At 36.3% G+C, this 55,478-nt stretch overlaps 3 protein-coding genes across 3 annotated transcripts; 2 read left to right on the forward strand and 1 right to left on the reverse strand.

The window, feature by feature from the left end:
• The first annotated feature begins 25,065 nt into the window (after nucleotides 1-25,065).
• On the forward strand, nucleotides 25,066-37,688 carry LOC131151200 (uncharacterized). The gene is made up of 2 exons (XM_058102447.1): nucleotides 25,066-25,200; nucleotides 37,224-37,688. The coding sequence occupies exons 1-2, from the start codon at nucleotides 25,066-25,068 to the stop codon at nucleotides 37,686-37,688; spliced, it is 600 nt and encodes a 199-aa protein (XP_057958430.1).
• Nucleotides 37,689-39,314: 1,626 nt separating this feature from the next.
• Nucleotides 39,315-41,269, forward strand: LOC131151848 (probable glutathione S-transferase). Its single transcript, XM_058103299.1, has 2 exons — nucleotides 39,315-39,768; nucleotides 40,627-41,269. The coding sequence occupies exons 1-2, from the start codon at nucleotides 39,454-39,456 to the stop codon at nucleotides 40,969-40,971; spliced, it is 660 nt and encodes a 219-aa protein (XP_057959282.1). The 5' UTR covers nucleotides 39,315-39,453; the 3' UTR covers nucleotides 40,972-41,269.
• A 1,400-nt stretch (nucleotides 41,270-42,669) lies between these two features.
• Nucleotides 42,670-44,040, reverse strand: LOC131151201 (uncharacterized mitochondrial protein AtMg00810-like). Its single transcript, XM_058102448.1, has 2 exons — nucleotides 43,610-44,040; nucleotides 42,670-43,429 (listed from the first exon to the last, which is right to left on the reverse strand). Exons 1-2 carry the CDS (start codon nucleotides 44,038-44,040, stop codon nucleotides 42,670-42,672), a joined length of 1,191 nt encoding a protein of 396 aa, XP_057958431.1.
• Nucleotides 44,041-55,478: the final 11,438 nt, after the last annotated feature.

The following is a 55,478-nucleotide window of genomic DNA, read 5'->3' on the forward strand; positions in this document are numbered from 1 at the left end:
GTATTTGAAGAGCCCAGAGGAGCATGAGGAGCATTTGAGTATAGTGCTTTAGGTATTACAAGAGAAGAAGCTTTATGCGAAGCTCAAGAAGTGTGAGTTCTGGCTAGAACAGGTTACCTTCCTTGGACACATCATATCCAAGGGTGGTATTTCTGTTGATCAGAGTAAAATTGAGGCGGTAGTAGACTGGGTACGACCAAAGAACGTGCACGAGATCAGGAGTTTCTTGGGATTGGCTGGGTACTACCGTAGGTTTGTTGAGGGCTTCTCTAGATTGTCAGGCTCACTTACCCGATTGACCAGGAAGGGAGTGAAGTTTGAGTGGTCTGATGAATGTGAATAGAGCTTCCAGGAATTGAAGCAGTGACTCATCATTGTGCCTGTGTTGATGATTCCTTCCTAAGAAGAGGGATTCGTAATTTATAATGATGCGTCCCATAAAGGGCTCGGATGTGTGTTGATGCAGCGAGGGAGAGTGATAGCCTATACCTCATGACAGTTGAAAGAATATGAGAAAAACTACCCTACCCATGATCTGGAGTTGGCGGCGGTTGTTTACGCGCTGAAGATTTGGAGGCACTATCTATATGGGGGTAGGTGTGAGATATTTACTAACCATAAGAGTTTAAAGTATTTCTTCACACAGAAGAAATTGAATATGAGGCAGAGGAGATGATTGAAGCTAATAAAGGATTATGACTACACTATCAGCTACCACCCAGGAAAGGCTAATGTGGTTGTTAATACTTTGAGTCGGAAATCAGTGGATTCATTTATATCTACAGTGGAGATTCAGCATCCGATTCAGATGGATCTAGAGAGGCTCAGCATGGAGCTAGTAGAGGGCGATCCCCAGGCGTTCATTGTTGACTTGGTTTTGCAGCCGACTCTACAGGAGAGGATTAAAGCAGCCCAGAGGAATGACATAGAACTAGTAGAGCTTATAGGAAAATTACAAGATTGTCAGGAAACTGAGTTCAGCATTTCAGATGATGGAGCCTTGAGGTTTCGTACCAGGTTATGTGTTCCTACCGATCTTGAGATCAAGAGGGTCATTCTAGAGGAAGTACATCGGTCCCTATATACTGTACATCCAAGTAGCACTAAAATGTACAAGGATCTTCGAGAGTCCTTCTGGTGGAGCAACATGAAGAGGGAGATAGCCTAGTATGTGGATCAGTGTTTGATGTGCCAGCAAGTGAAGGTTGAGCATCAGAGACCGACGGGATCATTGCAGTCACTTCACATTCTTGAGTGGAAGTGGGAGCATATAGCGATGGATTTCGTCTCAAGATTGTCGCCGGCATTGCATGGACAGGATGCTATCTGGGTAGTGATGGATTGACTGACGAAAACTGCCCACTTTTTGCCGATTAGAGTTAGCTACTCCATGGAAAAATTGGCTGAGTTATACATCTAGGAGATAGTTAGGCTCCACATCGTCCTAGTGTCCATAGTTTCAGATAGAGACCTACGGTTCACATCTCATTTTTGGAAGAGTCTGCAAGGGGCCATGGGTTCTCAATTGTTGTTTAGCACAGCTTTTCATCCTCAGACAGATGGACAGACAGAGAGGACGATACATATTCTGTAGGATATGCTGCGAGCATGTGTGCTGGACTTTGGAGGTCGTTGGATGCAGTATTTGCCACTGGTTAAGTTTGCGTATAACAATAGCTACCAGACCAGCATTGGGATGGCACCGTATGAGGCACTTTATGGCAGGAGGTGCCGATCCCCGTTGTACTAGGATAAGGTTGGAGAGAGATAGGTATTGGGGCCAGAGCTGATACAGCAGACTCAGGATAAAGTCAGACTCATCAGAGACAGGATCAGGATAGTGCAGAGCCGGTAGAAGAGTTATGTTGATACTCATTGGCGAGAATTGGAGTTTGACACAAGAGATCACGTATTCCTGATGGTGGCACCGCTGAAAGGTGTTATGAGGTTCGAGAGGAAGGGTAAGTTAAGCCCTAGGTATATTGGACCATTCGATATTCTTGAGAGAGTGGGTCCAGTTGCCTATCATTTGGCATTACCACCGGTCCTGTCTAGGATCCATGACGTATTCCACGTTTCTATACGGAGGAAATACGTCCTAGACCCCTCCCATGTGATTAGTTATGAAGCACTGGAATTGAGAGACACTTTAGCTTATAAGGAAGTGCCAGTGCAGATTCTTGACTAGAAAAAACAGGAGCTACGCATGAAGAAGATTCTCCTGGTAAAAGTTCTGTGGCGCAACCATGCCATTAAGGAGGCTTCCTGGGAACTAGAGGATTAGATGCGCCAGAGATATCTGCATTTATTTAGTGGAGTTTAGAGTTAAGCCAATTAGAGTAAAAAGAATACTATTGTGTAGTTCCTATTTGTATAGTGTAACATAGGATAGATAGGGTTTTTAGTTTTGAAATGTGAATGGTTTTGGGAGAATTTTGAATGGTTATAATCTCCCAGAGCCCTCGTTGTAACCACGGTATTCCTCCGCCATAAGTGAGGGTAATTAGTAAAAATTTGAAGTGTTTTCGTTAAGGAAGGGAAACACAGGAACGGAAAATTTCGATGACGAAATTTGTATGAGGGGAGAATGTAATAACTCCAAAAAGGGATATATAAGATTAGTGGATTGATTCCCAAAAAATTAATTAATTAATTAATTAATCGGATTAAAAAATAATAATTAAAATTTATTTTATTTTTATTTTTATTTTCATTAATAAAATATATTATTATTAATATTAATTAAATATATTATTATTATTATTATTATTATTATTATTATTATTATTATTATTATTATCATTCCTGAAGCAAGAAGCATTAAGAATGAATTTTTGACAAGAGCCCCCCCCCCCTTTATCTTCTTGTTCTTCTTCTTTCTTTTCTTTTCTTTTTCTTCCTTCCTGCGCAGCTCTGCAAGTTCTCTCTCTCTCTCTCTCTCTCTCTCTCTCGCTCTCTCTCTCTCTCTCTCTCTCTCTCTCTCTCTCTCTCTCTCTCTCTCTCTCTTCATTCTCTCTCCCTCTCTCCTCAATTTTGTGACGAATTTTTGCCCGATCGAAAATCCGAAGATACCGCTGGACTCCATTCTCCGCTGCCATCATTTCCACCGAAGCGGATCGGTGGTAGGAGTGATGTAGACGTATCTTCTGGGGTAAGCCATTTTTTCCTTTTTCTTTAATTTTTTGCCAAATATAAGTTCAATTGATGAACGGATACCACCACAAGGATTTAGGGATGATTTTCTACAAGTCTAGAGGGATGAAATTCTCGTGGGGGTGTCGAGCCAAAACCCCAAATTTGGCGTACGGGGGGTTATTAAGGGGCTTATTTTTAATTAATTAGCATTAATTTAGAAATTCTAAAATGTTGAGCATCTGGAGTTGAAGTAGGATTTCTTAAATTTAGGGTCCGGATGAGCGTCACGGGTGTAATTTTGGGACCCGCAGGCAAAATTCAGAAAATTAAGTGGGGGTATTAAATAATAGTTTAAATATTAATTTGACATATATGGAGCCTAGGGAAGGCTAGATAAGTATTATTTTGCAGAAATATATTAATTAATCTAGGAAAAATGCAAATTGCAGGAGTTGAATTTTGAGCGCCGAGGGCGTAGGATTTGGGATTCTAGCGAGACTTTCAGTAAGCCAGGTAAGGGGAATAAATTATAACTGTCTTTTTATGAAAATTATGGGTTGAGAAATATGTGAAAATGGCGTATGTTATTTTACCTGAAATTTATTATGATATAAATATCAGATGAAATTTGTGTGGCATATGATTTATATTGAGAAATGTTTAAACTGAGTTAGATGATTTACCCTGTGAAATATGAGATACTGAAATGTGTTTTAATATGAGAATTGAAATGTGGGAAAATGATGAAAGTGAAATGTGGAAGAAATGTATTCTCTGAGAAAATGAAGAAAGGTGAAATATGGAAATGTGTTTTGAGAAATATTGAGTAATTGTGAAAGAAGATATGTGTATGATAGTATGAGATGAGATGAATTATGAACTGAGAAAATATCATTTAAATGATGAAATGTGTTGAGAATACTGATATTGAAATGTGAATATGTGAAATAAAAATATTGCAATGTTAATTCTGCAATATGAAAATAAGAAATGTGGAAATGCATGAAATATGAATGATAAAATGTCAATACCGCATAATGATTGCGGGTATGTGGTGGTAAACCCTATTGGATGGTTATGATATTGAGCACGATACCGTTACTAGTGGTGTTAGTGCAACCACACGGACTCTTGGAGCGTGTGGCGTGACAATCGACTGTGCCATTGTGCAGGGTCGTTGGGCCCCCTGAGTCCAGATCAGGGTTATAGGCCGGCCAGTCGTACTACAGACGCGATATGTGATATGATATTTGATCTAACCGGGTCAGCCAACCGCGGTTAGATCGAGCCTTCAGGCCGCACAACCTTGACCATAGGGGGAAGCATGGTGTGTATAGAAAGATCCTCAGGGTGGCCATGAATTACAGACGCGATGTTGGTATTTGATACCGAGGATACTCACGAGCCGAAAAGTAAAATGGAAATGAAAAGTGAAAGAATGATAAAATTGGCTAAAATGAGAAACGAAAGAAAAAATCGAAATTGAGAAATAAAGAATGATAAAATTAAGAAATGGAACCGTGTGAGCTAATAATATAAATAATTAAGGCAAAATGAAACTCTCCGCTTGAGGGCTTACTTAGTAAGGTGAGTGCCTGATAGGTATCAGATGTGGCCATACCTGGCTGCATAACATGTTAGGGCCGAGGGAAGCTACCTGTATGGGCGGGTAATCTTCCTTATTCTCAGGAACTTTGCGGATAATTATGTGTTGGATAGCATTGAATTTGATAAATGGTTTTAAAGCTTATAAAAGCTTGTGTTGTATATCTATATGATTATGAGAATGTGTATATCAGTGTATTTTCTCAAATGAAATGGTGATTTGAAAAGTAAAGTGTATTATAATTGTACTCATATGACCACACACTGTAAATAATTTATGCCTTCTTACTGAAATGTATCTCACCCAAATTATCTAAATTTTTCAAGGGACAGAGATAGGCCAAGTGGTAGAGCTCTGTGATCATAGGGAGCTAGGACCCTGATATACAGGGTGAGTTTGGACTAGGGAGGTGTGATTCCCTAGGGTTGTATTGTTTTTGGATATGAGATAGTATTGTGCATATGGATACTCTAGGTATTGTATTCTGACTGATATGTGTATATTTTCTTCCGCTGTTAGGTTGGATAATAAAATAACTTTTTACTCGATACCTAATGTGGGTCGGGTCGTATGAATGATAGTAGGATTGTTGACGTGGCCGATTTGTAGATGTTGTGGATGACGTGTAAATTATTTATTTATTATTGAAAAAAAAATTGTATGAAAAATCGGGGCGTCACAGATACAGTTTACAGTACCATGATATATAGTTTTATAATTTATTTCATAAAATACAGTTGATACAGATACAGTTCATCACAGCGTCATGGTTTATACAGTTATTACAGAATCATGGTATAACAGATAGTTGTATATAGAGATGTATTATATAGTATCAGACCCTGTTGGACCAGTTTACAGAGCATGGTATCGTAGCTACATACAGTTTATAGAGTGCAACCACCTATTCAGATAATACGTGGTATAAAGGTCGATCGCATTGAGTCCAAAAGTGGCAAGCTCCCCATCAGATATGGTAGAGGAGGGCTGATCAGACCTATGGAGTATAGTGATTTATTCCTGGTTGGCCAGCCAGAGTAGTTCCCGCTTACGGGCTGCACAACCCTATCATGAGGGATTAAATCATGACACACAATTATCCACAGGGAAGTTTTCAGTTATTACTATGTTTATACAAATTTACAGAGACAGAAAATATATATATATATATTTATTAGAAGTATTTTGAGTAGAAGCCTAAAGTATAGAAATGTTAAGCAACAGATAAAAGATGATGATTTATATTACAGGTATTGTACTTTACATATTCAGTGATACGTGATTATATAGTAATTATTTTTCACAGTATTGTAAATCATTTGTCACATACTAGCAATAGCATATTTCGTCTTATTGAGCGTTGGCACATCCCAATTAATTTAACATTTTTTAGGTGATCCAGGTAGGCGAGCAAATCAGGCTCGCAGGTAGAGGGGCTTCAATACTGCCCTGTCAGTAGAGAGTGAGTATTTGGTTTTGAAGTATTTATGTAAAGTCCTAGCCAGTTAAGGGTATTTTGGGGAACAATCGTGCATGTATATTTTGGAAAACATTTTAGTACTCTGGTATTACATATAATTACATATGGTTATGTTTATTTGATTTCTGCTTCTCGCTGCTTTTGTTGATGATTGGGTTTAATCTAGTATGGTATCAGGGCATTTTAAATGATATATAAATAAATAAATAACCCAAGTTAAATAGCAGGTCGTTACCAAAAAAGCTTCTATTTCGTGTTCCCCAAGTTGCTTTGAGAATTTCCTAAGTTTTCAAAAAGTATGTGGTCCAAGAAATTAAATTTGGAAACTTTTCTTCGTTGTTTAAATTTGACTGTTACAAAGTACAGTCGACTGCACTATCAGGGTCAGTCACTTGAGCTTATAAAAACCAAAAAAATTTCAAAGTCAGAATGGGGTCAGTCGCTTGTACTCATGGGTGCAGGCGACTGAGCCTATTCTATTTGCACAAATTATTTTAGCATAAAAGTAAAATCGTCTATCCAAACAAGGTCAGTCGCCTGTGCTTACCACAACATATGCTTTTTCAAATTCATTTCCAAAACTTTTGTTAACTTTTATACTTGTCATATTGCTTTGAGACTTTTGAAAATATTTTCGAGGGTTTTCAAAATTTGGTCTATAAGTCAATAATGAAACCTAAGAGCTTCAATACATCCATATCAACATTAAATGAAGTACTTACATAAGACTCTTTAAAACTAAAACGTTCTAAACACTAAGTCTTCATGCTTGTTTTTCTTGAGTTCATCTTATCTTCAAGCTTTCAATATGCTTTAAGATTCATCAGATTTTTCTATCTTTGAGTTCATGTTTTAAGTATATTTTAAGCTTTCAATATGACCACTTGTCTTTGGATTATAATCTTTCAACAAAGTTTGTGAATACTTTATCTTGAACTTATATGCTTAATTCCTAAAACATCATCACTTAACCAAAATATGTTAAGTTCCCTCGATTTGTTATCATCAAAATAAGATTTTTAAGCCTTGTTAGGCCAATATGGTTGTTCTTGTTAGAGAAGCAAACTCCACCTTGAACAGAGAGAGGCTTTACTTCACCTGGTAACGAAGTTGGAAGGGAAATCCTCACTGCAGGTGGCTTGAGGTAAGGACGTAGGCTGTGGCCGAACCTTGGAAAAATAATGGTGTTGAGCTTCTTCTTCCCTTAACTCTTTAATTTCTACAAGATATAAACTGTGTGGATGATTTTATAATCTTTGAACACTTACTAAATATTTGAGAACTTGTTGGACATTAATATTGCTGAATATTGAAGAATCTGTTGAATGATAAGAAACAATTTTTTTTTTTTGAAATAAGAACACCAATTATTTGCTGGCTGTATATTGGATTAAAAATTCAAAATGGCAAAAGTTTTTGAATCCTTAATTAAAAAGGTTATGGTAAAAAGTTGACATTTATTCATACTATTGAAGTATATATGCTAAGATAAACCAACTTCCACTACTGAATTTGTTTTTGAAAGTATCATTGATTCTAGCTGAAAATCAGATTTTGAAATATTGATGAACTAAATTCATTAAAGCTTGGTTTTGTATTGTAAATTCAGATTTTATATTGATCTTCATATCTAGGACTCTCTATTGGTTTAGTACGATTACTGCATAGAAACATTGTTTGTGTAATTGTTAAAGGTTAAAATAATCAAGGGTTAAAGTAAATAGGAATTCCGCAAATAAATTTTAAATAACCCCATTCAACTCCCCTCTTGGGAATACATCCTAATTTCAGGATATTAGTCAGATGGCTCATTTCCTTAGCATAGAAGTCGTGCAAAGCGAGAAGGAATCTTCATCTCCTAGATACACTATGTAAAAGAAATACTAAAGAAGTTTGGGATAGACAACTACAACCTTGTGACAACTTCGGTTGAAACGGGATTAAAGTTGAGAAAGAATGAGCAAGGAGATGTTGACCCCACATATTTCAAGAGTCTGGCTTGAAACTTGAGGTATTTGATGTGCACCAGACCAGACATACTCTATGGAGTTGGACTTGTCAGCAGGTACATGGAGACTCCTGACCAGTCCCATCTAAATGCAACGAAGAGGATACTCCACTATGTCAAGGGTACCATTACTGATGGTATGTTCTATTCAACAAGAGGTAATTGCAAACTTATTGATTATTTAGATAACGATTAGGGAAGGGATCTTGATGAAATAAAAAGTAAGACTGGATTCACATTCTTCATAGGAGATACACCGTTTACATGGTCATCAAAGAAGCAACTCATCTTAACGTTGCCATCATGTGAAGCTGAGTATGTTACTGTCAACTCAATTATTTGTCATGGTATATGGATCAGAAATGTACTGAAGTATCTAGAATTTCTCCAAGATGATCCTACAGAATTCTACATCGACAACCGATCAGCGATTACACTTGCAAAGAATCCAGTCTTCCATGAAAGAAGCAAACATATTGATACTCGGTATCATTTTATCGGAGAGCATGTCAAGAAAAAAGAAGTTGAGCCGATGTCTTGCAGAACATATGATCAAATTGCTGATATTTTCATGAACCCACTCAAGCATGATATTTTTGTAAGATTGAAGACAATGCTTGAAATGATAAAGTCAGAAGAATCAAGTTTAAGGGGGGATGTTGAATATTAAACTTGATGAGATTCATATTATTACATAAATAATAAAAAAAAATAAAAAAGATGAAGAAAGTGAGATGAAGAAGTTTAAGTATGATGAAGAAGAAGTCAAAGAAGCAGGTATGGGAAATGGACACATTTCCTACATGGAAGAAAATTTGCAGCCATCACCTCCGCAAATCACACCGATCAATCCTCATTGTTTACCACTTTTTCTCCTATAAATTGGTATTCGTTTTTTTGTGTAGAATGTGGTGGAGAAGAGGGAGAGTAACGAGTGAGGGAAGAAAAGATTGTGTAATTTAAGAGTTTTTTGTATTTTTCAGATTATTATTGAAATCAAAGGGTGTTTGTGTGCAACTATGTGTTTCCTTACTAAATTTAAATCACAACCAGTGATTGAGCGAGTCCCCTCCGCCCATGACTAATCACATTACATTTTACACATTGATTATATTTATATATTTTAAAATAAATATTAATTTTTTTATTTTGATTAAATCGTCCAGTAATTATATAAAATCTCAAAATTTTAATTGACGGCCAGATATATAGTTGTCTAAACTTTAAACTATCTGACCGAAGAATCTACATGTTCTTGATTCAATCTACTTTTAATCAGACAAGAAGCAAAAAGAAAGAAGTTCACAACGGCTCTTCCACCCACTTTCACGGTCAGCAAGCAATAAACCAGGATCACGCCACCAGCCATGCACGCACACCAGGCTAACAAGCTAGCTGGGGCGGCTCAAATCTCTTCGATCAACCTCACATGATCCATCATATTGCTCTACAAAATCCTCACAAGGCGCATTCCTGTCATACATCCCCAGCTGCTTCAATAACCGTCGTCCCTCTGTTCCCAAAATCTCAGCTTCATTATCCAATATTCCGCCGTTGATCGCCGGAAAAATGGCAGATAAGATGGCTGTGTTGGATTTCTGGCCCAGCAAGTTCGGGATGAGGATCAGAGTCGCCCTGGCGGCCGGGGAAGGGCGTGGAGTTCGAGCACAGGGTGGAGGACTTGTGGAACAAGAGGCCCCATCTGCTGGAGACGAACCCGGTTCACCGGAAGATCCCGGTTTGCATCCGCAATGGTAAACCCGTCTGCGAACCCCTCATCATCTTTCAGTACATCGACGAGGTCTGGAAGGATTAGGCAGCGTTATATTGTTGCCCTCATCAGAAGGCTCATGCCAGGTTCTGGGCCAATCATATATATATATATATATATATATTTGTTTGTTTGCTTCAGGTTATTCGATCCTGCCAATTTTGTTCAATATCAAATTAATTAAGGTGGGCACTTTGTGCATGTTGAAAAAAATTAGATCTCATGTGTAGTTTGATGGATCTATTGGTTGGAATGATTTCATTATTCGATAAAATCTCATGAAGGGGCCACATTAGTCCTTTCAAAAACTTAATATTTTCTTGAATACATTTCTCTTAGTCAATGTTCATGTTTGGTAGTTGTGCACTTTGATTTGGGTTTCTTTATATATATACATATATGCAGACACACTCTTTATGTAGAAAAATTAAGGTTTTTTCTTTATTTTCATTTCAATTTAAGGCATTTTTAGGTTGTTTTATTTATTTATTTATTTTTTTCTGAAAAATTACATTGGAGTGTCGTCGAAGATCTTTGCTGTCACTCTCCAGTGAGTAACCAATTTTGCTCAACCTCACTGCCTCGTTTATGTATTCATGCATTGGAAGTTGTATGCTTTTTTTATTAACATTTTCAGAATAAAATCCATAATGATGATTACATATGAAAAAAAAAAAAAAAGGTAAAAAACAAAACCAAAAAAAATAAAATAAAAAAAATAGCGACCTCAGCAGCCTTGGGAATTCAATAGGCTAGCCTCCCTACACCTGTACTCACAAAAATTAAACCCAAAGTTAGAAGTAGCCAAGCAAGGAGCCCAATTTTCAGCTTGTTTTGCAATGTGAGGCCTACTGTGGACCTATTATGGTTTTAAAAACTCAGCTTGGGCTTAATTCTTATTGGAGACCCATTGTGGGAGGCCCAACAGGGGACTTGTGCTGAGCTAGAAGCCCACTTGGGGATATTTTCTCTATAAAAAAAATTCTAAAGCCCAGAGTCAACCTAGCATGCCCCTGTGTTTTTCCCACTGCAGCTAGCCTCCCCCCACCCCCCGGCGCAACCTAATCCCCTCTGCAACCAAAATACTCAGTAAGCTCCCAGAGTCTGCTTCCCTCGTACCATCTTTACTTGCTTCTAGGGAAATCCGGAGCCAATTAAGGCCCTCAACCCCCCCCCCCCCCCCCCCCCCCCCCCCCCCCCCCCTTTTTTTTCTTTACCTATAAATACAAGGTATTCAGAGAGAGAGACATGAGGAGATTTTTGGGAGAATTAGGAGAATGTGAGGACCTCGAGAGAGTCACTGAAGGAGAAGAGAGAGAGAGAGAGAGAGAGAGAGAGAGAGAGAGAGAGAGATGTAGAGAAACCTCTAGAACAGCTAAGCTAGGAGAAGAGAAGAAACAAGAGTGTAAAGAGGAGCATAGAAGAAGGGGTAGGTAGAACCAAAGAGTGAGGAGGAGCTAGAGGCCCAAGGTAGGTACCCCTTCCCCTGTCTTTTATCTCTAGCTCCTTAAGTTGCTAGATTTTTTTTTTTTTTTTTTTTTTTGCTCACTTGTTACTGTAGTTTGTTTTATATGTTAGAATCCCTGAACGGAACACTCGGATTCCCCCTAAAAGAAACACCAAGCCCAAAACAAAACCCTCCGGAAACCCCACCAAATCCCCAAACAAAATTAAAAGAGCCCCCAAGAAAATTTGGGTTAGCCTGCCCGAATGCCCAAAATGATTAGGATACCCAATTCAAAGGACTTTCTCTAAAACCCGACCCAAAAACCTAAGTCAGCTTGACCCAAATCCAAGTCAAACATGACCCATGTAGACACTCCAATTTTAATCATGTCATTTGAGAAAACCATTCGTAATAAAAGCCGACTTTGAATCCCGAAAATTGGAGGATCCTTTTGAAAAATCCGATTGAGTTGAGCTTTTAAAATGAGCCTGGTTATGTTTAAATAGAGTCCTATTTATTTTAAATTGAGTCCCGGGTATTTTAAAATGAGTCCTAGTATTTTTTAAAAATTAAGTCCTTTTAATTTTAAAAGTTCTTTAAAAATTGAGTTCTTTTATTTTTAAAATGAGTCCCATTTATTTTTAAATAAAGTCCTGATTATCTTTAAATTGAGTCCCATTTATTTTTAAATAAAGTCTTGGTTATCCTTAAATTGAGTCTTTAATTTTAAATTGAGTCTTTTAATGTTTAAATTGAGTCTTTTAATTTTTAATTGAGTTCTTTAAAGTTTAAAATTGAGGTCTTTTAATTGAGTAATTTATTCTTGAGTCTCTTTTATTTTTATTGAACCATTTTTATTTTGAGTCTGAGTCCTCTTTATTTCCGGAAATTTAAGTTTAATTCTTTTACCAGACTTTCTCTTATTGGGCAAAGTAATGATAGGCTTGCATAGGCCATATACCCCATGCAAATCAAAAAGAAAAGGGGGAGGCGACACTCCATGTTGGAGTGTTTTTCTAGGGCAGAATTGAGAAGCACACAACAACTATAAAGCTATTGTGCACGCACAAGAGGAAAGACTGCTGTTTTGGGGGAGACCAAACCAAAGAAAAAAAAAAAAAAAAAAACCCCTAGGCCTCTCCATCATCTCCCTCAACACTCACACACAACCGCAAAGGGGGGTCTCCAAATCCACGCATTGCCTCTCTCATTCTTTCACTCTCCAACATCTCTCTCTTCTCCCTTCATCTCCCTCACTCTGACTCCGTCTCCAGCTACCCAAAACCACCACCTTTTCCTCCTCAGCGGTGTCAAGCTAAACCAGCAGATCCTCACCATTTCTGTGAAGCCCCGATTTTTCATACCATTTTTTTATTTATAAAATACATATCATCACATATCGGCCACGTCAACACCTCTGATACCATACAAGCATAACCCGACCCGAAGTGGCTACCAGGTACACAATCATACTCATATATACAAACCTAACATCGGAAGTCATCACATATACATACCATAACGAATACACATACTAGAGTACCAACCATCCATAAATACAAGTCTACCACAAAACCTCTAAGGGAATCAAACCTCCCTATCTCAAAATACTCACCCTGTCTAACCAAAGTGTTTACTCTATAAGTCCAATCCAATTTTGATAATGACAAATCACTTTGTATTTGATCTGTGCATTAAGATTGTGAACAAGAACTATATTTAGCATGCACGAGAGGATAACAAGTCATGGAAGTCATGAAGATTAAAGCATACATATCTTGGCACAATCCATGGAACTCGAAGAATACAAAAATGAAGATGCAAGCAGCAAGTTCAAAAGCGTCATAGGAATGGATACTTAGAACTAATGTATTTACATTTTCATATGATTTAATTTGAAGCTCAAATCATAAGCTAGAATGACCTTAGGATTGATGCATTTCATGAACATCATTAGGGGACATTCATGGACATAGATATATCTTCAAAACCTCGAAAATTTTTTTATAAAAGAGCCAAGAAAGAGAGCAAAGCAGATTTTCAAATTAAAAAGAAAAAAATCCAAGAATTTGGCAGTTTAGAAGAATGAACTCAGTGTTCAGTCATCTAAAGATTGCACTTCAGAATACCGAAGATAACGTCAGTCGTCTGAAGAATTTCTACAGAAGACCGAAGATTAAGTTCAGTCGTCTGAAGAATTAATGGTGAAACACAGAACCTGACAGAAGCACCTCAGAAAGCTAAACTCAGACTTTAGTCGTCTAAACTCGACGCTTCAGTCATCTGAACCCCAAACTTCATTCGTTTGACCCTGTGTCCAGGTTAATTTTTTGAAACTGTAAGAAACTTCAATCGTCTGAGCCTTTGACCTCAATCGTCTGAACTTGCAGGAAAGTTTAAAAATCTAATTTTTAATGAGAGAACACACGAGCTAATCTGTGATCCAACGATTGAGATTTATCCTAAGGGCAAAATACCTATTTATACATCACCTAAACCCTAGTGTTGAAGCTAAGACTTTTGGAAGAGAAGAGAACATACAATTGAAGAGATTGCACGTTTAGCACAACTTTGAACATACCGCTAAAACCTTTACCTAGGATTTCAAAGTTCTTACATCGAATATGAGCTAAGGCTATCTCGTTTTTTAAAAAGCAATCTAGCTATCATTGTGGAATCATTTTGGTATTGAGGTTTGGTAAATTAATCTACATGTTGATATTTATTCTTATAGAGTTCTTCATATAAACTGTTTTGCTTGATTGATATATATTTTTCAAATAACTTATCATTTCAAAGTCTATTGTTGAAATAAGCTGAGTGATTGATAGTGATTATACTTTCATATAGATTATTTAGAAAATATCACTACTTGATAAAGGGTTTGGTCATTGGTTAAATAGTTTTGATTCAAGTGTGTATTCAGTTAAAGGATCTATATTTTAAATATATTAAAATACTTGATTAAATATCCTTGGTGTTCAATTTATTTTATTGAGGGATATTTTCTTTGGAAAACTTTATATTCAGTTTTTGATCTTTGGAAATCATATTATACTACAAAAAATCAGGGTATTAGTGACGAATTTATGTGTATTAGTGACGGTTTTAAAATAGTTGCTATATGTACCGTTACTACTAACTTTTAGTAACAAATTAAAAGTTTCGTCACTAATAATGGAGTATTAGTGACGGATTATAACCATCACTAAAACTCTAATACCGTCACTATAAATTCAAGAACGGTTCAACTCAAATTCGTTACTAATAGTAGGGTATTAGTGACGAATTACAATTTCATCACTAATACTAGGCATTAGTGAAAGATTCAAATTCGTCACTAATAGTAGGGTATTAGTGATGAATTACAATTTCGTCACTAATACTAGGGCATTAGTGAAGGATTCAAATTCATCACTAATAGTAGGGTATTAGTGACGAATTTGTAATTCTTCACTAATACCCTACTATTAGTGATGAATTTGAATCCTTCACAAAAAAAATTAAAAAACATTTAATACTAAAATTTTTTAATCATCAATTCTTATATATCTGTAATTACATTTTCGAATACATAAATCGAAACCATTATTACTACAAAATTCGTAAATCATTCAGAATTTCGAATTCAAATACAAATTCAATTAAAATAAAGAAATTACATATGTTCAGATAACAAAAAAAATTCAAAATATTCAAAATTCAAATACAAATACTAGTACAAATTCAAATTAAAATATAAAAAATCTATTTGTTCAAATAACAATAAAAATTACAAAGAAATAGTCAAAAGTTGCATCCGACGTCAACTGTAATGCATGCATCGTGCTGATGTTATGACAACTGCGAACCCTACAAATTAAGATTCGTTAAAAAAAAAATTAGTATACAAATGGAGAGTTGTCGCTCAGTATAATTAGGAAAAATAATTATATGATATAACAAATTCACAAAAATTTCATAATCATACATATTACACAATTTGTACGGTAGTAATATCAATAATGAAAAAAATAATGTAAGTATTTAAAGCTAAACAGTGAGTTCACATATTTCCATTGAGTTGCACACTTGAAAGGTAACCTATAAAGGCGAAGGGAAGAAAGGGTCTTTGAATAACTATGAGAAGAAACACACACAACTATACTTGCAACTACTTATATATATTATGTGTAATTACCTTTCAATTTTTTGAAATGTAAAACCGAGTAAATTCATTAATACACAAAGCTCAAGTTAGAGGCATGGAGATACAAAAGTGCAGGAAGATCCAAAATAGGAAACCAACAAGGCAATAAAAATAGTGAGCAACCAACAAATCAATAAAAAAACTGAATAAAACACCAATAATAGAAAATGTCAAAGCAACTGAATCTGCCACCGATAATTTGATAATGTTCATTAACCATACGTGTAATTATTATCTTAATATTGAGACACCTTTAGTTATGGAGATTGTTTTATCTTTTTTTTTTTTTTTTTGTGATAGTGTTTAAAGTCTTTTAGGCATGTTTACTCATGAAAGTTATTTTACAATTTTTTTTCTATGATGGTGTTTAAAACCTTTCAAATAGTTGATTAATTTTTTAGGACATGAGGTTAGTCTGTCATTCTACCCTAATCTCCAATTAAATAAATTTATGTCTAATATTTGAGTCCTCTGTTGCCCTTTTGATAAGCTTAGGTGCTTACGAGCAGATTTTAATTATGTCTTTAAAAATTTTATTAATTAATTATTTAATTTGTATTCTTCTTAATCAGTTTGTCATCGTAAAAAATAAAATAGTTTTTGGAAAAATAAGATAAGTTGAATAGAAGGGAAAATGTGCATATGACTTAAAATAGGAGAGGACTTAAAATAGGAGTCATGTTTCATTACATGCTCCTCCTTTTAGATAGATGCATTTTGAAAAGTTTTGCAGGGAATTGAGAAAAATGAAAGGAAATGAAAGAATAAATTACTTATAATTTAAGAGAAAATGATAATCCACGCGCGCATATTTATATATACACATACAAAATAACATACATATAAAATTCACTAGTAATTTCGTTGCAAAAAAAATGCTTAGAATGACTCAAATCTTTTGTAACATACATATAAACAAGAGTAAGGCTATAATGCACAGGTTGTAACCATCATTGGCACACATGGCAGGAGAATAGTATATATATAGGAAGTAGAGTGCACCCCACCTGCTTCAACCACTCTCTTGTCGTGACACTAGACTATTTCCTCTCAATTAAAAAGTAAAACTAAATAAATAAAAATAAAATCATTGAAAGATATGCAGATTACATTTACCTATCAACTTGTTAGACGAATCCAACTTAGAATTTGACCTTATCTGCGCAATATTTTAATTAGGACTCATGGAGATGTTAGTCCAATCGTTATTACTTTAACATTCATTTTATCATAATTATCGTTGTACATTTTTTTTTTTTTTTTTGAGAAAATTTTAACGAAATTTTGACAGCATGTCGTCTATAAATTGGACATTTTCCCATAAAACATGTACCTGATATATTTAAATAAGTAATTTATAATTCAGCTCAAGGCACACGAGAACTTATATCCACTATCAGCATGCAATACACATCAACTGCATCCGCCATGCATGAGGCATTCTAGACTAGCATGCAATCATATAGCAATCAATAATTCACAACATATAATCTATCCATTAAATTCAGAATATAGTAGAGAACAGTGGATAGTATTGAGTTCAGTGTAGTATTGTTATTCATCTAGGCATTTGGACATGAACGTTATGAGATGATGAGAGCATTTAATTTAAAGAATTATGAAGATGATGCTTCCTCTAAGTTATGTATATATTCAACTTATGCCTTTTTAAAATTTCCAAATCCTTAACCAAGTGTTTCTAATATTTTCAATGATTTAGGCTCAACAATGAAGGTTTTAGGCTTACCGGACCAAAAGTATATAAATGAATGCTTCTTTAAATGAACTAAGCCTAAATTGCCTCATTTCTTATGATTCCTAAATTTCACTCATCCTTTCAAAAATATTTTAACATTCATTTTAACAATATTTTAACATTCATTTTAGAATTTCCACAGAATAATCCACTTGAACCATATAAATCATTCTAAATGATGTTATTCTATACTACACAGACTAAAATCATCAATCATAACATGAGTAGATGCATCCATTCTGCCAAACAAACAAAAATCAATCATTTGCACACTATTTAATTGCTTCCTGCTTTTTATATCCAAGTTTATGCTAATGAATAATAACCTCAACAATGGACATATATGGTCAACATTTAACTTAAAAGAATTCAAATTGTTCTAAATCATCATGAGCTAAAGCAGCTATAGCATTTCAAACATCATACTTAAATAGCTTCTATACTTAGTATTGAAAAAAAATGGTAGAAAAAAAAATCATGTCCTTACCACTTCAGTTGTTCGAGCATTTGTTATATCGCCCTGCACTTGAATAACACCTTCAATTGGAGCCATGGGTTGCAAATCAATAGCCACAATAAGAGGAAGGCCGCTATCCTTACACATTCATATTGACCATGTAAGAACATATAATCTTTACTCTTGATAAATAATTGCATAAATGAAAAGAATGATCGGGACAACAATAATTTAAACTTTGAATTTTCTTCCAATAATTATAAAAATGAAGACTCAATTACATTTTAAAAATTGCTTGAGAAAATTAAATGGGAATTTAAATTCACAAATTATCCTTACAATAGGTTTATGGAACATTAATTCCTAAGCACCTGAATCATGTGTTGCAACTACGAAGTAGCAAATGCAAAGAAACCTAAGGTGTAGTATCCCTCACATTTGAATATGTAATTATGTAATGAACAAAACATAGTTGTTCCATTAAGACTAGACCAACAAAAATACCCAATTGCTCTTACCTTTTTTAGATAGAAAAAGAAAAATTGTTATTAGGAAAAAAACAAAAACAAAAACAAAAACAAAGGGAATGTGCAGACAAAAGGATAAGAAATAATGCATGTCAATCCTACTGAACATCCAAATAATAGGTTTCCTTAAACACTCCACTGTGAATGCCTAATGAGATGTCATATATCATACCCTGTCCTAAATCTAAGATATATTCAATCCCTTTCTAGCACGCACTCTTCTCCAAACAAATCCCCCAAAAAACAACAAACACCGAACATCTCCCCAAACAACCAGCATCCTTACTCCACTCAGACCCTTTAAAAGAAATGGCCAAAAGATCTTCTAATGTCTTAGACAAACCCAATTTACTCCAAGAAGTCCAATTAATCTGGTCTACATGCCCCAGGTAAATGAGAAGTGCAAAAAGAAATGTGAAATAGTCTATGAAGTGTTAAAGCACCAAAAATAAATATATGAAGACGGTGCCTTTCAAGATCTCCTATTTTGCAACAGATTGTTGGAACTAACTCTATTAAGAACCAGCAACCAAATGAATGCTTTAATCTTCAAAGGAAATTAAGCCTCCCAAATACAACAACGGATCAGAAAATAACTATTAGATCTAATCATATGATTAAAGAGGGTTATACAAGAAAAAACTCTCCATGAATCCAAATCCCAAACCCAAACATTTTTCTTGTTTGAAAGGTGGCACTGCAACAAAGAAAGCAAAGATGAGAGCTCCTCCACCTTCAAATCATTTAAGATGAAAATTTTTATAATTTATCACTAGGGATTAAAAAAGAAGGGATAACGGCATTATGGACCATAGAAAGGCAATAAAGACAAGGAAAAATACTAGATAAGGCAGAATCACTCAACTAGATATCGTCTCAAAATCGGATGTGAGAGCTCTCATCCGATTTTTATTTAATGCAAGGAAAGAATAAAGGGTAATGTAACGACCTTAGAAATCTTAATATAGAATGAAACAAAATAAATAGAAAAGTCAACCCGAACCCGGGTAACGAGGACAGCCTAACACAAACAGCAGAAACCTAAGCAATAGTAAAAATAAATTATATCCATCAAACCATTAATTACATAATACCATAGCCTACTACATTCCCAAAATACAGTATTTGAATACAACTTCCAAAACATCAAAATAGATCTAGAATCTTATAATAAAAATTTCCTGATCCAAGATCAAAGTTTACTCTTCTAGTAGGGAAGCTCAACTCACTCAATGGCAGCCATGACCCGCCGGTCTCTTAGGGCCTCCTGAAAAATTAATAAAGTTCAGGGGTGAGACATATCTCAGTAAGGGAAAATAAATTAAATACAGTTGTGTGGAAACATAAACATTTAATGTAATTATACATATATAGTACATTTCATATATTTGTAAACATTCATTATATCGTACTGAATAATCATATATTTTTATATTGCTAATAAATCATATCGTTCATAAAACGTCTTGTAGACATCCTATTTTTATCCTAACCAGATAGAACAAGGGGTCTATTCTTATTTTCATCATTATTATTATTATTACCTTATTTTTATTACTATTATAATTATTATTATTTTATTATCACTATTATTTTTAGTATTTATTATTTTTATTCTTATTATTATTATTAGTATTTTTTATCTTTATTTTATTATTGCTTTATTATAATTATTTGTATTACTTATTATTATTACTAATAGTATTATTAGTATTACTTTACTACTATTATTTTGGATATATTTATTATTATTATTATTATTATTATTATTATTATTGTCATTATTTTTAGTATTTTTTACTATTACTATTAGTATTATTATTATTATTAGTATTATTATTATTATTTTACTGATAGTATCTTTATTATAATTATTTATTATTATTATTATTAGTAGTAGTAGTATTATTATTATTATTATTATTACCTTATTGATCCTTATATTATTATTATTATAATAATTATTATTACTATTACTATTTTCATTATTACTATAATAGTAAAAGCAGAAAAAAAAAAAATCAAAAAGGAAGTTTTTTTTTAGGGTTTTTCCAAAAAATTTTTATATAATGGGGCGCACGGAGCCAAACACAAGGGCGCACGGAACTAAAGCAAAAAAAGAAAAAAAAAACCTCCTTTCTACAAACTCTCTTGCCCTTTCTCTCGCTGCAATAGCAACAGCCTCCCCCGGTTCCCCACGGCCTCAATCCCATACACACCTCGCCCCACCATCAAATCTCCAAATCGTCTCTGCCCTCTGGTCGTCGCACATCCAGCCCCCCTCATCGTCACCGATCGGCGTTTTCGTATCAGCAACGGATCGTCCTCCGCCATCTCCAGCCGGCCACGCTCAACCCGGCAGCCACCACAGCTCCGGCCACTCTCACGCAGCAAGCCGAGCAGCTGCCTTTTGCTCCTCTCGACCACTCGCAGCAACGCCCAGCCACACCATTCACCAACCTCAGCGACGTCTGCAACTAGCCTTCCTCGGCAACCTCCGCACAGCTCCGGCATCGCCACCATCTCTGTCCCTCGCCAATACAGCAGAACTGCCAGGCCACCTACTCCCACTTGCTCTGGCCAGACCCACCACTACTCCACGCTTCCCTGTTCAGATCTCCCACAGTAAGTCCCCTGTGTAAGCCCCTTGCTGCATGCACAGCACACACACACGCGCACGTAGAGGTTTGCTCTTTTCCTCAATTCACTGCGCATATCAAATAACGGTTTAATATTGCTGTAAATATTGATTTTTTTTTTCATACATTTAATTGGTATTATATATATATCCTAACTTTAATTTATTTTTTTGCAGGTTTTTTTTTTTGTTTTTCATCTTTCTTAATAATATTTATTCAGGTTTTATATATATATTTGAGGTTCATTTGTTTATTTATTAATTAATGAATTTATTTATTTATTTTTCTGTTTCTTTTCTTGACTCGTTTTAATATTTAAAGCATAAGACTTCATTGTATAAGTGTTTATATTAATATATCATTTGTCGTAGGATGTAGTTAATATTCGCATTTAGTCTTTTTGTTATATATATGTTAAATTTTTAAATATTATGTTCACAATCTCATTTAATCGCAGTGATGTTTGTTTAAATTTTTTTGTGATAATTACTGTAAATACTAATTGGTTTTCTCTCATTTTTGTAGGTTTCCTTTTTATTTGTTGGGGCTGGTTTCAATTTTTAAATTTTGAATTGTACATATGTTAAATAGGCAACATTATGGTTGATTGAATATTATTGTTAAAGTTTTAATTTTCTTATTGTCATATATTTATTTAATAAATAGTATATTACTATTTAGGGTTGTAATTATGTTTTATTATTATTTAAGCATGTTTAGAGTTTCGATTAGTTTCTGCGTCTAAGATTCAATTACTTCTACATGGCTTGTATACTAACTTTAGAGATTACATGTATATTGATCTTGAGTGTTTCCATAATTTCATTATCTTGGTGTCATCTTCATAATCGTGTAAGTACCTACTAATTTTAGAATTGATTTGTCTTCATATTGCATAGCTTATATATTAATTGTAGGATCAGATTGTTTCCTTAATTTCATTAATTATTTTCATATTGTATTAATCGCATGTTAATATTAAGGCAGATATTATATTATTTAGGTATGCCTACTATATTTTTAAATGTGTGTTAATATTGTATATCCTAGTACGCGGTATTATTAGGGTTATCATTTTTGTGCAAGTATATATATAGGTTAAAGTAGGTAGTATTATTACTATTAGTGTACGTATATATATTTGAGTTACGTATTATATTTGCCATATATAAGGGTACAGCTCATTTATTATTGTCATACATACATATTCATATGCTAAGGTAGCATTATTATTTTGTGATATTATTATTAGTATATAATTATTATTCTTTAATTATTTATATAGTGTCATTGTGGCATCATTGTATGTTATTATTACAGTATAGCGTTGCAATATTAATATGATATTATTAGTATATGAATATTATTATAGTATTATGTTTTCATTATTGTTACTATTGTTATTACTTTTTATTATTATTAATATTAAATATTCTTAGCATTTTTGTTTCTTAGGTATATTCAAATTTTGCATTATGTATTATGATATTTACTCTTATTATTTTATTTTATAGTACTATTTATTTTCGTATACGTAAATCTCTATGATTTTAATGCTAAGGTATTAGCCTTCGGGCTTCACGTACCTTTAAGCTCTGAGGGAATATATATGTATATATCATATTTATTTAGTTATTTATTTATTTTCCATGTGTATTTATAAATTCATAAAGGGAGTAATTTAAAGACTTACTAGATTAACTTAGGGATAATTCCAAATTAGTTAGGTACCGTTCGTAAGAACGGACGTGTAGGGGGTGCTCGTACCTTCCCCTCGCGTAACCGAACTCTCGACCCTAGTTCTGGTAACGTAGACCGATTCTACCCCTAACGGGGTAGTAATTATGTGTTCTAACCACACTAAAAGGTTAGTGGCGACTCCAACATTCCTTATTTTTTCTTAAAAATTAAAATTAATTTTTATTTCGTCGCCCGGGGCACATGCGCTCCCGGGACGTCGCGACACGTCTGTTATAACTGATAATATTGAAAACATACCCAGGATGAATAGTTAACTAATGTCATGTATTACCCCCCATGACGGGTTATGCAGCCCAAAGACGGGACCCTACAATACCTAGCCAACCACTGCCGAGTCAAAAATGTCTATAAGTACGATGGGTCTGCCACACCCTGGTCCGTACTGCCAGGTGGACGTTTACACTCTACACTGAAAGCCACATCGACTATCAATCTCCCACCCCCTCGTGGGGTCGTTAGCACCAATCTGATCATAGATATTTGATCTATAAGTTACGGTACTAAGCTTCTGAAACTGAACTAAACTAACATCCAAATTCTAATAACATATAATACATGATATTATAGCATTTTTCATAATTTTATAAATATGGTCTCGCACTGAAATCATTTCATATATACGGCCTCGCGCCAAACATTTCATAAATATGGCCTCGCACCGAAATCATTTCATATATACGGCCTCGCACCGAACATTTCATAAATACAGCCTCGCGCTTAAATCATTTTATATATATGGCCTCGCACCGAACATTTCATACATATCATGCTGAAAATAATCCATTATCATGTACTTGTCAAAATCATCATAATATACTGCATCTTTTCATAATTCCTGAAAGCATGCTTAATTCGTAAAATTTGTCATATCATTACTTTTCATAAAAATAACATTCATGTCACATAAAATTGAATAATTCCGTACATTTCATTCTAAAATCTCATTTTCCTTATAATAACAGTATTTTCCCAAACGTGCATTTCCTTTGTAATATACAAATATAATACATGCTTTCCTGAAAATAAATTTACTCATACATAATAATAATCTGCATGGAAAATAACTGCTTTAGTTTATTCCTTTACTTGGCTACTGAGAAAAGCCCCTATAAATTCTGGACTCATACCTATAGGATTATCTAATCAATACCCTGAAAATAAAAACTCTCAGTATTAAATTTTAGTATTTTCATGCGAATATCATTTCCTATAACTACAATAGGACCAAATTTGGCTTAAAAAGTCTTACCTTAACTCAGGGATGATTTTCAATGGGGTTCCACCGACAATCCGCTCCAGCAGATATGGAAAGAACTTCTCCAGGAGCGTCGTGATGGCTTCAGATCGTCGATCCGGTGAAAATTCGGCCCAAAATCGAAGGGAGAAGAGGAGGGAGCTGAAGGGAGAGAGAGAGAGAGAGAGAGAGAGATTTTTCTAAATTTTGACATTTAAATCCGGGTTTTTGATATTTATAGGACTAGATTTGTCAACGAGACATGTTACCTCGTCGACGAGTCCTGTAGAAAGTTCGTCGACGAACCAGCACTTTCGTCGACAAATTTCAGACTTCCCCAAAACCCTCTCTTGGTATCTTTTCATCGACGAATCTTGTCTTCGTCGACGAGGTCCTCTTATACCCTCATCGACGAATCCCCTGTGTTCGTCGACGAGGCCTTGATAATTTCCCTCGGTTATTCCTTCTAAAGTGTAATGTCGTCGACGAACACGACTGCCTCCTTCTGTTACTATTTCCTTTTCCCTTCCTCTTTATTTAAATTACATTATTAGTATTTGGGTCATTACAGGTAAAGTTGTGAAATAAACCTCCAAAGACTCTAAGAACCCAGAACAACATCTAATGCCCAAATTCACATCCCAACTATTCACATGATCTCAAAAGTCTAATATCTAAGATTACCAAATAAGTAAAGCCCATCTAAAACTCCAAGCCTGCAAACAAAGTTAATTCTGACACCCTATTGGAAAACCAAAAATTAAAAAATAAAAGCAAGCAACCTATTTGGTTAATATCTCTAAAATTAAAACAAGTTATAATTAAAATTAACAAATTACAATTAAAACTAAAATGTAATTGAAATCAAGTTTGTTTCTGTCCTCAAATCAAACGAGAAAAAAAAAATGAGAAACAAAACAGATGCATTGTCATAACCTATTTCTACAATGTAGAGAGAAATAAAAACAGAAAATAGAAAATAGAATGACACCAAAGAATTCCTTAGTGGTGGAGGTCAGAAACCATGGAGGAAAAAATCAGATTTTATTGTTATCATGATTGTAGACCATGGAGGAAAGAGACCGCAGAAGAAGAAGAAGAAGAAGAAGAAGCAAACCTCAGCGGCAGGGGTTAGAGTAGCCAAGGGCGACGGGCGAAAGCTGGGCTGTGACGGCGACAACGAGCCAATGGCGACAACGAGCCAACGGCAACGTTGACTTGCGAGTAAACGGCGAATGGTGACAGAGAGAGGTGGATTAGGAGGGACGGGCTGCGAGAGATTAATGGAGGGAAATTTTTTTGAGGGGGGGGGGGGCGAGGGGAAATAAGAGATTGGGGGGAAGGGGCAATAGTGACGAATTTTAAAATTCATCACTAATAAAAAAATTTTATTTTTTTTTTAAATGGAAGTATTAGTGACGGTTCTCAAATCCGTCACTAATAATGGGTCAATAGTGACGAATTTTTAAATTCGTCACTAATATTCTGAACAAAAATTTTCATTTTTTTAAAAAGCCAAGTATTAGCGACGGTTCCCAAATCCGTCACTAATAAGGGGTCAATCGTGACGAATTTCTAAATTTGTCACTAATAATCTGGATAAAAAAATTTTATTTTATTTTTTAAAATTGAAGTATTAGTGATGGTTCTCAAATCCGTCACTAATAATTGGCCAATAGTGACGAATTTTTTAATTCGTCACTAATACTCTAAACAAAACTTTTTTATTATTTTAAAAAGGCAAGTATTAGTGACGATTGTCAACTCCATCACTAATAATGTGGCAATAGTGACGAATTTCAAAATTTTTCTATTAGAATATTAGAAATTCGTGACTAATAGAAAATTTTTAATTTTTTTAAAAAAAGGGAATTATTAGTCACGGTTCTCAAATTCGTCACTAATAATGGGCAAATAGTGATGAATTTCAAAATTTATCACTAATACTTTGAACAAAAAATAAATTTTTTTTTTTTAAAAGTAAGTATTAGTGACAGTTCTCAAATCCATTACTAATAAATGGCTAATAGTGACGAATCTTCAATTTCGTTACTAATATTCTAAACTAAATTTTTTTTTTATTTTTTTTAAATAAATGAAGCATTAGTAACGATTCCCAAATTCGTCACTAATACAGGGCTAATAGTGACAAATCTTCAAATTCGTCACTAAAATTATGAACTAATTTTTTTTTTTCATTTTTTAAATAAAGGAAGCATTAGTGACGGTTTCCAAATCCGTCACTAATAATGCACTAATAGTAACGAATCTCTAAATTCGTCACTAATACTCTGAACTAATTTTTTTTTAATTTTTTTTAAATAAAGGAAGCTTTAGTGACAGTACCCAAATCCGTCACTAATACTCTAAACTAATTTTTTTTTATTTTTTTAAATAATAGTAGTGACGGTTATTTAACCGTCACTAATAAGTGTCTTTTAGTGACGCATTAAATTCGCCACTAATACCGCACAAATCGTTGCTAATATTTTTCTGAGATAAATTTTGCGGGAAAACATTTTTCCCACTATATTTTTTGGTTTTTAATGACGAAACTATTAGTGACGGTTTCATATCCGTTACTAATAATTTCATCACTAAAAACTAGATTTTTTGTAGTGTATATATATAGATTTGGATATTGCAAAGATCATGTTGTGATTGAATATTTGAAAGAAAGCTTTTTATTTTTGATTGATATAATATTCAAGATAAAGCTTTTGATAAGTTCACATTAGATATTCATGCATTTTCACAAAGTGAACTAGAACCCAAATTTTCTCCAAAGTTTTTAATTATATCATTACTTGGGAGTTTTTGGTAAAAAGAGAAATTGTGTGTTGAAGCATATCATTCATAAAACGATTGTATCGTTTTCATACATTCTGAACTTCAAGTTTCATCATATGATTATGTATTAGGAATTTCAATTGTACTCACTAGCTTTGTTAGAAGCAATATTGAGTGTTTTGCAGATTATATTGTAATCACAGTTCGGGTTGTGAACTGGGTTTAAGGAGAGAGTTGTGTCTCTTGTAAGCAGCGGATTATGAGGGAGTTGTACCTCTTGTAAGAAGCGGATGTAAGGGAAGCTCTGTCCCAATTTAAGGAGCAGAGATTATAGTAGAATCCTTGAGTAGGTTGCTCAATGCGAGAACGTAAGCCAGGTTGGCTGAACCTCATAAAATCGCATTTGCATTCTCTCTTCCCTTATCTCTTTACTTTCCGCACTACATTTCATTACTCGTATTGTATGTGTATATTGAATAACTCTACACGCACTTAATTGGGTAAAAAGAACTCATTGATAAAATAAATTTGAATCAGTTTTAAATCCCTGCAATTGATTTGATAAATATACAAATAGGGATTAAGTGGTAAATAGTTTCAAAAAATTTTATAATACCCAATTCACCCCCCCTCCCCTCTTGGGATTACACCTACATAGACTTAATAGTTCATTTGTAAAAAGAACACATGACACACATTGGTGTAACTTCATTCGGTGAGGGATACTCATCCACTAGATCACCAATTTTCTGTGGTGCAAACTACACCTATTGGAAACGTAGGATGAGCATACATCTATTAAATGTAGATTAGAAGGTATGGAAAATACTGACTAAGGGAAATCATGTTCCCATGAAAGTAATTAATAAGGTTAATGTTCATTTTCTCTTTTATTTTCTTTTTCCTTTTTTTGAAGGCAACACCTATGTAATTGCAGTATTCATTCTAAGAACAAGAGTCGTAGGGGGTGCTAATACCTTCCATTCGCATAATTGTGCACCCGAGATCATTTTCTAGTTTTCACAAACCTTTTGCAAGCTTTATTCTTTATTTTCCCTATATTTTCAAAAAAAAAAAAAAAAGGAGGTGACTTTGTTTTTAACTGTTTTACCATTTTTTTTTTTTTTTCATCCAAACCTCATTCTTTCTTGTTTGGGGACCTCCATTCCCTCTTCATCAACACCTCGGGAAGAACTAAATGTCAATAGCTTGGCGGCTATACATAAGAGAGTTGAGCGGCTTGTATGTACTGCCTTCCTTCTTTTTATGAATAATTTATGATTCGTTTGGTAGTTATCTTTTATCATTAGATTTGTATGCCTTGTGAATTTTGTAGTGTATTTGTGTTATTGTTGCGTATTTATCTGTGTTCAACTTGTCTAGATCGTTTATTCATTTATTTTTTGAAGTTACCCTATTTTTCTACATTACTTATTTACATGTATTCATTTATTTGCTCCCAACATACACTTTCACAAGCATTATACCCAGGCTCTACCCGTCTAGGATTAGATAAGAGTATAGTAGTGTTAACTCCTATAAGGCATGAGTCTTAGGGGGGCATGAATCATTCCGCTCAATTTGTATCTTTCCAAACCTATAAATGGGGGAGGATTGAGGAAATTGTGTGTTTATGGCTTCCAATGCCCTCCCAATCACTGATATTATGCATTAATGATCATTAGTGTTGATCCTAAACCCTAGTTAGTAAGTTTGTCTATACGTCTTGTTGCTACGTTTTTTCCCAATTACTAGCAATTATATGATGTCATCCACTAGTTCCTTTTCTTTAGCAATTGTGCATTGATGTCACCAATGCCCTCATAATCACTAATATTATACATTGAAGCTCAAAAGTGTTGGTCCTCAACCTCGGTTAGTAGGCTTGTCTAGATATCTTGTTGCTACGTCTTTCCCTAATTACTAGCAATTGTGCAATGCTGCCTGCTAGAATTGGTTCCTTTTCATTGGCAATTATGTGTTGATGCCCACAAATTCCCTCCCAATCACTGGCATTGTACATTGATGCCCGTCATTATTGTCCTTTTTCCCCAAGCCTCAGTTAGTAGAATTGTCTTTTCCTTGTTAATCTGCTTTCTCATTTTAATTACCTTGAGCTAATTCCACATTTTACTGAATTAACCCCTCATCCAAATTTTTTGTACATGTCTTTATGTATTTACTACAATAAGAACACAAGAAAGGCAACTTTCTCATCTTCTATGTAACAAATATATAAAGAGGGACAGCTGTTGACACCAAAGTTTGTCGAGGTGTCGATTCACTAAGAACACGGGGTACATCCTAAGCTTCCCCTCTTCCTCAATTTATATTCGGTGTATTGGAGCATTCTCAATCAATTTTGACCATCCTGTGTAATCCAAAGTGGTCCAAGATAGTTAAGATGTGTCCAGTGATTTCTCGAGTTTCATGCATGAAAATCGAGACTTAGTTGGTGGCCATTTCGACCGAAGGCCCAAAGTAGAGATCGATAAGTCTTCTTACTTTTTTGACCTTTTTCTACCTTTGTGTTTTCACCTTTGCTACTTTTTTTTTTTTTACCATTTTTTACTATCTCAAGTGATTTGGGACAGTCTGAAACATTTAGGTGGGGTTCGACAGTTATCTTTTAACCTCGAGCAAGTAAATCGAGGCAAAATCCTTATTATTCCAAGATTTTCTAGTCCCTTTCTGCCAAATTAGACTGCATCGGGTGATTCAAAGTAGTTTGAAATGGCAATGAGAGGTTTAATAGTGATTTTAACCTCGGGCAAGAAAATTGAGGCAAAATTGTTCTCATTTTTTTTTTGGCTTTTCTAAGCTTTTTCTACCAAATTTGATTGCACCTAGTGATTTGAAAGAGTCTAAACTGATAAAAAGAGGTTTGATAATGATTTTAACCTCAAGCATGCAAATTGAGGCAAAATTAGTGTCGTTTTTGGTCGTTTCTAGGCTCTTTCTTGTCAAATCTGAGTGCATTAGATGATTTAGAGCAATCTAAACTGGTGAGAATATGTCTGACTGTGATTTTGAATTTGGACAAACAAATCGAGATAGAATGCTATCATTTTGGTATTTGTGGTGTTTTTCTTCCAATTCTGACTACTCTGAGTGATCTAGAGCAGTCTAGAATAAGAAGATAGCATCTCCCAGTAATTTTGCCCTACGATAAGGAAAGCAAGGTAGAAGCCCTATCATTTCTAGCTTTTCAACTCACTTTTTACCAAATTTGGTTACACTAGGTTATCTAGAGCAGTCTAAAATAATAATAAGGGTCAAATTATATTTTATATTTATGCACAAAAATCGAGGCAAAATTATAGCTTTTGGTAATTTTTTGACATTTTTTGCCACTCTTGAAATTTTTAGCCATTTTGGTGGACCCCGCATATCATTTCTTTAATTTAACAAATTACAAATGTTTCAAAATTAATTAAATATTACTTTAATATTATAATATTATATTTATATTTTTAAAAAATAAAAATTAAATATTTTCTAGAGAAAAATTAAAAGAAAAATAAAATAAATTTTTAAATAATGAGCTAGTGCGTGTGCGCACGTACCTACACATGGCACCCATGCATAGGTGTGTGCGCACATGTGCATGCCCCTTCTTAATCAAAACAACGTCATTTTGGGAATTAAGGGAATTTAGAGAAGGGGGAACAACGCCGTTTTGGTGTGTCCCCTCCCCCCATCTTCTTCATCCCTCGCGCGCACGCGGGTCTCTAATTGTCCCCGCCATTAATAGCGGGGGGGCCCTCCCCCTCCTTTCTCTCTCTTTTTCCCATTTCTCTCTCCTTTTATTCCTTTCCCGTGCCACCCATGACACCTCTGCCCCTCTCTCCCATCAATCTCTTCCTCCTTTCCACCCTACCACTACCATGGCAGTATGACTCAGGCTGCTATGCCGGAGCCACTGCTAGCCCCTTTATTTCATTTTCTTTTTAAAATTTTTTATTTCTCTCTCTCTCTCTCTCTCTCTCTCTCTCTCTCTCTCTCTCTCTCTCTCTCTCTCTCTCTCTCTCCTTCCTTCCTTCCTCCATTTAAAGGCCACAAGGGGCAGCTGTTAGGGAGGGGAGCTACCCTCTCTCCCAACCCCCCACCCCCTTCTTCTTCTTCTTCTGCTCTGCCCCCCCCCCCCCCCTCCCTCCCTCCCCCTCTACCTCTGAGTCAAGACCAACCTATTTTGAACTTGACCAAGTCAAATTATTTTTATTTATTGTATCTTTTATTTATGTAGAATACATTTATTCATTTTGAATTATATTGTCTTTAAATACATACGGTTTAATAATTAATGATTTAGTTTATATGTTATTTTAATTCAAGATTTGGTATTATGGATGTCAACACGGAATTCTGCTTGGGTATTAACGAAGAGGGAATGATAACAAAAAAGGATGAGATTTTGATGAAAAAGGGGGAAAATAGTTAAGTGCACTATATATTTATATACCTTGATAGTCAAATTAATGGCACTTTTAATTAGACTATGTCTCTTAAATTAATTGGGAGGAAAGATTTCACCTTAAGTAATTAGATCTTTTGTCATAGGTACCCCTAACCAAATTTCTTAACCCTACCCTAACAACATAGAAAAAGGAAAGGAGGGGACCAGACTTATATAAGGTCAAAAACTACAAGGAGAAAATGACCCACATTAGCATGCTAATTGTCTCTATTGATGTAATGCTCAAAAGTCAAACTTAAATTTTTGTTTAAATTAACAATCTCATCTAGATGAAATAGGTTGGTCTATTTTCTAATAGTCTAGTGCACTATATGTCTATATACGTTGAGAGTCAAATTAATGGAACTTTTAATTAGACTATATCTCGTAAATTAATTGGGAGGAAAGATTCTAGCTTAAGTAATTATTAAATATTTTGTTGCTAGTTAATTTGCATTAATTAAACTATGCCTATCCCTAGCCAAATTTCTCTTCCCTACCCTACCAATATAAAAAAAGGAAAGGAGGGGACCATACTCATGTGAGGTTAAAAAAATCTAAAGGGAGAAAATGACCCACATTAGCGAGCTAATTGCGTCTATTTATGTCATGCTCAATATTTATTTATTACTTTTTAGTAATTCTCTCTATTATGACTCTTTGGATGATCTATTGAGAGTCCATAATGAGTCTGAGTTGCAAAACAAGAGGTAATTAGTCTCCCTAATCTTATATTTCTTTCTACCATCACAAGATTTGAACTTGATACAGTTAACATAATTGTCTCCAAGATTTTTTGGTAATACTAAGTGTCAAGTGTTTAACACATATAATTCAAATTTTATTTTGTAAATCAATTTTGATTTGTACTTGAATGGATATCCCTAAATATAAATATTAAGATATTTTAATAGTATGTAATATTTAAATAAATGTTTGATGAAATTAACAAGAAATTACATAAAATAAAGCTTTAAATATAATATAAATAATGCATTCTTGTCGTATACTTAATTTATTGTTAGATAATTTTAACCACTAAGGTTTAAATTTTTACCTTTTGCATTTTTCGTGAGGGATAAAATAGTAAAAAGAAATATCTGAATTTTTTGCCTACCGAATGTAATACGATTCCATGTTTGCTACCTATTTTTTCAATTAAATGAATTTTGAGAAAATTTAAAGTGACCATATAACATTGTAACGAATGTTATTAATGAATTGATTTAACTGAAATGATAAGACATGATATTTATTCATAGACCATTTAAATTAAACAAATACCCACTCAAACTTTAATCATTTAACATGTTTTTAAAGGGACTTGGATCCTTGAGACGGAAACGAGCTACGTGATTTGTTCTATTCAATTGATTTCAAGTGTCTAAGTTTAGTAAGTTGTGTTACATTTATGGACTATTAAAAATGTTCTATAATTTTTAAAGCGAATTTCCATTTTTTTTCCTTGATGAGTTCCCGTGAAATGTTTTTTATTAATTGAAAAGTTTAGTGAAAGTAAGGTACATAATAATAATTCATTCTTATTTTAAACATGTTTTGTTACTTTTTCTATTAAAGTTTAACTTTAAAATTTTTATCATAAAATTTTTATAGTCAAAATGTGTGAATAGTAAAATATGTGAATTATGAGTCCATGTTACTTGAGGAAGGAAATACAAATAGTTTATGAGGAGTCTCTCGTGAGCAAGCAAGAGAAAGAGTTGAAAAGCATGAGTGATATGGTTGAGTCATGACTTTTTCTTATTCGTTTGTCATGTTGTGAGATTATTTGGTTAGTAAAATTTTTGAATAGTTACAAATTGAAGTCAAGTTTATTTCTATGTTAAAATAAGTTAGGAATAAATAAAATATAAAATTTGCGTGGCTAACATGAAGAACTTAGATACCATTAATTCAAATATCCTGTCCACTTATGTTAAATTTTTTATGTATCAAATGTGTAAAAAAGCAAACAAATGACCATGATCAAGGGTAATTGCTCCAAGGCTACTCTATATTTAAAAGTTATCTACATATTCAAGGATAAAGTGTATGACCAATTATTTATGATAGTTTTTTTTTATCACTCACAAACATAGACTCTCCTCAATCGCGTAATTTCTACTTGGCTTAGTTAAATTAAATATCAAAGAGTTTCTCCAAAGGCTATAGATGATATTCTAGTGTATTTGCATATGTGTGTCTATATTTTGGCAAGTGCATGTGCTTTGTTTAAGGGCTACATTAGTTGGATAGACCTCACTACCCTATCCTCACACCAAAATATGTAGAATGTCATACACACTATTGTAGAGTCAAAACAAAAGAGACCTAAATAATATTACAAGTGTCGCAACATCTTGGAGGGCTGACCCCTGGAAATGGACGAGATGGGATCGAATCTCCAGATCGCCTTGACTGAGTAGCAAACTTGATATCATATTTGAAGCTTGGTGTAATACATGAGACTAGCAAATTGGTTACTAAAAAACGATATAGTTACCACTGACCTATCTATTTTAGGTGCGGTTAGAACAACTATTTAACATACCATTAGTTCATTGGTCACTAAATTACAACTAGGTCCAAGGAAACTAATATTCAATGGTCTGTGTCATTCAATTTATATTTGGGAGTATAGTTATGCAAAGGGAAGGTATTAGCACCCCTTCATACCCATCTAATGGACGATACCTGATTAGTCTAAGATTACTTTCAAAATCGACCGATCAAGACTCCAATTCTTCTATTTATCATTTAAATACGGGAAAAAGTGGATTTTTGGCTGAGGGATGAGAAAATCGGCAACAATTTTCTGAGAAATATAGAAAACCGACGACGGTTTTGGCAAATTACTGCGGGTTAATAACATGTAAAACGGTAAAATGCAGCTGGTTAAAGAGAAAACCAGCGACGATTTTTTGGAAATCCAAGAAAATCGGCAACGGTTTTCCCGGTAGTGCTAAAATATAAGAAATCCTGCGAGCTTTTAGCTGAAATTAAAAACCAAATCTCTCTCTCTCTCTCTCTCTCTCTCTCTCTCTCTCTCTCTCTCTCTCTCTCCTCTCTCAAACCATACGGTCCCCCACCCTTCCACCTTCGATTACTGCTCCGTTAAGCCCCGTTTTGACAATCAGAAACCACCATAGGATTCTTGGGAAGATTCTTTACAGTATAAGCAGAGCAGATTTTCAGGTTAGGGTCCCGGGGCACCACTCCAAAACTTAGGTAAGAGTGTTAAATATTAGTTTTAATGGTTAAATTGGAGTATTTGGGGCCTAGGGAATATTAATTGATAATATTCTGGTGATTGAGTTGATTGATTTGGGAAAAATATAATTTCAGGGGTTTGAACTTCAAACGCCGCAGGGGCTTAGATTTAGAGCTTTAGCAAGTTTCATAGGAATCAGGTAAGAGAAATATGTTATATCAGTTAAATCAAAAAATTTTACCAGTAAAGTGTAGTATATGTTTATGGGCTTCCAGAGTAAGAAATTATACAATTTTACATATTATAGATAATGAATTTTATTTATTTGTGTGGCATGAAAAATATTAATATAATATAGAATTCTACACAGCTTTTACAGAAATATGATTATATAGTTTTATAGAATTATGATACACATATTATACAATTTTATTTACAGAGTTATGGCTATTCAGTGTTTTACAGAACTATGATTTACACAGATTATTCAGATATATAGTTTTTATAGTACCACGATATACAGATTACAGAGCCATGATATATAGATTTTACAGAACCATAACATACAGATATTACAATTTATACAGATCAGTTTATTACAGTGTTATGGTTAACACAGTTTTACAGAATCATGGTTATTATAGTTGAATATAATCATGGTAAATCAGTAAGATATATAACAATATTATATAGTATCAGACCCTGATGGATCAAATCAAATTATAGAGCACGGTACTGTAACTATTATAATATAGAGTGTAACCACATATCTCAGATAGTATGTGAATTTTTATGAGTAGTCGATCGTGCTTTGGGAGAGATTGTAGGCTTCTCGGTAGTCTGGGTTGAGGCGGTCGATCTAACGACAGAGGTTTTAGTTGACTTATCCTGGTAGGCCAACCAGTGTTAAATTCTACCTACGGGTTGCACAACCCTGTCATAAGGGATCAAATCATGACATACAGTTATCCATCCAAGGAAGTTTTCATAGCTATATATATATATATATATATATATATATATATATATATATATTATAAAAATATACCTATAGATACTAAAAGTATGATTAAATAGAAAGTTCAGAAACAATTGTATTTTAAGTCACATAGGTGTGAGTTATATTGTATTTTAGTTTGCATGTTATCTCAGTTTTAATTGATTAAAAGTATATTGTTCATGTAAACTCAATTGTCACACACTGGTAATAACATTTTTCGTCTTATTAAAAGTTGTCTCATCCAAATAATTTAACATATTTCAGATGATTCAGTTAGATGAGCAGATCAGGCTCAAAGATAGAGAGGACATTTGTACTACCCTGTCTGAAAGGTAAGTGTTAGGAAGATCGATGTATTTTTTAGTAGATCTTAGGAGGGTTGGTGGATGCAACAGGAGAGATGTATTTGTATATGTTTTGAGAAAATATTGAATTCTAGTATTGTTATTATGGTTATATGATATTATGTTTTTCGCTACATAAGTGTGTTATCTTATGAACAGGTATTTCTCGGTGCTCACTTTGAGACCGAGATGTTATAGTAGATCTTTAGAATAGTGTGATTTTACGGTATTTATTATTATTTTTTTAAAAGTATGAAATTTCGGATCATTACAACTTGTACATGTGAAACTAACATTGAAATTTTTGCACATGCAGGTGATGAAAAAGATCTCACGCAAACAACCCCAAGAACAAAGATCAACCTTTCTTTTTGTACTTTCTTTGAAAATTTTATTTATATATTTATATATTTTTCTTTCCTTCTTGCAAGTATATACATGTTGCCCTCACCCCCAGTGGCAAAAATGTATGGGTCCACCTCTGCTGAAAAGTAGAAATAATTGAAGATTTAAAGTGAGTAACATGTTTGGTTAATATTTTCAAAATGAAAATAAACTAAAGACTTAATTGAACTCATGTTTATTTATGTTCTTCAATGAAATAACACTTATAAAAATATGATAAAATAAAAATATATATAAAATATGGTAAGTTAAAAAAAAATCACTTATACTTATTTTATTAATTAATATACTTAATTTTTAGTGCACCAACCACAATCCTATTGTAAGAGATGAAAAATGGTCTAAATATTTTTTTTTAATGGATTTTATTAATTTTTCAAATCTTATAAAATTTATGTATACTTTTATTTTGATTATATTTTTAATTCACAAGATCATTTTACTTTAAACTTAATTCAAAATAGTATATAAAAATAAATGATTTAACCTTTAAAAGTAAAATTTTAAATATTAAGGTATCGTGACAACTCGTTGTCTTAACAATTAATTACATAAAATATAATTTTTAATTTTTTGTAAAAAGTGGCATAATAGAAATGGGCGACATGTACATATATTGTCATAATATGTTTTTTACTATAGAGAAATAAAAATAATAAATAATATACAATAAAAATATTGGGCATCCTTTTATTTCAACATGTAGCGTCTTAATTTTATCTTTGCTAATTTAAAAATAATAATAAATAATTAGTCTTGTATGAAGTTCACTAGGGGTGAGCAAATAGTCGGTTCGGGGAAATTCGGTTAATTAATTGAAAATTTTGGTTAATCATTTCAATTAACCGAACCAACCGAATAAGGGATGTTAACCAAATCTCGTCCGACCGAATTACCTATTCGGGTAATTCGGTTAACTGAATTTAACCAAAATTATTAAAAATTAATTATTAAAAATAGAATATAATTATAAATTTTTTACCTGCAACTCACCACCGTGCCCTCAGCTCCCTCTATCTCCCTCCGTCCTACAGCGGCTCAAGTCCATCAACCTCTACAGTTACAGATCCCCAGAACCCACCCCACTCCCCTCCGTTGTTGAACTGACGCCGAAAGTCATCAAATCGGCGCCAAAAGTCATTGAAGCCGCTGAACTAGAGGCCGCCGCAGACAATATCGAGGAGGAAGAAGAAGAACAACAGCAAATCATGGATGAGGTTTATGGGATGATACAGGGCCGCTGCATTAGCAGGGTGAAGTCTGACACCCGGCTGGTGTCCCGCGAATCCCCGGTGAGGATGCCGCAGAAGCTGAAGAAGTCGGCGAGTGCGAAGTCGGCGTTCGGGCATTTCGAGGAGAGAGACGTCGTTGAGAGCCACCGGCCAGCCACCGTGAGGGAGGGGAAGGCTGGAGCGACGGAGCATTATGGGGAGGCAGTCGACGGGGTTGACGCAGGGCCGATGATTACATGATTCATCAGCAGGTTCAAACAGCAAGGGTGTATAATATATATTAATTTATGTTTGAAATTTAATTAATTATTAAATCGGTTAATCGTTAACTGAATTTATATTCCCTGTTCACCGAACCGAAACCCGATTCACCGAATTTTGGTGAAGCCCAACTGAACCGACCGAACCAATTTTTTTACCTGAACCAAACTGACCAATTTTGATCGGTTAAATCGGTTAATTCAAGTTTCCCCGAATTATGCTCACCCCTAGTTCATTGTATGCATGAACAATATAAATAGTTATAATGTCTAGTTACATAGTTTGTTGATATTTCTTAGAAGATGTCCTAGTGTCTAAATTATTAAATTAGGGTCTGTGCTAAAAACATAAAAAATGTTGCAAAAAAAATAAGAATGATTTTATTTTCAATGTTGGCTCAAATTAATAAACAAAATTTAATTTTATACATAATTAATTTTCATTTTTAAAATTTTTAATTATATAATAATTGTTTATTTGTAATAACCGAAAAAAAAAAAAAGATAAGACTTTGTACATTGTGACGATCCTCACTCTACCCTCGCACAACGAGGAATCTTATGACTTGAAAACATTTTTTTTAATATTTGATATAAAGAAAAAATATAAGAAAAAAAATGAATTTTCTCTTTCTTCTCTTTTCTTTTCATTTCTTGAATAAAAATCTTAATCTAAACAAACCTTAAAGTTCTTGTGTTCAAACAATACAATAAAAAATTAATTTTTCATTTTTTTTTAATTTTAAATTTCTAAATAAAATCGCGATCTAAACGGATCTTTCAAAGATTTTGTGTTCCAATATTGAGAAGGAATATAAATGAAAAATGAATTAAAATGTGTAAACCAAGACTAATATACATCCCATTTAAAAAAGGGAATAGAATAAACAACATTGACAAAAAAAAAATGATGTGAATTTATCAAACACATTAAAATAATAATGCAATACTTATTGCTAGACACGTTATCAAACACATTAAAATAATAATGCAATACTTATTGCTAGACATGTTACCGAACGCATTAAAATAAGAATGCATACTTGATCTCCAAACTTTACGGGTAAGCCAAGGATATACTATTAAAGAAGTTTTACCAATAACCTACATATTTCTCATTTATTTTATTTGTATTAAAGTAAAAATATATTAAATATTAGTAATTATTCAATAAAGATTCAATAAATATACGCACTTCCATAAAAATTTTACACGAATCCCTCCTAAATATTGACCAAAAAAAAATTGACAATTTTTAAATATTTTAGAAATTCATAAATTTGGTTAAAATTTTGATCTTTTAAAGATATTAATACTTATTTTTAAGCTTTTTTTTTTGTCAGGATCTTGTGAAGTTAAGGAAAATTTTTTCAAAAAATTCGTTCCTTTTTTCAAAAAATTTCAAAATTTCCTGAGGCCTGTATATGAAAATTTCAAGCTAAATTAAATTTTTTTTTTTTTTTGTGATAATTCTTTTTTATAAGTCGTTTTATTTCTTTGCTAATGTCTGATTCAGCACACAACCACGCGGCATGCATACCAGGGGCGAATATCCAGGAATCTCGCCCAACAAAATATCAGCCACGTGGCGGAGCCCCAGGCCCGCAGCCACAGAGCAGAGCAGTCCCTCCCCTGCTATAAATTACCTTCCCTGCTAACTCAAACACCGCAAGGTGCATAACCCCCAGGGACTTCAATAACCCTCGTTCTTCTCTTTTCAAAAATCATCTTAGCTTCCGGGAAAAATGGCGGATAAGGTGGTTCTGTTGGACTTCTGGGCCAGTATGTTCGGGATGAGGGTCAGAATCGCTCTGGCGGAGAAGGGCGTGGAGTACGAGTACAGGGAGGAGGACTTGGGGAACAAGAGCCCTCTGCTTCTGGAGATGAACCCTGTGCACCAGAAGATCCCTGTTCTGGTCCACAATGGCAAACCCGTATGCGAATCCCTCGTCATCGTTCAGTACATCGACGAGGTCTGGAAGGATAAGGCGCCATTGTTGCCCTCAGGTCCCTACCAGAGGGCTCAGGCCAGGTTCTGGGCCGATTATGTCGACCAGAAGGTATGTTTGTTTCTCGGTATTCGTGCTTTTGTTTGCTGCCTTGTGGGATTTTTTTGTGTTGGGTTTTGGAGATTTTGTAAATCTGGTGGGATTTTTGTTTTTGCTTCTGGGTATTCGTGTTTTTGTCTGGGTCGATTCTTTTTTTTTTTATTGGTTCTTGAATAATTTTCTTGCCCTTTCTTGGGTTACCATATGTTTATTTCTTTTAGAAAGTGGGTTAGTATAATATTGTCAAATCTGGATTCCAAAGTCAGTGTCCATGCTTGATGTGCTCTTTGATTTGGGTTTCTTTATCTTGTTGTGGAGAGCAGCAATGTTGCTGCTGCTGCTGCTGCGCTCTCTCTCTCTCTCTCTCTCTCTGTTTGAAAAAATTGTAAAGGAAGAGAATATGTATGGTAAAATTCAGTACCTTCGTTTGTTTGGGTACCAAGAAAAAACTAACAAAGCAAAACAACATATATGGTAAATCATTGGTGTCCCTGACTTTACCCTGTTCATTATTTTCGTTCCTGTTCGAAAAAGAGAAAATGCATATGAATCATTTTTTTTCCTTCATTTTCCGCCATTATTTATCCTCATAACAAACCCTGGAACTGAAAAAAGCCTAGTAGGACTCATTTCTAGCTGGAACGAATATATATATATATATATATATATATATATATATATATATATATATATACCTGGTCAGAAATAAATTAGGCAGGATTCGAAGTAACTGGTTTATTTTTCTAAGCAAATTAAGAACCCAGATCAGAGGGGTAAGTAATAACTGTATAACCCGGAAAATTAAATAACTCAAATTCGCACAAGGATTTAATAAGGGCTAGCTGTGACACTGCGTTTGTGGGTTTGCAGATGTACATGGCGGGGAGGAAGCTATGGTCATCGAAGGGAGAAGAGCAGGAGGCAGTGAAGAAGGAGTTCTTTGGACACCTGAAAGTGCTGGAAGCAGAGCTGGGAAACAAGCCATTCTTCGGGGGGGAGAGCTTTGGGTACGTGGACCTTTCGCTGATAACATTCTCCTGCTGGTTCAAGGCCTACGACACCCACGGCAACATCAGCATAGGGGCGGAGTGCCCTAAGCTGATGGAATGGGTGAAGAGGTGCATGGCCAAGGAAAGCGTGGCCAAGTCCCTTCCTGACCCGGACAAGGTCACCGACTTCGTTGCTGGAATGAAGAAAAGATTTGGGATAGAGTAAAAGCATCGTGGGGACTTAATAAATTTTTTGTATGCTCGCTCTGGTGTGATGAAGGCGTCATTTGATTAATTCTGGCGTATGGTAACTTTGGGTTAGGCCTGTGGGTGGTGGTGGTGTGGACGTATTGTGTCTTTGCCCATTGATGGAGTTTGGTCTTCGGAGCTAGTTTGTCTTCTTTTAGTTTTTGTGAGGTCTGGTTTGTAATAAGGAAGACACTTTGCTGTGCCTTCTGAACAGAATGAATGGTGAAGACACTTTGGTTGTCCAGACCACAATGAATGCTTATCCTCTCTCTCTCTCTCTCTCTCTCTCTCTCTCTCTCTCTCTCACTTATTATGATTATTTTATTACTGTTTTGGAATTGCAATGGTGTGATTATTTAGGACCATGGTTTCGATACTGGCTGATGAGTGACCCTCATGGAAACATGGGTACTTATTTTAATTAATCAAACATAAAAGGTCTTGCCCATTAATCTAATCTTCCTCTTATTCATTTTTCTTTTGTTCCCACTCATTTTTTTCCTCTTACTAGAGTGGCATAATGCGTGCATGCTTCATGTTTAGAGGCGCATTTGAAATGTATTTGAGATATTTAATAAGAGTATGTTTGGGTTAAGGATTTTATTTGAAAAAAATAAAAGAATGAAAAATAAGGAGGAAATTTATTTATTTTTTATTATAGACTCGAAAATAAAATTTTATTTAAATATAATTAAAAATTAAGAAAAATAAACATTAATATTGTGTAAAATTAAAATTTTATTTATAAATTTGATATATATATATATATATATTTATTTATTTTTCTTAAAAATCAATGTGAACTTTTTGATATCTTTTTATTAAAAATATGTAAGCTTTTCTGAAAGAGAGTTTGCGTGATCTAAGTTGATATAGAAGTAATTAAATAATTTTAAGATTGAAAAATGAAGCTCTATAGCTGGATGCTCTCACTTTTCTACTTTTTAAATGAAATTTGTTAATATTATACTAGCTCAAAAATTAAAAGATGTTGGAGAAGGTAAAAAAGAAATTAGTTTGTGAAAAGGTGAAATAGAAAGGGTGTTTTTTTCATGACTTTATATTTTAAAAAAATTAATAAGTGTAAGAATAACAGAGAAGAAGTTGCTACAAAAAAATGGTCTGAACTGTATTAATTTTTTGTGTATAGGAACTGTACATGATATTGTTTACTTATACAGGAAAAAAGCAAAAAACATATTTTAACAATAAAAAAAAGTTCTAACAATTAGCTAAACAAATTGTGCAATTACATAATGATATAAAGACATCTCAGCTATGAATGAGGCTATTTTGTAAATTTCTTGAACTATCATCACATGAGGTGTACTCAGTTGATGTAGGATGGGGCTGAGTTGTAGCATAGACATGGGACTGCTTTGATCCCCCCCCCCTTCGGCGGGAAGATGGAGAGTAGATGTTAGTTACTCCCAACTTGGATAGATGTAAGTAAAGTAAATGAGAGGGTAAAGACTTGGTAAACATATCTGCAATCTGCAACTGAGTAGAAACATGAGCATTCCGGAGGGTGCTAGCTTGTATATTGTCCTGAATAAGTTGACAATCCACTTCAATGTGTTTTGTCCTTTCGTGGAACACCGGGTTAGATGTAATGTGTAAAGCAACTTGATTGTCACAAAATAACTTAGCTGGTTAAGGGCGAGGGATGGAAAGATTAGTCAATAAATGTTAGCCAAGTGAGTTTAGTAGAAACGGAGGCCATGGCCCGGTATTCAACCTTAGTAGAGGATTGGGAAACCACAGTCTGCTTCTTTGACCTCCAAGAAATGAGAGATTGCCCCAGAAAAACACAAAAACCAGTTATGGACCTGCGAGAGTCTGAGCAAGAAGCCCAGTCGAAATCAGAATAGCCAATGAGCTGAATGTAAGAGGTAGCAGACAAGAGGATCCCTTGACCAAGAGCATGCTTGAGGTAGCGAAGCTCTTTGTGTGTTATAGCAAGGTGAGTAGTTGAAGGGCGATCCATGTATTGACTCAGGACTTGAATGGGATAGCTAATGTCAGGTGTGGTGAGGGTAAGGTAAAGCAAACGACCAATGAGTTGGTGATAAGGAGTGGGATCAGACAAAAGGGTGCTAGAGGATTTTGATAATTTGTGGTTCTGATCCATAGGGAGTTTAAGGGGTTTGGAAGCAAGATGACCAGTATCGACTAAAATATCTAGTGTGTATTTGCATTGGCAGAGAAAAATGCCTTTGGGAGATTGAGCCACTTCAATGCCTAAGAAATACCGTAGGGGACCAAGATCCTTGATACGGAAATGGGTGTTTAAAAAATTACGGAGAGGGGAAATGGAGGTAAGGGAGCTACTAGCAAAAACTATGTCATCGACATAGACAATGAGAGCTGTGAAACCAGTAGCAGATAGACAAGTAAAGAGGATGTAATCAGCCTTGGATTGCTTGAAACCAACACTAATTAAAGATTGAGAGAATTTATCATACCATTGTCGTGAGGCCTGTTTGAGGCCATAAAGGCTTTTGAGTAGTCTACAAACTTGGTCAGGGTGACCTTTAGTGTATCCCAGGGGCTTCTTCATATATATTTCTTCATGTAAATCCCCATGAATAAAGGCATTGTTAACGTCAAACTACTGCAAATGCCATTCTTTAATGGCAGCCAAGGCAAGTAGAGTGCGAACTGTAACAATTTTGGCAATGGGAGAAAAAGTTTCATGATAATCCACTTCCTCTTGCTGAGTAAAACCACAAGCAACTAATCGTACTTTCTTCCTTTCAAGAGTACCATTCAAATTGTATTTTTTGCTTTTATACACATATTTGCAATCAATTGGAGACTTCCCAGGAGGTAAATCTGTAAGGACCCAGGTGTTGTTGAGTTTTAAGGTCGCAATTTCAGTTTCCATTGCTTTACACCAATTAGGGTCCTTGGCAGCTTGTTTGAAAGATTGTGGGTCTTGTTGGGAAGAAATGGTAGAAGAAAATAAAGCAAAAGAAGGTGATAAACGTGCATAAGAAAGATAAGAAGACAGAGGAAAAGAAATACATGGGTGAGGGGCTGCCATGTCCGCTGGTTGGTTGGATGAGATGGAACTGACTTGTTGACAATGAAAGTTCTATAAATAATGAGGAGTTGTTCTGGCACGAGTGGATTTGCGAAGTGGGGGAAGTAATGGAATAGTAGTGTTGATCAAGGGAGGAGTGTGATACCTCATGGATGAAAAGACTTAAAAAAGATTAGATGTTACTACCTATATCAACAAGATGCACCTTTATTTTCGGGAGCCTTCCCATAAGAAATCCATAGTTAAGCATGCTTGACTTAGAGCAATCTTGGGATGGGTGACCACCTGGGAAGTTTTCTTATGAAGTGTGTGAGTGAGGAAAAAACACACTGAAAAGGACACGTGTTGGTTTATAGGGTCAGTCATTAGTCCGATAAAGCCCACCCCCTGTTGTCTGGTCCAGGTGGAGGAGGAGAGATGCAGTGCTCCCTGGCAGACCTAGGTTGGGGCGTTACAAATGGTATCAGAGCCAACACCCAGTTGGAAGTGTGATGAGATTCACATCACCTGGGTTTGGAAATGTGGGTTCGCAACGAGGACGTTGCGTTCTATAAGTGGGGGAGAATGTGATACCCCATGGATGAAAAGACTTAAATATATTAGATGTTACTACCCATATCAACAAGGTGCACCTTTCTTTTCGGGAACCTTCCCATAAGAACTTCATAGTTAAGTGTGCTTGGCTTGGAGCAATCTTGGGATGGGTGACCACCTGGGAAATTTTCTCAAGAAGTGTGTGAGTGAGGACAAAACACACTGAAAAGGACATGTATTGGTTTTTGGGGTTAGTCATTAGTCCGATAAGGCCCGCCCCCCTATTGTCTAGTCCAGGTGGAGGAAGAGAGACGCAGTGCTCCCTCGCAGACCTAGGTTAGGGTGTTACAAGGAGAATCTGTGGAAGGTGAAGTTGCATGTGGTGGTAATGCTGCAGGTAAATCGGGAATGGGAAAAATAAGAGGAGGTGAGATAAGTAAGGAAGGTGGAGAGGAAATGTCTGATGTGGAGTTAGGAGGAACTAAGGGGTGAGAAGAAGAAGGATATAATGAGATAGATTGTATGGGATAAGGAAAGGGTAAAGGTAAAGACAGAACAGGGGATGTAGTGGTAGTTAGTTGATGGAAGGGAAATATGTGTTCATGGAATGTAACATCCCTAGATATGAAAATAGACTTGGTATTGAGATCAAGCAATTTGTAGCCTTTTATACCAAAGGGTTAACCAAGGAAAACACAATGTCGACCTCTTGGATCAAATTTGTGGCAATTGTGGGAGAGGGTGGAAGCAAAACAAATGCACCCGAAAACTTTCATGTGAGAGTATGATGGAAGCTTGTTAAACAAGAGCTCAAATGGTGTTTTATTTGAAAGTAATGGACTAGGAATGCAATTAATAATGTAAGCAGTTGTAAGGATGCAATCTGTCCAATACAAGAGAGGGAGGTTGGATTGAATTCTTAAGGTTTGGGCAATGTTTAATAAGTATTGGTGTTTACGTTCAACCTTTCCATTTTGTTGTGGAGTTTCCACACAAGTTTGTTGATGAATAATGCCTCAGTTGTTGAAGAATTCAGTCATTTGAAATTCAAGACCATTATCACTGCAAAGGATTTGAACTTTGGTATGAAATTGAGTGTCAACCAGATTGCAAAAAGCCTCAATACATTTCCTGGCATCATATTTGAGTTTAAGCAAATATATCCAAGTACACCAAGAATAGTCATCAACGATTGTTAAAAAATGGTACCATCATATTCCGTAATGGAATGAGGTCCCCATATACCACAATGTATGAGTTCGAAAATAGTTGTACTGGAGTTAAGGAAAAATCTAATTTCATTGGGCACCTTAGATTGTAATGGGTTTAGTTATAAGTCTACAAATGACGTAATGGAGGTGAGTAAATGTGTTCTGACTATGATGAAGGGGCAGAAATTACCAGGGAATATCTATACACTGCTAGGTATCATAGTTGTAGGTGGAGTTGTAGCTGCAAAGTCTGAGTCGGATAGTATTATCTTGTGGCATATGTGGTTAGGGCATATGTGTGAGCGTGCAATGATGGAGCTTTATAAGAGAAATATTTTGAAGGATGTCAAAATATGCAAGCTGAATTTCTACAAGTATTGTGTTCTTAGGAAACAGAATAGGGCACAGTTCATGACAATCATACACAAGACGGAGGGAATTCTTGACTACATTTATTCAGATGTTTGGGGACAAGTAAAGGTAGCATAATGGGGAGGACATATGTACTTCGTTATTTTTATCGTTGACTACTCACGGAAGGTTTGGGTGTATTTCATGCAGCACAAGTCCAAGACATTTGCCAAGTTCAAATTGTGAAAAACTGAAGTAGAAAACCAAATCGGGAGGAAAATCAAATGCCTCGGGTTAGACAATGGTACTGAGTACATTAATTTGAGGTTCAAGGATTTGTGCGAGCAGCATGGAATTATGAGACATTTCACATTATGCAAGACACCACAATATAATGGTTTGGTAGAAAGGATGAACTGAACTATAGCTGAAAGAGTTCAGTGTCTTAGGTTAAATGTAGGGCTTACAAAGAACTTCTAGGCAGAGGTAGTATATATGGCGTGTTTCTTAATTAACGGATCACCAAAGGCAGCATTAAATGATAAAGTTGCAAAGGAGGTGTGGATAGGCAGCATGGTTGACTACTTTGGTTCAAGAGTGTTTGGATGTCTAGCCTATGTGCATGTTTCAAGTAAGGAGAGATCGAAACTTGATGCAAAGTCGAGACAGTGCATCTTTCTGGCATATCAGAAAGGGGTGAAAGGGTTCAAGCTTTGGGATCCAAAGGGAAACAAGGTGGTGATCAATAGAGATGTGGTTTTTGATGAGAAAGCCATGTTGCAGCGTAAAACAGGTGCCAGAAAACTGTAGCAACAACGAACATGTGGTGCAGGTGGAGTTAGAGACTCAAGGTGGAGATGACAATGTTCATAACACTAGGAGTCCTAACTCAAGAGACCAACAGCATCACAGTACAGCTATAAACAGACCCAGACACACTATCAGACCACTCCCTAGGTATGAATTTGATGATCTAGTTTCTTATGCACTCATTACTAGTAATGGGGATCCTACTACTTTTCAAGAGGCGGCGCAAAGCCAATAGAAAAGTAGATGGACGGGTGCTATGGTGGAGGAGATAGAGTATCTACATAAGAACCAAACGTAAGAGTTAATGGAGCTTCTAGAGTGGAAGAGAGCGATAGGATGCAAATGGGTGTATAGGAAGAAAAAAGTAGTATCAAAAAAGGAAGGAGAAAAATTCGAGGCTCGTCTGGTAGCAAAGGGTACTCACAGAGAAAAGAGGTTGACTATGATAAGATCTTTCCCCCTATGGTTAGACACATTTTCATTAGGGTAGTGTTGGGATTGGTGGCACATTTCGATATGCATTTGGAGCAGATGTATGGAAAGACAACATTTCTCTATGGAGATTCGAAGGAGTTGATTTACATGATACAACCAGAAGGGTTTAGTCAATCTAAACAGGAACACTTGGTCTATAAATTGAGGAAATCACTTACGGGCTGAAGCAGTCTTAGAGGCAATGATACAAGTGGTTTGAATCTTACATGATCCAAATTGACTATAGGAGATGTGAGTATGATTGCTGCATTTATATGAAGAGCGTTGATGATGGTTCATTCCTTTTTATATTGCTTTATGTGGATGACATATTGATTGCAGCAAAAAGTATAACCGAGGTCAAAAATTTGTGAACCTTGTTAAACAAAGAGTTTGACATGAAAGATTTGGGTGCGACGAAGATGATTCTTGGGATGGAGATTTAAAGGGACAAAGTTTCTAGGAAATTGTGGTTATCTCAGCGGAGCTATGTTTAGAAGGTGTTGGAGAGTTTTAGCAAGGATAATGCAAAACTAGTGAGTACACCATTGATGAATTATTTTTGGTTGTCTACCGCTTAGTACCCAAAGACAAACAATGGCGTTCATGACATGTCAAAGGTCCCACAAGGCAGTGCAGTGGGGTGCTTGATGTATGCTATGGTTTGTACAAGACCGAATTTGGCACAAGCTATCAAAGTGGTGAGCAAGTTTCTTTTGAATCCAGGTCAACAACATTGGGATGCAGTCAAATGGATTTTGGAATACTTAAGGTGTAAGAACCCGAACCGTGATAAATGGATTTATATAAATAAGAGAGGGGCCGAAGGGTGTGACGACACCAGGATTGCTGATCATGTGTTGTGTGTGCGTGTATGCACTGCGTAAATTAGTACTAAATTACATTCAACTGCGTGTATGTTGCATCATGATAACACTCAAATGCCACACACCGATATAACCTGTGTTCTTCCTTACTGAGAGGTTTCTCACCCTTACTGTACATACATTTTTACAGGTCCTTCGAGTAACTGGAACTAGCGTCCTAGTGTTGGGAGCGTAGTAGCCGGTGTACTGCGTTTAGCGCTTGGGTAAGTGCTAAGACTGTATTTTTGGTAGGTTGCCATTTTGGGATGTGTTGGGCACCCAATTTGTACGTTTTGATAGAGCCATGTTTTACTCTTATAGACTCTGATATGGTACTCTATATGATGTTATAGAATGACTTTTTTTCGCTGCGTATATGAGTGTGATTGGATGATGTTAAGGGTGCCTGGGAACCCCACGGGGTTGGACCCTCATCCATTGTACTGTATCTTTGGATGTTTTATCAGATACAGGGACATGTTAGATTATATTTTCACCCTTGGGTCCCATTTCGGGGTTCAGGAGGTGACAGCTTGGTATTAGAGCTAACTAGGTTACTAGATCTTGTAAACTTGGTTAGGCTTAGTTATGAGTACATACCAAAGTATAGGATGTGGATATGGGTAGATTTGGTTAAGGGTTGTTCGGTTGCTAGATCGGGATTTGTCGATGATATTCCGTGTTTTTCCTGGGATGACGATTCCAGTAAAAACAGCGCAGATCATTGATGACTTTCGTGTCGGTGTGATAGGACAGACCTAGACCTGGCAGGGAGTAGTTAACATGATTAGTGTAGATCATTGTGTTAACTGTATGTGTTGTAGGGATACTGATAGATTCCTATTGTGTTGTAGAATAGAGCCCAAGGATAATGGCCTGGGAAGTGGCTCCGAGGAGACTACGAGTGATGAGCCTCCTTCTGTGCCTCGAGGTTTGACGAGGCAGGTATTGCGGGAGATCGGGCGGAGTGTGAGGAGACGCGAGCGCTCTCCTACTACTCTGGGGTGCACCATTGAGAGGTTCAAACGCATGCATCCTCCAACGTTCTCTAGAGGACCTGACCCGATGATAGCAGAGGATTGGGTGGAGAAGACTGAGAGGATCTTGGAGGTCCTGCACTGCACGGATAGGCAGCGAGTCCTTTGTGTCACCTTCCAGCTGTATGGGGAGGCGGGCCGATGGTGGACTGCTATGAATCTGCTGGAGAAGCAGAGAGCTGACCCTGGGGAGATGACGTGGAGCCAATTCAAGGAGGTGTTCTTTGACAGATACTTCCCGGCTTCAGTATGTGATGCGAAGGCAAATGAGTTTTCTACTTTGACTCAAGGGAGTTTGACGGTGCAAGGGTACGCGGCTCGATACATAGAGCTGTCCCGCTTTGCACCATGTATGATCTCGAGCGAGTATGAGAAGACTCGGAGGTTTGAGAAGGGTTTAAGGAAGGATATCTGCAGACTTGTGGGTATGCTTCAGATCTGCAAGTTCTTGGTGTTGGTGGATAAGGCCACGGTGATCGATACTGGTATCCGAGAGGACAAGGCAGATCAGGAATCGAGGAAGAGGACAGTACCTTCTGGTTCTCAGACAGGATCTTGTCGGGCTATCGTCAGAATACTGAGCGTCGGGATTCTCAAGGGAGTCGGGCTAGTGATTGTTGTACCAGGTGCCACAGGCGGCACGAGGGCGAGTGCCAGTCATTTGAGGGTAACTGCTACAACTGTGGCCAGCCAGGTCACATGGCTCGGGATTGTTGAGCACCGAGGCGAGATGTGCCTACATTCAGTGGGAACCGAGGGAGCAATCAGATACCTCGAGGGACCGTTTAGGCGGATACAACTTCGGTCATAGTATACTCTCTTACTCCAGTGGATGCTAAGCATGCAAGTAACCTGGTGACATGTACCTTATTTTTGCTTTTGAATAAAGCTGCTGTTTTGTTTTATTCGAGTGCGAACCATTCCCTTGTGTCCATGAATTTTGTGGGATGGTGTGGGGTTGAGACCCGAGACATGAATGAGGTGTTATCTGTCACTACGCCATCTGGGAGTGTGTCTTTCTATAGGAAGATATTGGTAGACTGCCCGGTGGAAATTCAGGGAAAGCTGCTACCGGCGAATCTTGTTGTATATGACATGTCAGGGTTTGATGTCATTCTAGGGATGGATTGGTTGTTCTCCAGTTATGCTGTGATCGACTGTCGTAGGAAGGTGGTAGTTTTCAGACCTCCTGAGAGCAAGAATATGAATTCGTGGGATCGTGTGTGCGGTCAACGCCACAGATTCTGTCAGCACTATAGGCGAAGAGGCTACTCTTGGACGAATGTTAGGGGTACCTAGCCTGTATAAAGGAGCTGCCGCAGGATGAGTTGATACTCGAGGACATTCGAGTAGTCAGCAAGTTCCCGGATGTGTTTTCAGATGATTTACCAAGTTTACCTCCGGATCGTGAGGTGGAGTTTGCGATAGAATTGCTGCCTAGTAAGGCACCAATCTCTAAAACTCCATACTAGATGGCCCCAGTAGAACTTCGGGAGTTGAAGGAGCAGTTGCAGGAATTACTGGACAGGGGATTCATTCGACCTAGTGTTTCGCCCTGGGGAGCTCCAGTATTGTTTGTAAAGAAGAAGGACGAGTCGATGCGGATGTGCATTGATTACCGCGAGATTAATAAGGTAACTGTGAAGAATCACTATCCTTTACCTCGTATAGATGATCTCTTTGACCAGTTGCAGGGGATGCGGGTCTTTTCGAAGATTGACTTGTGGTCAGGATATCATCAGGTGAGGGTTAGAGTGGAGGATGTAGTGAAGACGACTTTTCGAACCAGATATGGCCATTACGAGTTCTTAGTCATGCCTTTTGGGTTGACGAATGCTCCGGTGATGTTCATGGATCTGATGAACAGGGTTTTCCATGAGTACTTAGATTGGTTCGTGGTGGTGTTCATTGATGACATTCTGGTATACTCGAGGAGTATAGAAGAGCATGTGGAACATTTGAGGTTAGTGTTACAGATTCTGCGGGAGAAGAAGTTGTATGCTAAATTGAAGAAATGTGAATTCTGGTTGAGTCAGATTGCGTTCTTAGGCCATGTGGTTACTGGGGATGGTATATCAGTTGATCCTAGCAAGATTGAAGCTGTGGTCGACTAGGTAAGGTCAAAGAATGTGCAGGAGGTTCGGAGTTTTCTAGGACTGGTGGGTTACTATCGTCGGTTCGTAGAGGGTTTCTCTAAACTTTCTGGACCTCTGACACGTTTGACCAGGAAATGAGTGCAGTTTGAGTGGACCAGTGATTGCGAGTAGTGCTTTCAGGAGTTGAAGCACCGACTGGTTACTGCTCCAGTGTTGACCATTTCTTTGGGGGATGATGGGTTTGTGATTTATAGCGATGCATCTCTAAAAGGTTTGGGATGTGTGCTTATGCAGCAGGGTAAGGTGGTGGCGTATGCTTCTCGAAAATTGAAAAAGTATGAGAAGAATTACCTTACGTATGATCTAGAATTGGATGCTGTTGTATATGTACTAAAGATTTGGTGACACTATCTGTACGGAGTGCAGTGTGAGATCTTCATTGACCATAAGAGCCTTAGGTATTTCTTCACGCAGAAGGAGTTGAACATGAGGCAGAGGCGGTGGCTTGAGTTGATTAAGGACTACGATTGCTTGATTAGTTATCATCCGGGGAAGGCTAATATGGTGGCTGATGCGTTGAGTCAGAAGTCGGGACCTGCGGTTGTAACACAGCGTCACATCAGACATGATTTGGAAAGCTCAGGTATAGAGTTGGTGGTTGGTGGTCATCAGGCTTATCTTGCTGGTTTGGTGGTCCAACAGACCCTATTTGAGCGTATAAAAGCCGCGCAGGCTAGTGATGCAGAGTTGGCAGAGGTTATGGAAAAGGTACAGCAGGGACTGGCTATAGAGTTTAACATCTTTGAGGGAGGTGTGTTGAGGTTTGGGACCATACTGTGTGTTATGACGATGATGAGATCAGAAGGACGATTCTTGAGGAGGCGCATTGTTCTTTGTATATGGTACATCCTAGTAGTATGAAGATGTGTCGGGACTTGCGCGAGACCTTCTGGTGGTCTGGTATGAAGAGACAGATTGCTAAGTTCGTGGAGCAGTATCTGACGTGTCAGCAGGTGAAAGCTAAACATCAGAGGCCGGCAGGGCCGTTGCAGCCTTTGCCTATTCCGGTGTGGAAATGGGAGCATATTTCCATGGATTTTGTGACCGGTTTGCCACCAGCGCTTCACGGGCAGAAAGCTATTTGGGTGATCGTGGATAGATTGACAAAATCTGCTCATTTCATACCGATGAAAGTTAGCTATCCTTTGAGTAGGCTAGCAGAATTGTATGTGCAGGAGATTGTGAGAATGCACGGAGTACTAGTGTTCATTGTGTCAGATCAAAATCTGAGATTTACTTCTCGATTCTGGACGAGTTTACAGGAGGCATTGGGGACGAAACTTACTTTCAATACAGCGTTCCACCCCTAGACAGATGGACAGTCAGTGAGGACGATACAAATTTTGGAAGATATGTTGCGAGCTTGTGTGTTAGACTTTGGTGGTAGTTGGATACAGTTTATGCCACTTGTAGAGTTCGCTTATAATAACAGCTTCTAGTCTAGTATCGGGAAGACACCGTTTGAGGCTTTGTATGGTCGGAGGTGTCGATCTCCTTTGTGTTGGGATGAGGTCGGTGAACGTCAGGTGTTAGGACTTGAACTCGTGCAACAGACGTCTAAGAAGGTGGGTTTGATCTGGGAAAGGATTAGATTAGCTCAGGGTCGGCAGAAGAGTTACGCAGATGTTCGCCGTCGTAAGTTAGAGTTCGAAGTGGGCGATAAGGTATTTCTGCATATCGTTCCGATGAAAGGGGTGATGAGATTTGGGAGGAAGGGCAAGCTGAGCCCGAGGTATACCGGACCATTCGAGGTACTTGAGCAAGTGGGTCTGGTAGCCTACAGAGTTGCATTATCTCCAGCACTTTCGAGGGTCCATGATGTGTTTCACGTATCCATGTTGAGGAGGTACGTGTTGGATCCTTCACATGTTATCAGTTACGATGACTTAGAAATTGGGGATACTTTAGTGTATGAGGAGATACCTGTTCATGTTATGGACCGTAAAGTTCAGAAGCTTTGTACTAGAGAGATACCGTTAGTAAAGGTATTGTGGCGAAACCACGAGGTTGAGGAAGCTTCTTGGGAACTAGAAACGGAAATATGCCGGAAGTATCCACAGTTGTTTTGAGCATGGGTTGGAATAGGTGGTTAGTCGTTGGGAGTATGTGTGTATTGTGAACTCTTGAGACTGTTGTATATGTAACCACAGTATTCCTCCGCCATAAGTGAGGGTATGTATGTGTAAGTGTATGATGGGGCTACGCTGTAGTAGTCGCCAATTTTCTCTAGATTTGTGTCTATGTATTTGATTGTATGAATGAGTTGTGAATGAGATACGACAAATTTTGAGGATGAAATTTTTGTAAGGAGGGGAGATTGTAAGAACCCGAACCGTGATAAATGGATTTAAATAAATAAGAGGGGCAAATTGGGAATTTGGCACATTTCGTTGATGAAGCCAGATTTCGTCGACGAAGCCTTTGCTCTTCTCGTTGACGAAATTCAGAGACTCGTTGACAAGGAGAAGCCGAGGAGTTTCAAAAATCGAGAATATCAGGATTCGTCGACGAAGGCATCGATTCGTCAACGAATTCAGTGAAAGATTCTTCGACGAGAACACCATTTCGTCGATGAAGTTTCCGTTGTCAAAGGGCTATAAATATCATTTTCTTTTACTTCTTCATTAAGAAACTTCAATCTTATCTGTCTCTCTCTCTCTCTCTCTCTAAAACTCTCCCTACTCTCTCTCTCTCTCTCTCTCTCTCTCTAGATTTCTTCGCTGATCGTTGATGGAATCGAAAATATGAAGTTACCACGAGGATCGTGGAAGGATTCTCTACAACGTCTACGGATCGGAATCTCGATTCGGAGATTTTCGAGTTTTGGCGAAAAATCGAGGTAAGGCTCAATTTTCATTTTTGATCTGGTAGTTTTGTAGGTAACAGTCTTGTGAATATATTCTGTACTATGATTTGTAGGTTTTGGAACTCAGTTTGCTGTTTAGGAGCCTTGGAGTTCGGGATTTGATTTTCAGGGAAAAGGTAAGGGAAACTATGTTTATATTGGTTATTTTTGAAATCGGACTCGGTAAAACTGTGGTCTACGGTCCTGTGTGTGTTTTGGCTACTCATTTAGGGGAATCTAACGGGGAAAACAATGGGTTTTTCATTATTACAGTTTTGGGAAAAAGGGGGCGACGGGTTGCATCCCTGGTTTTGATGAAAACCTGTGTATATGTTGATTTATACTTTACTATTGGGATGGTCGTGCCTTAACTTTGTTTAAACTGTATTTGTTTGGAAAACCATGATTTAGATTACCAAATGAGTGTGGTTTGTTTGGTTATATGAGCATGCATGTGTGTGTGATATGTTGAAATGCTAGTAGGAATTTAGTTCCGAAATTGTTCCAGGTACTAAGAGTGTCCGACTCTATATCCGAGGGTGTGTGTTTATCGCCTGCCACGTTGGCAAGAGTGTCCGGCTCTATATCCGAGGGCGTGAGCCTATTCCGGCAGATCAGGCCGAAGGGTGTGGATCCACTAATTAGCGCCGGTACGATGCCATGGGAGTCGGGAACTAGCCATGTGCCGGTGGTGCCGTGCTTTGCGGGTTGGTCGGGCCAATGTCGGATTGTCACGGACCGGCTTCGGGTTGAAGGGTGTGATGACACCAGGATTGCTGATCATGTGTTGTGTGTGCGTGTATGCACTGCATAAATTAGTACTAAATTGCATTCAACTGTGTGTATGTTGCATCATGATAACACTCAAATGCCACACATCGATATAACTTGTGTTCTTCCTTACTAAGAGGTATCTCATCCCTGCTGTACGTACATTTTTACAGGTCCTTCGAGTAACCGAAACTAGCGTCCTGGTGTTGGGAGCATAGTGGCCGGTGTATGCGTTTAGCGCTTGGGTAAGTGCTAGGACTAAATTTTTGGTGGGTTGCCATTTTGGGATGTGTTGGGCACCTAGTTTGTATGTTTTGATAGAGCCACGTTTTGCTCTTGTATAGACTCTGATATGATACAGTATATGATGTTATAGAATGACA

The sequence above is a fragment of the Malania oleifera genome, chromosome 3 (assembly GCF_029873635.1).
Source record: "Malania oleifera isolate guangnan ecotype guangnan chromosome 3, ASM2987363v1, whole genome shotgun sequence".
NCBI lineage: Eukaryota > Viridiplantae > Streptophyta > Magnoliopsida > Santalales > Ximeniaceae > Malania > Malania oleifera.

Excerpts from the sequence above, each read along its gene's own strand:
- LOC131151200 (XM_058102447.1), top strand. The coding sequence starts at position 25,066 with ATGATTGTAGACCATGGAGGAAAGAGACCGCAGAAGAAGAAGAAGAAG. Across the intron at positions 25,201-37,223 it reads ACGGCGACAACGAGCCAATG|CTCCCTCTATCTCCCTCCGT; the intron begins GCGACAACGAGC and ends CCGTGCCCTCAG.
- LOC131151848 (XM_058103299.1), top strand. The coding sequence starts at position 39,454 with ATGGCGGATAAGGTGGTTCTGTTGGACTTCTGGGCCAGTATGTTCGGG. Across the intron at positions 39,769-40,626 it reads CCGATTATGTCGACCAGAAG|ATGTACATGGCGGGGAGGAA; the intron begins GTATGTTTGTTT and ends GTGGGTTTGCAG.
- LOC131151201 (XM_058102448.1), bottom strand. The coding sequence starts at position 44,040 with ATGGCAGCCCCTCACCCATGTATTTCTTTTCCTCTGTCTTCTTATCTT. Across the intron at positions 43,430-43,609 it reads ATTAAAGAATGGCATTTGCA|TGTTGGTTTCAAGCAATCCA; the intron begins GTAGTTTGACGT and ends ATCTTTAATTAG.